At 34.6% G+C, this 71,793-nt stretch overlaps 5 protein-coding genes across 8 annotated transcripts; 3 read left to right on the top strand and 2 right to left on the bottom strand.

The window, feature by feature from the left end:
• Window positions 1-26,027: 26,027 nt before the first annotated feature.
• On the top strand, window positions 26,028-31,229 carry LOC112027484 (calmodulin calcium-dependent NAD kinase). The gene is made up of 9 exons (XM_024060145.2): window positions 26,028-26,309; window positions 26,389-26,601; window positions 26,752-26,975; window positions 27,175-27,245; window positions 28,517-28,744; window positions 29,631-29,763; window positions 29,896-30,233; window positions 30,367-30,511; window positions 30,757-31,229. The coding sequence occupies exons 1-9, from the start codon at window positions 26,300-26,302 to the stop codon at window positions 30,997-30,999; spliced, it is 1,605 nt and encodes a 534-aa protein (XP_023915913.1). The 5' UTR covers window positions 26,028-26,299; the 3' UTR covers window positions 31,000-31,229.
• Window positions 31,230-34,607: 3,378 nt separating this feature from the next.
• Window positions 34,608-38,339, top strand: LOC112027473 (small ribosomal subunit protein uS19x). The gene is made up of 4 exons (XM_024060137.2): window positions 34,608-34,737; window positions 34,813-34,961; window positions 35,071-35,128; window positions 37,885-38,339. Exons 1-4 carry the CDS (start codon window positions 34,735-34,737, stop codon window positions 38,131-38,133), a joined length of 459 nt encoding a protein of 152 aa, XP_023915905.1. The 5' UTR covers window positions 34,608-34,734; the 3' UTR covers window positions 38,134-38,339.
• A 2,124-nt stretch (window positions 38,340-40,463) lies between these two features.
• On the bottom strand, window positions 40,464-47,128 carry LOC112027485 (transcription factor bHLH92). Of its 3 annotated transcripts, XR_010630393.1 has the most exons (5): window positions 46,702-47,128; window positions 46,251-46,541; window positions 45,574-45,672; window positions 43,978-44,089; window positions 40,464-42,813 (listed from the first exon to the last, which is right to left on the bottom strand). XR_010630393.1 is itself a non-coding variant. In XM_024060147.2 (4 exons), the coding sequence occupies exons 1-3, from the start codon at window positions 47,050-47,052 to the stop codon at window positions 45,580-45,582; spliced, it is 735 nt and encodes a 244-aa protein (XP_023915915.1). In that variant the 5' UTR covers window positions 47,053-47,128; the 3' UTR covers window positions 43,359-44,089; window positions 45,574-45,579. The 3 variants fall into 3 exon arrangements, 2 of the variants coding, with proteins under 2 accessions (XP_023915915.1, XP_023915914.1); XM_024060147.2 differs by lacking the exon at window positions 40,464-42,813 and having other exon boundaries at window positions 43,359-44,089; XM_024060146.2 differs by lacking the exons at window positions 40,464-42,813; window positions 43,978-44,089 and having other exon boundaries at window positions 45,249-45,672.
• A 9,294-nt stretch (window positions 47,129-56,422) lies between these two features.
• Window positions 56,423-63,972, top strand: LOC112027486 (DNA-directed RNA polymerase V subunit 7). The gene is made up of 2 exons (XM_024060148.2): window positions 56,423-56,589; window positions 63,152-63,972. Exon 2 carries the CDS (start codon window positions 63,161-63,163, stop codon window positions 63,728-63,730), a length of 570 nt encoding a protein of 189 aa, XP_023915916.2. The 5' UTR covers window positions 56,423-56,589; window positions 63,152-63,160; the 3' UTR covers window positions 63,731-63,972.
• A 462-nt stretch (window positions 63,973-64,434) lies between these two features.
• On the bottom strand, window positions 64,435-68,119 carry LOC112027481 (protein SIEVE ELEMENT OCCLUSION B). 2 transcript variants are annotated; one of them, XM_065777302.1, is made up of 6 exons: window positions 67,726-68,119; window positions 67,494-67,585; window positions 66,084-66,379; window positions 65,710-65,804; window positions 65,441-65,571; window positions 64,435-65,046 (listed from the first exon to the last, which is right to left on the bottom strand). In XM_065777302.1, exons 3-6 carry the CDS (start codon window positions 66,347-66,349, stop codon window positions 64,591-64,593), a joined length of 948 nt encoding a protein of 315 aa, XP_065633374.1. In that variant the 5' UTR covers window positions 66,350-66,379; window positions 67,494-67,585; window positions 67,726-68,119; the 3' UTR covers window positions 64,435-64,590. The 2 variants fall into 2 exon arrangements, with proteins under 2 accessions (XP_065633374.1, XP_023915911.2); XM_024060143.2 differs by having other exon boundaries at window positions 66,084-66,529.
• Window positions 68,120-71,793: the final 3,674 nt, after the last annotated feature.

Here is a 71,793-nt window from a genome sequence, read left to right on the forward strand (position 1 = left end):
CATTAAGGATGTTAATAAGCTCCAGGCATTCAGCAGTATTGGCCTTGCAAAAGAGCAGACTATCGTCTGCAAAGAAAAGGTGAGTGATTGTGGGACAGCCCCGACATATAGAGAGGCCATTGAGAGATTGATTTTTGGCTGCTTGATGAATAAGAGCGGAAAGGCCCTCAGCACACAGGAGAAAAAGCCCTGGAGAGAGCGGGCCGGTCTCCCTGTCCAAGGCCCCTAGAAGGGGTGATGCTTCCAAAAACCTCACCATTGATGATCACTGAATACGAGACAGAGGAGATGCACTGCATAATAAGATTAACTCATTTTCTATCAAAGCCCAATTTCTCCATTACACTCTTAACAAACCCCCATTCCACCCTATCAAAAGCCTTACTCATGTCTAGCTTGATGGACATAAAGCTTTCCTTCCCCTCTGATTTGTGATTTAGATAGTACATGAGTTCAAACGCTACTAATACATTGTCCGTAATCAGCCTATCAGAGGTAAAAGCACTTTGGTTTTCCGTGATTACATAAGGAAGAATGACTTTAAGACGGTTGGCAAGAACCTTAGAGACAAGCTTGTATACTACATTACATAGGCTGATTGGCCTAAACTCTGTCATTTTGGTGGGGTTGTTGGTTTTTGGAACAAGGGAAATGTTGGTTTTGTTAATTTCTGCTAAGGGCATATTGAGGTTGAGCACATTCAGAACCATAGCAGTAATATCAGGGCCCACAATACTCCAATATTTATGAAAGAAAATGGCAGACATACCGTCAGGTCCAGGAGCTTTGGTGGGGTGGAGTTGCTGGAGAGCTCTAGTTACTTCTTCTTTGGTGAAGGTTCTGGTAAGCTTAGCATTCATCTCCTCAGTAACCCGAGTGGGGATGGCATTAGTGACCTCCAGGATGCCTTGAGGTGAGAAAGAAGTGTAAATTTTTTCAAAATAGGCTAGTGCAGTGGCTGAGATACTATCTTTATCCTCACATCAGCAACCTTCATCATTCCAAAGTCCCAATATAGTGTTCTTCTTCCTTCTATCTGAAGCTCTAGCATGAAAAAATTTAGTGTTTCTGTCACCCTCTCTATACCAGTGAATTTTACTATGCTGATGCCATAATGTTTCTTCACTATCCAGAAGCTCATTAATATCCTTTCTTAATTCATCAATTTCTGCTCCACGAGAGCCATCATGGTCTTGCGCAGTAAGGGTGTTAAGAGCCTTTCTTTTCTCCTGAATTTTCTTTGGGATGTTGCCAATCACATCCTTGTTCCAAGCCATTAAATTAGATGCACAAAGAGACAGGCTGGAAGCAATACCTTCCGGAGTAATCAAGGAATTTCCCTCTTGCCACACAGCTTCAATGATCTCCTTACAATCCTCCCTTTTAGCCCACATGGCTTCAAAGTGGAAACGATGCTTTTTAGTTGGAGGCAGAGAGCAAGAGTCAGAAAACCTTAAAAGGCCGTGGTCAGAGGTAGACTCGGCAAAGTGATGGACCCTGGTATTTTTGAAATGGCTTATCCATTCCAAGTTTGCAAAGGCTCTGTTCAATCTGAGATAGATTCTGTTGCTACCCCTTTGCATGTTACACCATGTAAATTTCGGACCTGAGAAACCGAGGTCTTGGAAACCACAAATATTCACAGCCTCACGGAAGCTCTCCATTTTCCTCCGTGGTCTCATAGCTCCACCTGATTTTTCAGTCAAAGATAAAATTTCGTTAAAGTCTCCACAACAAAACCAAGGTAAGGAGCATTGAGCATTAAGGTATTCGAGAAGGTTCCAGGACTCTTTCCTCATATGGGAATCTGGGTGGCCGTAAAAACTGGTGAATCTCCATTTAAAATTGCTCTGCTAATCAGTGATGATGGCATCGATGTGGTGTTTGGAAAAAGAGATAATTTCCAAGTTTGTTTCCTGAGACCAGAGAAGGGCCAGTCCACCACTACGGCCCTGGCTAGGGACAATTAGACCGTTTGAAAAACCTAACTTAAATTTAATATTCTCCATTCGTTTTGTTTTTATTTTATCTCCACCAAGAAGACTATATAGGGATTCCACCGTCGCACATAATCGCGCAACACAAACACTGTCCGGGGGTTCCTAATTCCCTGACAGTTCCAACATATGGAATTCATTGTGTCCGGCGATGCTACCTGGCAACTACCGCCGATATGAGAGGAGAGGTACTTGGGTTTGCTGAGGGGCTTACACAGAGTCTTTTTGGAGGGAGTTGTTCATCTAATTCAAAAGAGAAGTCCAATTTACCTGACCTTTTGTTACCTGATAAGGCCTTATTTGTGTTCGTGGGACTTCCATGGGCCTGTTTCCCTTTATCTCGGGCAATTCTTTTTAAGTTTACTTTTCCTTTGGGCTGTTTTGTTTGACTTGGGCCAGATGGAGCTTTGGAGCTAACCAGAGAAATTGTTTTTTCAAGCAAAGGCTTTAAGGGACTAGAGATCTCTTGGGCCTCATGAGGGGCTGAACTGGAGAGGCCCACTAATGAGAGCTCGTCACTGATATTTCCCTCCAAAGCGTTCACACGCTGCGTATCACGTGATGAGTTCTCTGATCTAGGAACTGTTGAGTTACATCCCTGATTTTCTATTGACTGTGAAGCTGTCCCTTCCAGCCGGTCAGCCACGTTGGGCATTACACCCTTATCGATTTGACTGTCATTTTGAATTTCTGCCCTAGATCGGAGCGATGAGCCTGGATTTGAGTAGGTTGCTGTGGCTGGAGCAGAGTGGCCACTTGATTTTCCTGATCGTTCTTCATCAAAGCCCCAATTATTTTGAGTTTTGGGTTTTTCAGAGTTACCCTTTTGGTTTCCATGTGCCCTCATCCATTCTCCATATTGTTTTGCCGAGTTAGAAGTCTGGGGTTGGCGTTGGCAGTGCTTCTCATTATGGCCAAGCCATCCATATTGAAAACAAAAGGTGGGAAGTCTTTCATACCTGAACGTTACCCATGTTTTTTCTCCCTCAAGAGTAACAATGTTGGCCCCTCTTCGCAGTGGTTTGTCAAGGGGTAAATCCACCCTGACTCTCATAAAACGAGCTTGTTCTGACAGCCATGCCCTTTTGTCAGTCTCTATGTAGCGACCTAAACTATTTCCCAGGTCTCTTCCCACCTCTTCAGAGTAATTTTCAAATGGTAGGCCCCAAATCTGGACCCAAAATGGTGAGTGAGTGAACTGAATATTTGAGATAGAGAGACCTTTTTTCCATCGGCACAAGAGTAGCAAATTATTATCAAAGTTCCATGGGCCATTTCTCTCTACCTATTCCATCTGATATTCTGAGGAGAACTTGAACTGAAAAATTTCCTTTCCAACATCTACGATTCGCAAATCAGAATCCATCTTCCAGGCGGCTCAGAGGGTGCTTTTTAGAGCTTGATGGTTCTGATGTTTGTCCAAGAGCAGTCTGCCAAAGAGGCTTAACGCGCACTCTTCTATCAAGTCCGATCTGTTCATTGTTGTGATGGGTATGTCTGCTTCTTCTTCCTTTATGAGGCTGAGGTGTTGAAGTCCTTCAATGACGTTTTGGTCCATTTTGGAGGAGATCGGTGGTGTGGGGTTGTGGGTTAGGGAGGTGAGTACCTGGTATGGCAGTGGGTGTTTAAGAAAAGGAAGGACCCTTAGAAGGGAGAGAGGGCTCGCAGAGAGGTCGAGAGGGAGAGTCTCCTACAGGGGAGAGGCCTCATATAAATATAATTGTGTTAATTCTTATGGAACCTATATATAGAAAAAGACAAAATAGTGTTATTTATTCTCTTAGTATGGAACTCAAAATGGCGAGTATTCCCCCACCCCCCCAAAAAAAAAAAAATAGATTTATCTAGTGCACTAAATAATTTAACTTTGAACAAGGGATTTCATTTCCAGTAGTTTATACTTTATATAGATATTATTATTATTTTTCTTTAAAATATTGACATGTGGGTTTATACTTTAAAATTAATAATGGAAAGAAAGTCAAGAAGACGTGACTAGTTTATTAGTTTATGGCGTGCCTACCAACTACCCCCATGTTCTTCTCAAAAAAAAAGAAAAAAAAGAAAAAAAAAAAAAGGCCCATATGAGATTGGGACTCTGATCTAAATCCCATACGTTGGATTATATATTCGTATCATCTGACTTTGTATCCTTCTTTATTAAAATCTTCACTGGTTTATCCCAACAAAAATAAAATCACCTACTTTGGACTTCGGTGCAGATTACGAAGTGTGCTTATTAACGAGATAATTGTGAAATTTGTCACTATATTATTAGATAATTAAATTTGGTTAATTATAGGTTTACATTGTACTAATAATGTAAATTAAGAATTTTTCATTAGATTTATTATATAAGCAATCACAACCATATTTGTATAATTTATTAATTTCAAGACCAAAAAAATAAAGATGATTTATTTTACTGCCAAAAAACTATGCTATTATATCTTACTGACGTTTTATAATGAAATGATGAGTCAGTAAAATTTTTTAATAATGTAGGAGAAATATACCTTATAATATATATATATATATATATATAAAATTGAAACCTCTGAAATTTTCACAATTTTTCATGTTAGCACAATATTTAAAAATTAAAAAAAAATTAAAAAAAAAAAAAAACAAGCTTAAGAGAGACTCATGTTTAGGACTCTTTTCCTATCTCAAACTCTAATGGTGTTTAGCCTAATTAGTTTAAAACCCTATGGATTCGACTACACTTTAAACTCGACTACCATTCAATAATTCTTCTAAATCATCTTCTCTATTTTATGTGACTAAATTGCTTAACCTTAGATGGCAAACCCTTCACCTCTATCTCCTTTATTCATTCCAGCCCCAATTTTCAACTATATAGGAATTTCTCTTTAAAACCCAAAGATCCAAAACGTGTAAACCCTACACAAAAGCCTTTGAAGTTTGAACATTACAAAGATTTAGACTTTAGACACAGCCTTTTCAACAACCAAGTCTTCTTAAGGAATTTTATCACAAAATGCTGACCTCTCTCCTCGATTGAGTTGCAAAGACCCAGCCTTTGACTAATTTGAAATCATCATGATCAGATTCTCACAAAAATATGCAAACTTCACTCTCTCAGATTCAACCCATCCTAACCCTAAGGGTCAAGAACTACTTTTATCTGTCAAACATGAACTTGCAGTATTCTACGGGTACTCCAAAAGACTTCTGGTTGCTATTCACTAGAAACCTCAATTATGACATCTACGGGTAATTTTGAATGTCAGGTGAAGTTTACTATTAATCTATAAACATGCATAAGGACTTTCTTCAAATTTCATTGACACAATATTGCTGGTGGTTTGACATTGAATTTATTGTCTTCATTGCATAGAAAACATAGTGGGGTTTTAAAGGTAAACATAGTGGTTTTTTTTTTTTTCTTCAGTTAGATTGGACTATTAATTTCTCTTTCGGAGTTTTTGTTTGCTTTTCATTTGCTTCTCTACCCAGAGACAACCAATTGAATGTAAGGAGAATTATGCACCTCCTCCAAATTGTTTTACTATTGTTTTTTAGAAGATAAAATGCCTCTTAGATTGGTATTTTTGAATGAATTATAAAGTAATTGTCATCAAATCCCTAAAGAAGGGGAAGCAATATTCATAAGGTGTAAATTAGAATTGGTGAGAACCACAAAGAAGCTCTACCTAGAGATGAATGCTTGGAAGCTCACTACATGTTTTGTAAGTAGTCAATTACTACAATTTACTTTTCAATTATTTATCTCGGAAACAAACTTGATTATAAGAGCTGAGTTGGAATTTTTTAATCTAAATGTGGAATTATACAAATCTCTGTCAAAACTATTGAAAAAAGATGAAAATTTTCAATCAAATATTGTTGGCTCTCTTTAAATATTGTTGCTCTTTATTAGTACTTTGATCCAAGTCTTTAGAAGCTTGATTTGATTCTCACTTTTTGTGTTGTTTTCTTGCATGATCCATTTGTTCATCTTTAGGTCCTTTTCTTGAGAATTTGTGATCAATGTCATTGTTGTCTTTCTTAACCATTGTTGTTCCTTTGTAAAGAACAAAGAAAAGATAAACAGTACATCAGAGAAAATAGAGAAATTAACAAGGTACACAGAATGCTTAACCAATCCCAAGGTACGTGAAATAAAAAGGTTTACTTTTTATATTAAAATACACAAAAACTAATATGATATTAACATTATATATGTCATTTCTCTTATTAGGTATAGAATTCAATTAAATGTTGAAAATAGCTCATAAATGACCATATTCATTTTAATTTAAACTTAAGTTTGATTTCTATTATTCATTCCATAATTTATTGTTTCATATCAAGGATAGGAAACTATGAGATTGGAATCCTAATGTATAATCAAAGAGGAAGAGAAAAAGAATAGTTTATATCTTTATACACAATAGCTTTCTCGTGCATCGCATAGGTTAATGACTAGTTATAATATTTAAAAAAGATTTATTTTATATATTCATTTGAAATGGAAATGATCATTTTAAAAGAGAATGAGGTAGTTGCTCTTACTCAATCCAATATTCTTGAGGAAAATTTAATTGGAAATTCCCTACTCATATATTCTTTTCTTGACCTGTTTAATCCACTAGACCCTATGATCATTCATTAAGATAGTCAAACGACCCTGAAAGCTATGAACTTGAATTAGCTCGAGAGTTAGAAGGAAGAGAAAAATAATAATAATAATAATAAAAGACTAGTAAATTCTAGGTTAAGTCTTCTTATACATACACTCAGCAGCACTAATGAATACTTACATTTACAATAGAATTTTCTGTCACTCTACACTGAACGCCAACTCACCAACTTGGAGTGATAAACCCCTTAGGTAAGTTAGGTTTGGTAGCTCGATTGATCTGATCACATAAAAGTTGGAGGGATGAACTCTCATCTAATCAATATACATGCATGGATCGGTTGGGTTGGGTTAGGTTGTGGGGTTGGGGTCATTTTGTCAGGTTTAATACAAAATTATATTTTTATTCAATTATTTAAGTTTCAAATTAATAAACTTAAATTAAATCAAAATCCAAAATAATTCAAACTAAATTTAAAATAAATAAAAATTTATAAGTATCAATAATATGGGTTAGGTTGTGTTGGTTTAGCAAAAATTTCAACCTAAAGTAACCCAAATCAACTCAAGATATATATATATATATATTGGAACCCAAAAATTTTGTGTAATTATTAATGATTTCTTAGTTAGTAGTTACGTGTAAGAGCATCCGCACTAGATGTGCTAAATGTGCCAAATGTCAAATATTTGGCACACCAAACGCCAAAAACCCCCTTTTATCAGATGTTTCAAATCTTATAAAATTTGCAACATGCTATAGTATCCTTGCAAATTTGCCATGGTACGGACATATGTGGCATGTGCTTTTATTATTATTTTTATTCCTCTCTCTCTCATCTCTCCGCCAATCTCACGCTCAAACCCCCAATCCTCTCCTCTCTCTCACCCCAATCCTCTCTTCTCAAACCTTCACTGCTCTTCCACGCCAACGCCGACACTGATGATCACTTCCACACGGTCTCTCTCTAGCAATGGTTTTTCTTTTTTCTTCTTTTTCTTCTTCTTCTTCTTCTTCTTTTTTTTTTTTTTGTTGGCTGTGGTTTGATGGGTGGTTTGGGCAATGAGTGGGTTTAGACAGTGATGTGTGGGTTCAAATTGTGTTGGCTGGGTTCGATTCCGACAGAGGTGGGTAAGTTTGGATTGGCTAGGCTATGGGTTCGGATGGATGGGTCAGCGGTGGGTGGGTATGGGTCTATTATGTTGGTCGTTGAAGCTTTTGTGGTTGGGAGTAATGTCGGTGTCGATGAAGGCAATGACGAGGTCGGAGTCTGGGTTGACTTGGATTATGAAGGTTTTGGGTTTGGAAGTGGTTGTGAGTGAGGGTGTGGAGGCGGTGGGTTTGTGGTTGAGGTGGTGGTGGGGCTTCCGATTTGGTGTTGGTGGGCTATGGGTTTGTTTTGAATTGTGTTTTGGGTTGTGGATGAAGATGGTGGTTGTGTGGTGGTGGCTGTTAGTTATTGGCAGCAGTGTGGTGGCTGTTGATTGTGTTTGATGAGTTGTAAATATTATTTTAATGTGTAGTAAATATTATTTTAATGTATAGAATTGAATGATAAAATATTTGATAAATGGGATGTTGTAAAATGACGTGGTAAAATAATAAAGTAGATCTTTAGTGTGGCAAAATAACATAAATTATGTCACAACTGTTGTAGATGTTCTAATATACGCATAGTAATATTTAACAGAACCTGATTGAAAGACCATAATTGAAAAAGTTTAAAATTTAGAGAACTAAAATGAATGAAAATAATATTAAAAAACTTAAATAAATTTTAATGAAACTTAAATAGCATATTTTGCATTTTAGCTAAAAACAGAACAAACAAACAACATCAAAAGAACTGGTGTGCCGTGCGGTACAACACATTGAAAGAACGGATGTGGTACAGGTGTACAACTTTTTCTGGGTAAGGATAATATCGTGGGTTTCAAACTTTAATTGCCTTTTGTCCATGAAAACATGTGTCGGCTATACGTTTCACCTTTGTAATTAGAACCTATTTCTGCTTTTGCCAAAGATGTCGCTATGTACTTTATTATTAATCCTTTTTCTTTGATATACTTTTTATCACAGTATTGAGGTAGTATAACATCAAGGACCACCTTCTCGAGTGACTTAATTCATATTCAAATAAAAAATCTTATGATCAAAACTTATTTCACACGCTTTGTTATAACTTTCTCATGTGATTGTGAATGATGAAAAAAAAAGTTGTGAATTTATGTAAAAGTGACAAATATATATATATATATATATATATATTTTTTTTTTAACAAAGAAATAACGTGTGGTTCTGAGGATTTGGCTTCTCAAGGCAAGGCATTGAATTCTATTTAGAATTCACGTGATAGTTAGGTGGGATGTTTGACTTGTTTGAATTTTTTTTTTTTTAATTTTTATATTTTAATATAATGATTATATAATTTAAATTTATTGGTAGTGGATTGGGCCATTGTAGAAGGACGAAGATAATGATAAATTGGGCCTAAATATAGTTAAAGACATATGATTTAAATTCAGCAAATATATATATATATATATATAGGATTTTATATGTATAACGGTAAACCCGAAACGGTATGCCGGTATTGATCGGTATCCGAAATATATCGTACCACTTGTCAAACCGGTACAACATCCGGTACGGTATTAACTTCCTTGTAAATTATGCCACAACTGCTGTAGATGCTCTAATATACGCATAGTAATATTTAACAGAACCTGATGGAGAGACCATAATTGAAAAAGTTTAAAATTTAGAGAACTAAAATGAATGAAAATAATATTAAAAAACTTAAATAAATTTTAATGAAACTTAAATAGCATATTTTGCATTTTAGCCAAAAACAGAACAAACAAACAACATCAAAAGAACTGGTGTGCCGTGCGGTACCACACATTGAAAGAACGGATGTGGTACAAGTGTACAACTTTTTCTGGGTAAGGATGATATCGTGGGTTTCAAACTTTAATTGCCTTTTGTCCATGAAAACATGTGTCGGCTATACGTTTCACCTTTGTAATTAGAACCTATTTCTGCTTTTGCCAAAGATGTCGCTATGTACTTTATTATTAATCCTTTTTCTTTGATATACTGTTTATTACAGTATTGAGGTAGTATAACATCAAGGACCACCTTCTCGAGTGACTTAATTCATATTCAAATAAAAAAAATCTTATGATGAAAACTTATTTCACACGCTTTGTTATAACTTTCTCATGTGATTGTGAATGAAGAAAAAAAAAAGTGGTGAATTTATGTAAAAGTGACAAATATATATATATATATATTTTTTAAACAAAGAATTCATTCATTCATTGATATGTAAATAATCCTGGTACAAAGCATCCGCAATAGGTAGTGATGAATCTTCTAACCAATACATTTTATCAATAATATTTCTAGCATATCAAACTAGAGTATGTGCTACCATATTCCCTCCTCCCCCACCCCCCGAGATAGCAGTGGACGTCCTCAAAGATGTGTCCCAGCAAGGAGTGATTAACTGATAAACAAGAGATTGCCATCATCACATTAACATTGTCTCCTTCTATGACTAACTCTGAGAAACCAGCTTCAATGGAAAACTCTAGCTTTTCTACAAGCTAAAACTTCTACTTCTTCATAGTTATTAACATAGGGCCCTTTGCTAGACATTATAGTTATCACCTCTTCTTTTGCATTGTATGAAAGTGACAAATAATTAATCATAATTTTTCGCATTGAATAATTATAGTAAAGTGTGTAAAATATGTTTGTGGTTTAAAATTATTGTCTATCTTAAGTTTTACCCAAACTTTTGGAGGCATTTCTCATCAAAGCACTTTGGACGCATCTCTCATCAAAGCACTGAACCAGAGACTTCAGTAGGTTCAACTTTTGCATTAATTAATGGTGGACCGGTTGTTACAAACCCATTAATTAATTCATCAGGAGGGTCCACAACTAATTTGATTTTCCCCAAGATTGGAGACCATCACTCTACAGACCCCAATGTATCCGTGTCCCTGCAGACAAGACCCAGAACTTTGTGAAAAGATATATAAGAAAGACGTGAACTTCTGTTGCAAAATGAAAAATGTGTTACATGGTATATTGTAAAAGAAGTTACAAAAAAAAAAACAGTCAAACACAAAAAATATATATATTTTTTTTTTAACAAAGAATTCATTCATTCATTGATACGTAAGTAATCTTGGTACAAAGCATCCGCAATAGGTAGTGGTGAATCTTCTAACCAATACATTTTATCAATAATATTTCTAGCAAGGAGTGGACGTCCTCAAAGATGTGTCCCAGCAAGGAGTGATTAATTGATAAACAAGAGATTGCCATCATCACATTAACGTTGTCTCCTTCTATGACTAACTCTGAGAAACCAGCCTCAATGGAAAACTCTAGCTTTTCTACAAGCTAAAACTTCTACTTCTTCATAGTTATTAACATAGGGTCCTTTGCTAGACATTATAGTCATCACCTCTTCTTTGGCATTGTGTGAAAGTGACAAATAATTAATCATAATCTTCCGCATTGAATAATTATAGCAAAGTGTGTAAAATATGTTTGTGGTTTAAAATTATTGTCTATCTTAAGTTTTACCCAAACTTTTGGAGGCATTTCTCATCAAAGCACTTTGGAGGCATCTCTCATCAAAGCACTGAACCAGAGACTTCAGTAGGTTCAACTTTTGCATTAATTAATGGTGGACCGGTTGTTACAAACCCATTAATTAATTCATCTGGAGGGTCCACAACTAATTTGATTTTCCCCAAGATTGGAGACCATCACTATACAGACCCCAATGTATCCCTGTCCCTGCAGACAAGACCCAGAACTTTGTGAAAAGATATATAAGAAAAACGTGAACTTCTGTTGCAAAATGAAAAATGTGTTACATGGTATATTGTAAAGGAAGTTACAAAAAACAAACAGTCAAACACAAAAAATAATTTTTTTAGTGGCTCAAATAGAGACTTTTTGCAAAACCGGATGGGAACACTCTCAAGTTCTGAGCTCATATCTACCAACTTGTGTTTAAGGAGATAATAATTAAAAAAATTAAATTTTTTTTTAACAAAATATAGTGTAAAAATAATAAAAAATAACACACATAATAACCACCATTCATTCTCTTTTGTATCAATGTAAATTTATATAGTTACTGTATCAACCGGGTATTCTTTTATAATTTTACACATGATGTCGGTGAATTTTAAATTTTTAGATAAATAGGTGAATTTTAGACTTAATTGACTAAAATATGATACTTTTTCTGTTACAGCAGAACTGATGCAAGTACTATTAAAGCATGCATATATATTTTTGTGTCTGTTTTCATAATAATACTTTAAAATTTTTCCTCAATAACCAAATGAAGAGCCCATACAATAGCAGTTGCTTCTGTTGTCAAAGGATCACACAACAGATGGGCTTTTGGTCCAAACTTTAAGAATATCACCATTTTCATTCTTTGCAGCCACAACTAAGGAGGTGAGCTCCTCTGTAACAGCTGCATCGACTATAAGTTTAATGGGACCTAGGGGAAGGCATAGCCACTGAACTTGAATGATGTGCTTCTCATCCTCTGCCAACTTTTTTAACACAACATTCTTCATGACTCTAAATTCTAGAGTGTTTATGATTTTTTCAATGTTCACTTCTTGAACTCTATCGTGGGCCAATTGATTTCTCAAATTCCATATGGTATCCAAGGTTAGTGCCATTTGCAAGGTCAACTATTGTCATGGAGTTGAGGTTAAAGACATCCCATAGAAGAACACACTAGTCTATCAACATCGAATACTTCACAGAAATTTTTGCATCCCCCCGTGTATTTTTATGTTGTAGTGGCCCAAATCGAGTGAATTAACAATATTATATGAAAAGGGATGGGAAAAAAATTGATGAAAAAATTGATACCCCTAACATATTTCTAAGTTTTAGGGTACTATGTAATTTTCGATAACTTATTTGTTTGGATTTTATAAAAATATATAGTTTTTTATCTTTTATGAAATGACAAAAAAATGAAAAACTAATTTATTTCAAAAAAGTTAAAAATTAAATTATTTGTAAAAAAATCCGAGACAAAAAACAAAAAAGCAAAAAATAAAAAATAAAAATAAAAATTGCTTTTACCCAAACATTCTTGAATAGAAGAATCAATCTTTATATAGGTTAATGTAAAAAAAGTTCATTTGAAAAAAATAATAAGAAGAAGAAGAACTGTTTGAGCATAAACCATTAATTTTAAGGTCATTGAAGGTGATTAAAGATCACTCGAGCATGATGATTTGACTTCGCTAAAGGAAGCTCCAATGAAGGGTTTTGGGTTGGGTGTATTGGCAGTGCAGTGGACTTCACCACCTCCTTTTAAATTTTTATTTTTATTTTATTTTTTATGAACAGAAAATTTTATTAAGAAAAAAAAAAATTTATACAGGGAAAGAAAGAGCCTCATCTCTAATTATAGAAACAAAACAAGGAGACCCTAACCCCACATCAGAAGAGCCAAAAGAGTTGTTCAACAAAGACCACTTGGTTAGGACATGGGTAGTAACATTTGCTTTTGTAGCCACTTAGAGAAAACAACAATTTGAGAAAATCTCCAATTGCATTTTAAGGCTAAAACATCATAGCAGGTGGTTCTAATTCTTCAAGGGACATCCAAGTTAGGAAATCTCAACGCATCAATATGGACTTTGAGTCACTGCCAATGACAATGGAATCAACATCCAAGTTTGATGCCAAGTTGAGGGCCCATTTTATAGATTCAGCCTCTGCTTGAAAAGGAAGCATGGTTTTCACTCTTTTAAAGCAAGAAAACACCACTTACCCTCTCCAATCTCTAGCTACAACTGTAATGGATGAACTTTCAAGGTTGCAAGCAGCATCTACATAGATCTTGACAGAGTCCCTATTCAGTTTTGACCAAGCTGACTAGACTCGATTGCTTGTTGGCCCCATCGAGAGATCTAGGACCTTTCTAAACTTTGCAACAGATTTGGATATCTTTAACATAATCCCATCCAACGTTGGAGATAATCCCTCAAATTGAACTTGGTTCCTTATTTTCCAAATCACATCACATATCACTGCACCGTATAGTAAAAATTCTGCCTTATTATTTGAATTCAACCTAAGTACATCCAAATAGGAGGTTAAGGTTTGAATGAATTGGGAGGAGGAAGAAGTGAGACCCAAACCATCAAACCTGAACCCCCAATGGAAGTTAAACCAAATAGCTTTTGTCAAAGAGCACAAAACAAATAGATAAAGTTCTAGTGCCGTAGTATCGAGTTGAGACTTTGAGATGGAAGTTTTATTTATTTATTTATTTTTAGGCCAAAATGCAAAACTAATCTTCTAAGTTTTACATTTTGTCATTTCAGTCCTCTAAGTTTCAATTTTGTCATTTCAGTTTTCTAAAAACAGAAATACTATTTTCGTCCTTACATTTTCACATTATTTCCACTTTGGTCTCCACTTTTTATTTTTACTACTTTTAGTCCTTATTTTGAAAAATGTGTTCCGTTTTGGTTCTTACCGTCATCTCAGTAACAAAAATATCTTACGTGGCAAACGGATTACTGTGTTGGCACACTAAATGATGACGTGGCTAATAAAATAATAATAATAATAATTTTAATTAACATTAAAAAAATCCATGTTAGCATTTAAAATGAATTTAAAATCAAAACCATTTTCTTTTTAAAATTTTCAATTTTAAAAATATGAACAAATTTTCTTGCAACTTTCTCTCTAATCACAAATTACCTCTAATCTCAAACTTCCTCCCTCTCACTCTCCAACATCTCTTCACCCTAGCTCGGTAGCTCCTATGGTCGCTCATCGCCACCATCAATACCACCGCTAGCGGTGTTTCTTGATCTCACTCTCAGTACCCCTTGGCCAAAGCTCCCACCGTTCCTCTCCTTCGTTCACTATTGCCACCACAACTTGGTAAGATCCTCCTAGTCAATGGGTTCCACAAGTTGGCCTTGCAGTTTCACTTCGTGAGGAGGAAGAATGTGTTACAGGTGGTGGGTTAGTTTTTTGGTCGGGTGTGGTGGGTCAGTTTTCCTCTCCTCCTCACTTTCTCATCTCACTCTCTCTATCTTGGGATTGAATTTGAAGAGGATTTGAAGCTGATCTTGGGTTTGTTCTATTTGTTTTGGATTTTTGAAAAATTTGAAAAACTCGTTTGTCGTATGTGTTGAGAGGGGATAATTTGGGTTTGTGAAAGGATTGTTTGTTGTGTGTGTTGGGAAGGGATATTCTAGGTTTGTGAAAGGGAGTTTTTTGGGTTTATGAATGAGAATTTGTTGGGTTTGTGAAAAAGGGATTTTTTGGATTACCAATTAGGAGAGAAAAATGTTCAGATCTTAAGATTGATGTTGCCAAGAAATGCTTAGTTAAATGTTATTTTATTTAAGTGTTATTGATCAGGGTTTTAATATGTTTGGCTTTAGAGAAAGTACAAGAAAGACAGAGAAATGAAAAGAAACTAAGAATTAATTCACTAAGAACATGAATATGAATAGTCAAGTGTTGGGAAGAACACAAAAAACATACACGAATATGTTATTTTGAAGAAAATAATGGAAGGAAAAGAAAATTTTATTTGATTTGAAAATCATTAGTTTAGAATTTTGTTTTAATTGTTTTCTGACGTGGTTTTTTTTTTAATATTTAAAATGCTGATGTGACATTATTTAAATGTTAATTAAAATATTTTATTAAAATTTTATTAATTACGTCATTATTTAATGTGCCAACACAGTAATTCGTTTGCCACGTAGAATATTTCATTTATTGAGATAACGGTATTCCCTCGTTAGGCTACTGTTAATTGCTGCCATCTACTATCCAAAACATTGCCGTTTTGGAATTTTTTTAAAAAAAAATTCTTAATTAAAAAAAAACTAAAAAGCGTTAATTACCAAAAAAAAAAAAAAAGAAAAAAAAAGAAAAAGAAAGTAAGGGAACGACGTTGTTCCCCTGCAACTAAAAAGAAAACAAAAAACCCACCCCCCCACCCACCGATCTCACAGTATTTCTCCCTCAACCCCTTTATTGAAATGTTTTACTGCAGTGAAAATCAAGGTTTATTAATGATTTTTCCTGGGCAAATTATGTTTCTCTCTCATCTTAGAATATTAAAATACAAATTATGAGCATCTGAACTACGTCATATATTTTAAGTTAGGTGAACCTTAAAAGATGTGAATGAAAGACTGATTTACTTTATGGATGGATGACTTGCTTTTGATACTTATGTCTGCCATTCTATGAGGAAGAGAGAGGGGAAAAGAGAAAGAGTGAGAGATCAATATAGGGAGAGGGAGAAGACCGTGAGAGATGGGTGGGGTGGAGGTGGGCTTTTTTGTTTTCTTTTTCAGTTGCAGGGGAACGACATCATTCCCTTACTTTCTTTTCTCTTTTCATTTTTTTTTTTAGTTTTTTAATTAGGGTTTTTTTTTTTTTTTTTTTTTTTTAAAGTTCAAAACGGCATCATTTTCATTAGTAGACGATAGCAGTTAACAAAAATCTAACATATGATTGAATTTGCAAAATTTAAAATTTAGAGGGTTGAAATGACAAAATTGAAATTTAGAAAATTAAAATGATAAAATGTGAAACTTAGAAGGCTAATTTTGCATTTTGACCTTTTTTTATTATTATTCATTTAATTTGACCAAAAAACTTGACAGTGTTAACATTAAAAAATTAACGTTGTTTATGCTTACTTGTATTAAGTGATCACATAGAATGATTTTTTTTTTTTTTTTGATAGACACATAGAATGATTTAATTGAAAAATATAAGGAGCAATATCTAAAAATTATATTCAAATTTTGCTCTAACACAATTCCCCAAATTAAGAAAAGAATATGAGAGAAAAGTGAGCACATATTTTGGACGCAAATGCCCTCTTCTATAGTGCTCTCATTCATGCGTTTTTCTTCATTCGCTTTTGTCTTTAGCTTTTATCTCTATCCAATCCGTGCAGTGACGTGTCGCCTTTTCTTTTCTTTTATTTATTTTTGCTAAATGGACGTGTAGCCGTGTATACCATACGGTATCAGTATGCCTTTTTTTTTTTTTTTTTGGGTTGTTTACCTTTAAAAAAAAATTATTTATTTCCTTTTTTTTACTGGGCATGATTGGTTTTTTTTTTTTTTTTGTTTGGATCTTCGCTTTTATTTATTTTTAATTGGGTGTGAATTTTGTTTTAATGAACTTAGTGTGGATATTTTTTTATTGATTTTTAATCAGACACAATTTTTTTTTTTAATAAAAGCTTATAAATCCATTTATACCAATTACATTTTCTATCTCTTCATTTTTATTCTCAACAAAACAAAAAAGTATTATCTTTCACACTTTTTAACTCTCCCAACCAAACAACATAAGAGAAAAATTAACATATCTTTTATTCCTTTACTTTTCTTTCATTTCAACCAAACAAAGCTTTAAGTAAAATGTTCAAGTTAATGACTAGAATGAGAATAAAAGCCCATATTATCAAGTTTAAATCATATTATGTATAAAACTACAAAAAATTGAGTCTATGGTGGCGTTTGACAAACGCCACTAGAAGTCCAAAAAACACCACTGCAGGTCCCTGCGGGAATGGCGTTTTCTATAGTAGTGTTTAAAAATCCTACTATAAGCGGTAACTATAGACCTATAGCGGCATTTTTTTGTTTTAAAAAAACGCCACTATAGGTCCATACCGCATTCATAAAATACTACTGTAGCCTATAGGTCAAATTTGAATTTTTTAAAAATATGCTATAGCAATGTTTTCAAATGCTACTATAGGTCCAAACCTTATAGTGGTATTTTTTAAACGCCGCTATAGACCCTTATATGTTTTTTATATATAAAAATTGACTATAGTAGCATTTCAAAATGCCACTATGGCAAACAAATAGTTTTTAAAAATAATTTATGAAAAATAAAAATAAATGCTTTCAAATGTTAAAAATTAAAATTACAATTTTAATTAAATTAATAAATACAAAAAAAAACAAAATTTAAACATAAATCTAGAAAATTCAAAATCAAACACAACATGCTCCAAAATATAAGAAGACAAACTCATAAAATGATTAAAATCTCATATCCTTCACCACCGGGCTTAGTTGCCTGAGTGGTACTCGGTACCCTATGTGGCCGCTCACTCGGGGGTTCAATCCCCCTTAATAACAAATTACCCAGCAAAAAAAAAAAAAAAAAAAAACTCATATCCTTCAACGAATCCAACGCAAATCCAACACCAAATACATTTAAGGAACACAAAAACACAAGCTCAGAAACACAAAAGCCCAAGCTCAAGAACACAAACCCAAATTTAAAAAATAAGCACAAGATCAGATACACAATAGTACAAATTCAAGAACACAAACCTAAATTTAAACATAAGTACAAGATAAGATATACAATAGCACAAATCCAAGAACACAAACCCATATTTCAATATAAGCACAAGATCAGAAACACGAACATAGACACAAACATTGCTAGAATATTTGCTTCATTCAAAATGCTCCTCCATTTTCTTGCTACCCAAACAGAAAAGAACAAAAAGAAGAAGTTAGATCTATTGTCAACAAAACACAAAAAACAAAGAGAGAGAGAGAGAGAGAGAGAGAGAGAGAGAGAGAGAGAGGGGGGGGGGGAAGGAAAAGGGTCTCATCAGGTCAGTGCCAGCGTGGGCAAGGAGGGCTGGGTTGGCAGTTGCGTGGGCAAGAAGGCGTGGGTCAGTGGTGTGGTGGGCTTCATGGCGGCAAAATCGGCATGGAGTCAGAGAGATGAGAATGCGAGAATTAGAGAGTGAGAGACTTAGAGACTTAGACATGAGAAAAGATAGAGATATTTTGAAACCCATGAATATTGAATAGCATAATTTTTTTTTTTTTTTTTTTTTTGTGCTAGAGCTATAGTGGTGTTTATAAATGCCACTATAGCTCCTCAATTTATTTATTTATTTTTTTTTAGAGTTTTTTTTTTTTTTTTGGTGCTAGAGCTATAGTGGTGTTTATAAATGCCACTATAGCTCCTTGCAAACGCTGTTATAGGTCTAGTGTTTTAAAATGACAATATAAATCTTTCAAAATGCAGCTATAAATAATCTATAGCAGCGTTTTTAAAAAAACGCCATTATAGAGTACTTCCAATGGCTTTCTTTTTATAAACGTCACTAAAAAATACCACTTTTGGCAGCGTTTTTCGTAGTGCTAAGCTAAGTTACAAAGCTTACTCGAAATGTAATGACGCATTTGGAAGCATAAAATTACAAGCCTACTGATCATTCTGACACAGAGAGTCATTGTTTTAAGGTTTTTTTTTTTTTTTTTTTTTGATGAAGGGCGACATCAAATAAAATTAAGCACCAATACAAGGTTCAGGACAAATCCTATTGAAATATATCCTATTGAGGTCTCTCTCAAAAACCTCTAAAATGTCCACAGGCAGACTATCATAAATAAGGAGATCATCATTCATCTTACAACTCATCCTAGCTAAGCCATCAGCACATTGATTAGCTTGCCGGAAGCAATGCTTAATACTATGAAGAATTACAGGAATCTCTAGGAAGAAACAGAAAATACTAGAGAGAGAATTCAAGTTGAAGAAAAAGATTGATTTCTCATTAATGAAATGATCTATACAAACTCTGTGACTAAATACTAAAACAGAGAGCTCCAGAAAGCAAAGAAAAATATCTCCTAAATACACGGAGGTAGTTATGGCACGTGAGATAGTTAGTTACTCCACATGTGAGCTTAATTGATCTAAAGACATGATAAACTACATGTAGCTTAACACACTAATTCTACAAATACATTTATACTGATGTCGTTTTGCTCATTTCTTCAGTTTAGGCTTCTTCAGTTTAATCTTCTTCTGTTGTATTCCTTTTCTTTCTTCCTAATGTGAGTTGCAATCTTGATACTCCCCCTCAAGATGAAAACCTGGATTGTGAATATTCACAATGTTCATCTTGGAAAGTAATACTCTCAACTGTTGACCACTAAGAGCCTTTATGAGTAGATCAGCCAGTTGAGAATGAGTGGGAGTGAAGAACAATCTGAGCACCTTATCTTGGACTTTAACTCGGACCAAATGACAGTCTATTTCAATATGTTTGGTTCTCTCATGAAACACAGGATTCTCACCAATGTATATGGCTGCCTGATTATCACAGAAAAGCATGGCAGGTCTGAGATGAAGAACTTCCAAATTCTTTAACAAAGCTAGAAGCCAAGTTATTTCGCATGAAGTCACTGCCATGACTTTATATTCTGCCTTAGCAGATGATCTAGAGACTATAGATTGCTTCTTGGTCTTCCATGAAATTAGAGAATTTCCCAGAAAAATGCAAAAACCAGTAGTAGACCTTCTGGTGTCAATACAAGATGCCCAATCTGCATCTGTATAAGCCTTTAATTACAGGTCTGATTTTGATGACAAAAGAATTCCCTGACCAGGACTCCCTTTAAGGTATTGCAACACTTTATAAGCTGCATCCAGATGAGGTTTTCGTGGCTTGGACATGAACTGGCTCAGTTTCTGAACTGAACAGGCAATATCTGGTCTGGTTATGGTAAGGTACAACAATCTTCCTACTAACCTCCTGTAAACACTAGGATTAGGTAGCAACTCTCCACAAAACTTGCTCAGTTTTAAATTCTGCTCCATGGGAACTCTGTTAGGTTTGCAACCTGTCATCCCAGCATCTTTAAGTATCTCCAAAGCATATTTCCTTTGACATAAGGAAATGCCTAACTTTGATCTGACCACTTCAAGACCAAGAAAAAATCTCAGGTTCCCAAGGTCTTTTAGCTTAAACTCTTGATTCAAAAACACTTTAAGTTCATCAACTGCATTAGCATCATTGCTGGCAATAAGTATGTCATCAACATACACCAATAGAGCTATAAAGGACTGATTACACTTCTTTGTAAAAAGAGAGTAATCTGACTTAGATTGTTTTAAACCACACTTCAAAATGGTAGATGAAAACTTGGAGTACCATTGTCTTGAAGCCTGCTTTAAACCATACAAAGACTTATTGAGCTTACATATCAATTGCTCCCCCTTGTTGTGAAAACTTTGAGGAAGATGCATGTAAACATCCTCATGGAGATCACCATGGAGGAAAGCATTGTTTACATCAAGTTGAACAAGGTGCCATCCTTTCACAACAGCAATAGCAAGCAAAGTCTTCATTAAAGTCATCTTTGCCACAGGAGAGAATGTATCTGTGAAATCCAAACCTTCCTGTTGAGTGAACCCCTTGGCCACAAGCCTTGCCTTGTACATCTCCACTACTCCATCAGCCTTATACTTGATCTTATAAACCCATTTGCACCCAATGGCCTTTTTATGAGGAGGTAGAGCAGTAAGAGTCCATGTTTGATTGGATTCCAAAGCTGCAATCTCAGCAGCCATGGCATCTTGCCACTTAGGATCTTTGACAGCCTCAGAATAAGATTTGGGCTCAGAGAGTGCAGTGATTAGGGAACAAAAATGGGAATAAGAAGTAGATAAGCCAGAAGAATTGAGGTAATCAGATAGGGGATATGGAGTACCTGATATGGAAGGGAGGCAGCCTGACTTGATGGATGGATTGGAGGTAGCAAGCTGATCATGAACAACATTACTGCACCTATAATCTTGCAAATAAGCAGGAGCTTTACTGAGTCTGGCAGATTTTCTTAAGGGAGGAATGGAGACAGGATTAGAAGGAGGAAGTGTATTGGAAACAGGAGCAGATAAAAATTCTGCAGAAGTAGCATTAGAAGGAATTATAGAATCAGGAATGGAATTGTGAATGAAGGCAGGTAAAGAAACTGCAGGAATATCAGAATTATGTATGGGGGAAGCAGGAATGGGAATAGAAGCATGTGAAGGAGGTGCAGGAATAGCATCAGTAGAAGGTGAGGAAGGGTGTGGAGAATCTGAATCAGCATGAGGGTCAACAACAGATGGTGAATCAAGAATTGGATTCTGGACAGGAGTAGGGTAAGAAGTAGTAGGTAAGAGGTCAGTATAAGGATCAAGGGAAGGGAAAATATGAGGTAGAGTGAGGGTAGAGTGAGGTGAAGCTGAATAGGTTGAGGAAATGAAAGGGAAGACAGTCTCATGGAAAAGGACATCCCTAGATATAGAGATTTTCTTAGTAGCTAAGTCCAACACTTTGTAACCTTTAACTCCATAAGGGTAACCCAGAAAAACACAAGGCAGGGATCTAGGAGCAAATTTAGACCTATTGTGTGACAAAGTAGAGGCAAAGCATAGGCATCCAAAAACCTTTAGATGATCATAGGAAGGGATTTTGTTGTAAAGTTTCTCAAAAGGGGATTTGTTGCCTAGAATGGAAGAGGGGATTTGTTGCCTAGAATGGAAGAGGGTAATCTATTAATGATATACATAACAGTTAAAACACAATCACCCCAAAAAGTAAGAGGCATATTTGACTGAAATTTTAAAGCTCTTGCAATGCCCAATATGTGTTGATGTTTCCTCTCCACAACTGAATTCTGTTATGGAGTGGCTACACATGAGTGTTGATGTAAAATTCCATGGGCTGCATAAAAATCTTTGAGGATAAACTCTTGAGCATTATCAGTCCTAATAGCCTTGATTTTAGTGTTAAACTGTGTGGATATCATATTGAAGAAAGAAATTAGCATTGGTCTGGTTTCATACTTATGTTTCATAAGATACAACCATGTGGACCTAGTGGCATCATCAACTATGGTAAGGAAATATCTAAAACCATCATGAGTGGACTTGGCAAAGGGACCCCATACATCACAATGAATAAGATCAAAGGCAGATTTAGTTATGTGATTGAAGAATGGAAAAGGCAAACGTTTGTGTTTTGCAATGGGACAAAGAGTACAAGTTTTATTGCTATGAACACTCTTTACATCAGGAATACAATCATGTAAAATCTGTAACTTTGCATCTGAAGCATGTCCTAGTCTAAGATGCCAAAGGAAAGGCTTGGTAATGACAGGAACTTCAGAAACATTATTGATAAAAGTACTAAAAACAGAATCCAGAATAGAAGAAGCTGCAGAATCAGATTTGCAATGTGTTGTAGATAGCAAGTAGAGGTTGTTATGAAGGTTACCCACTCCAATCGTTTTCCAATAAGAAAGGGCCTGTATAAAACATAAGTTGGACAAGAAAACAACACAACATGCCAGGCTTTTTGTCAATTGACTCACTGAGATCAAATTGAAAGTGAAAGTAGGAACACACAACACATTTTCAAGAACAAGACTAGGTGTGACTTGAATGGTGCCAATGTGTGTGACAACAACTCTTTCACCATTAGGTAATTGAACAAAAGAGGAAATAGAACTTGTGATTTTAGTGAAGAGTGTGACAGAATGGACAATGTGGTTTGTTGCCCCAGTGTCCAGGACCCAAGTTTCCTTACCAAAAATTGTTTTATTGGCTGGATTTGTGGCAAAAATGGAATGTTGCATATTCAAACACACAGAATCTTGTAAAGAGGCATAAAGATTACCTGAAATGGCAGAATTGGCTGTGGCTGCAGCATCACTTGAAGTACCAGAAGTGGAGGTATGAGTGCTCAGTAGGGAAAGTAACTGCTGATACTGCTCTGAGGTAAAAGGAAAAGAATTACTCTGATGCACGAATTTAGGTTGACCTTGATTATCATCAGTCATAACCTAATTAGCCTTGGAAATCCTTCCTTTTTGCTTGTATCCTGGAGGGAATCCAACAAGCTTATAACACTTGTCCATAATGTGACCAAGCTTCCCACAGTGGCTGCAAACAGGTCTCCCTTTACCAATATTCCCTTTGAAATTACCACCATTTCTGTTGTTTGGAGAACCTTGATTGAAAACTTGATTCTTAACAGCAAGTACAGCTGATTCAACAGAAGGAGCACCATTAAAAGATGAAAACCTTTGTCTTTCTTCTTGGATTACCAATGAGAAAACCTTATCTATTGATGGAACAAGCTCCATCATAAGGATTTGAGTCTTGACTTGTGAAAAACAATCATTCAATCCGTTCAGAAACTGCATGATTGAATCTTGATGATAAAGATGTGCAATCTTATCATTTACTCCACAAATGCAGTTACCACATGAACAACTTGGTAAAGGCCTGAGATTCAACAATTGATCCCAAGCAGCTTGAATGTTAATGAAAAAAGTTGTTACTGTGGAATCTCCCTGCATGATAGTGGAGATTTGCTTCTGGAGTTGAGAAATTCTAGGGCCATTGGCTTGCAAGAAACGAATCTTGAGTGCATTCCACACTGCAAAAGCTGTGTCTCTGTAAATTACACTAGCTTTGATGTGAGGTGATACAGAATTCAAGATCCAGGATGAGATCATCGAATTGCATTTTGACCATGCCTGTTTCTCGAGTGGTGTGACTACCATGGAAGCAATGATGGAGCCATCAACGAAGCCAAGTTTACTTTTGGCATCCAAAGCCATTATCATTGCTCTAGACCAAGTTGGATAGTTCTCCTCGGTCAAGTGTTGAGCAACGAGGATCGCACCAGGTGATTCTCCATGATGCATAAAGAAAGGACTGCGAGGATCCTCCATTGGAGAGAGCTCGCGATGTGAAGAATTTGTTGAGGCAGTTTCAGTGTTTGACGCCATTGATAAAGGCTCAAGCTCTGATACCATATGAAGAATTACAAGAATCTCTAGGAAGAAACAGAAAATACAAGAGAGAGAATTCAAGTTGAAGAAAAAGATTGATTTCTCATTAATGAAATGATCTATACAAACTCTGTGACTAAATACTAAAACAGAGAGCTCCAGAAAGCTAAGAAAAATATCTCCTAAATACACGGAGGTAGTTATGGCACGTGAGATAGTTAGTTACTCCACGTGTGAGCTTAATTGATCTAAAGACATGATAAACTACATGTAGCTTAACACACTAATTCTACAAATACATTTATACTGATGTCGTTTTGCTCACTTCTTCAGTTTAGGCTTCTTCAGTTTAATCTTCTTCTGTTGTATTCCTTTTCTTTCTTCCTGATGTGAGTTGCAATCTTGATAAATACGAACATGGTGGAACCATGTAATCAATTGCCTACATTCGTCTAAAATAGGGGATATAACATAGTTAACATAATCTGCATTTTGAAATACCTTAACAATGGACTTGGCATCCATTTCAATTTCAAGATAGCGAATATTTAAGTTGCAGCACAACTTGAGGCCCTCATTCAATCCCTACAGCTTAGTGGCAAAGCTACTAGTGATCCCAATACGCTTGCTAAACCCAGCTACCCACTACTCATCCTTATTCCTTACCACTCCCCCACAACCAGCCAGGCTGTGAAGCTCACTGCATGCCCCATCTGTGTTCAACTTCCTCCATCCTTGCTTAGGTCTCTCCCACCAAATGTGCCTTAAGACTCTTTGTGTTTACAATCTTGGTGCAGCCACACAATGAAGATACTCCTTAGCTTGATACACAATATCCATTGCCAATTTAGGACTCCAACCTTTCCTATTGAAAACGATATCATTTCTACTCTTCCAAATGTTCCAAAGAGCAAAGGGAAACACAATTTTCCATGGGATACCCGAACCATGCAGCTTATCATTCTTCCTTACATTTAGTGACAGCCAATCCAACAAATTAGCATGCCAAAACTCATGATTAGAGGCTGTGACCCCTAGCTAATTCCACACATGTTTGAAATGGGAGCAATCCCTCAAGGCATGCAAGATAGTCTCACCACTATTACAGCAAACAGGACACACTTCATCTTAAACCACTCCTCTTCTTCCTAGACAAACTTTAACACCGATACTATTGTAGGCACACAACTAGAGAAACAATCTAACTTTTGGCACCAAATTTGCCTTCCAAATCCAGCTAACCGCAAAAACAGTAGCATTTGAAGACTCCATAACAAACCCATATGTGCTTAAAATGATTTCATTCCTCGAAGTAACTGCCATAATTTAGTCTTCAATAGTATAATATCACTTGTTTCTCCAAAGGGTTTCACAAACTTGTTAACTAATTAGTGACATGGCAACAGACAGCTGTACAATTAAATTAAATACAATATAACTTAATACTCGTATTTTCGATATTGCCATGTGAGCCATAATTAAAATTGAATGAATTCGGTTTTACTTAAGCTGGTGTTATAATTTGTGGCATAATTTATGTCATAACTTGTTTATACGGTGAATTATAATAGGTGGAAAGTTGTTTCTAGATGGATTTACTATCAATTCTTTACCAACCACAGCTCAACGCATAATCAAATTGGGTACAAATTATGCGACAATGACACCTGCATTGGTCAATTTCGAATGCAGTTGATCTTATTTTTAGCTGAGCAATGCAGTTTGTCAGGTCAGGCATCCATCGAATTGATTTCTTCACATCATGATATCTTTACTTTCTGGTCCGAAAAGGCAATAATAATAATAATAAAAAGTAACAACTGGCGCGCAAAGTCACCAGCATATATTCTCCATAACCATTGATGGAACTCAACCAATTTTCTTTTAATAAAGTCCAATCTTGAGCCATAGATGAAGAAGCCGAGCAAAAGTTAAAACTTCAGCTGGTGCAATCCTCCTGTGTATTTCCTCTTTTTTTGGATGTGAAATCGTCCTTTGAGTTTCAACAACATGAAGCAAGGTAAGCCACATCTCTCTCTCTCTCTCTCTCTCTCTCTCTAAAATTGTTGTTACAAAGTCTCACTCAAAACTCTCTTCAGGTGATGCTCATGGTAAATTCATTATCACACAAATCCTTTTTGCCTCCTTCCTCGGATTTGTAGCAGCTGCAGCCACACTTTTTTACCAACAGAGGAAGTCTAAGGCTGTAACTGGGACTGTAACTGCAGTGAGAGACCAAACTAACATTCCACGGCTAGAGAGGACAAAATCCGGCCGTGTTGGAAAGCTTGAAAGATTCTCCCACTATGTTGGTAATTGTGCCTTCCAATTTTCTTTGTCAAAAACACCCATCTAAAAAAACCCAACATGTTAATGTCAACTTATACTTATGGTTTCGGAAGAAAAAATACTGTCGACTTTTAAGATCTGGAAAGCTAATTTTTTTTTTTTAAATGGTGCAGCTAGGCAAATGGGGTTTTCAGATGCAAGTGAATGTCCCCAACTTTGCAAGTTAGCTTACGATTATTTGAGGAAATCCGAAGGTTGTGAAAATTCCATCTATGATTATTTTTCTAATGAACCAGAAGCAAAATCTCTCTACAGGAAGTTGATTGGAGAGTTTGAAACATGTATCCTCAGTTATTTTGCTTTTCATTGGGGTCATGCTTCTCTAATGATTAGTCAGGTACCGGTTCCAATTAAACTAAAAGCTTAATGCTAAACCAAAAATTCAAAAAGAAAAAGAAAAAAAAGAATTGAGAAACAAAGATTGGGTCTTTTCTCTTTTCCATGTTTGAAGTTTTGTAGTTTACTAATGTCCTCCTTTTTTTTCATCTATATATTTTCTTAGTTTAACTTCTTCATATTTTTCCTTTGAATGGCAGGTTTTGAATGAGGAGTCTGCAGACTGTGAGCGAAAAGCAAATCTCAAGGATTTGGTGTTGGCAGCTACAAGGTGACGACTTTTTTGATTTTTTTTGAGAAACACAAGGTGACGACTTTAAGTTTAAGATAATGATCATTTTTTTCTTCCTGTAAGGACCACACTGCTGAATAAAATACTGTTATTTATGCGGGATGACGTTATTTATTGATTTTTTGTATTCTTTTACTGATTAAGAAGTTAATTTATATATTTACTTAAATAATATCGTTTCATGATTAGGAAAGACCTAATAATTTCTCCATGAGAGCTACTTGTCATTAAAAAACTGTAGATCATTTCTGTTTGGTTGTCCAAGGAAAAAGAAAATTTAATGAGGTGGAGTGATGCTTTTTTCATGGGCTCACAATTTTAGTATCAGCCCAATTTGGGCGGAAATGGCAAGAAAGGATAGAAATATTTTTTCTGGGGTCCACTACTTTATACTTTCAATGACCACTAAAAGCTTGGATTTTTCCTTTCGCTTCAAACCAAACAAATAAAAAGATAGAATTTTCACACTTTTTTCTGCCATTTCGTTTTTTATCCAATTCCAAACACATGAAAAGGAAATATTTTCTTGTCTCTTTCCCTTTCTCTTCCCTTTCCCTAGTTACAACCAATATATGCAGGAAGGTCTTCCAACCACATCTGGAAACCCATATTAGCTAAATAGTAAATATTAAAAAAAAAAAAAACCTATATTTATGTGCGAAAGGGAAAACAAAAATATTTTAATGATATATAACATAACATAATAACCTATACGTTATTCTATCAATCAAATATATATATACACACACATACATGTTATTCCAAAAAACAAAAAATTATAAACGTTGTACATGAAATAATTTACAGTCATATACCATCTAAACTTCAAACAGACCAAGCATGAAGCTAGGTATTTGGCCTTTAATTATCTGCATTCGGTAGGTGTTTTCAAATGCAAATATTAGCATGAGACGCAAAATTTTATTTAGCCTCTTTAAGTGTTAGAAATAATTGTATGTACAAAATTCAATATTGAATGGAATTACTTTAGATACTACTATAAATTATTGTTTCTGAAAGTTATATCTTGGGTATCTAGCATATGTATTATTTTACAACATATAGTATCAAACGATAACTTAATAATTGTAAAGATTGTACAATTGTATTTAAAATTTTTTAATTAAAAACATTGATGCCCACAACTCATGGGCCTAACATATACAACACAATTTCTTTTCCTAAGACATCTTCAACATTGCCTTTCTACTCATTATTAGTTTTATTTCGTCTTAATTGGTCTGATATAGGAAACAGAGATTTGAGAGGGTGACAAAGAATTTGAAGGTGGCAAGGGTGTTCACTACATTGGTGGAGGAGATGAAAGCAATAAACGGCAGTGCACCTAAGGGTGTTGACTCAGAAATTACCGAGGTTATGGCGCCGATGGCTCACAGTAAGAGGAGTCCGGTGCTACTTCTCATGGGTGGTGGCATGGGAGCTGGCAAGAGCACAGTCCTAAAAGAGATTCTTGAAGAGTAAAATCCTGCACTCTCTTATACCATTATCTTCACATACACTCATAATCATTATTGTTGGGAATACTATTGCTAGAAAGTTTTGCTAAAACCTCACTCAAATGCTACATTGTTATGTATATTGCACAAAATGTGATCCCACCCTTTCTAAACACAGACCGAAATAAAATATTTGCTAAATTATAAATTACTCTTTGACTTGGGAAAAATTATTAGATTCTCTTGTAATAATGACATATGTTTCTTTTTCTCACATAAATGATGAATCTCACTATGAATTATAAAAATGGGATCTACTATTATGTGAGAGAATGAGGTATCACGTTGTTATACTCCCTTGATACTAAATAATTACTTCCAACTTTGACACGTTTTCAATTTAATCATTGAAATTTCATTTTCTTCATTTCAGTACTTTAATTTTAATTTATTTTCAATTTGGTCTTTTTGTCTAGTTTTGTCTAAAATCTTGTTGTTAGTATTAGTATTTTTTTCCCTTTTCAAACCAATGCTGTTTTAATGGATTAATAGTTTTTTTTTTTTTTTGAATGGAAGTGGATGGAAGGACTACACTAAAAATGAATGGAAAATAAAGTATGTTATAATTTATAATTTAGCCTAAAAATATTTGTGTGACCTTTTTTGATGGGGAAACAAACATTAAATATCTTGGGAAACAAATCGTTTCAAAAAAAATCAGTAAGAACAAAGCAATGAAGTGGTGGATTAGCGGTAATTGATGCAAAGAGGACAAACGTAAGATCAATTGCTCTAATACCATAATAATTAAATTAGTATAGTTTGTCCCAAAGTTTAAGTTTAGAAATAATCAAATTTAATCTTTTAATCATAATAATTCTGACAAGGCTGCATATGCATTTGGCAGACCATTCTGGTCCGAAGCAAAAGCAAATGCCGTGTTAGTAGAGGCAGATGCTTTCAAAGAGTCTGACGTTATTTACAGAGCTCTAAGTCGTTCTACAGGTCATCACCAGGAAATGCTTCATACTGCTGAACTTGTACATCTCCCTGTCTCTTGGAACTCTATAAAAAGAGTATCTTTTGAATTGAACAATATTTAACCATTTTGGTTGTATTATGTGAATCAACTAACTATGTCAGCCAAAAAATTGAGCTTAAAATTGAATCAGGTGCACCAATCTTCCACTGATGCTGCATCATCGCTACTAGTAACTGCACTTAACGAAGGACGGGATGTGATCATGGATGGCACTCTATCATGGGAGCCCTTTGTTGAGCAAACAGTTGCTATGGCTCGTGCCATTCACAAATGTCGTTACCGAATGGGGGTAGGTTACAAGGTTGCAGAGGATGGCACCATTACTGAAAACTACTGGGAGATGGTAAAAGAAGGAGAAGAAGAAGAGCAACCAAAAGAAAATGGAGAAGCCCCCAAGAGAAAACCTTATAGAATAGAGTTGGTTGGGATGATTTGTGATCCTTATTTAGCTGTTGTTAGAGGCATCAGGTAAAATAAAAACTCTTGACATTGTTTTGTTATTATTGAAAACATTATTGTACTATGTTAATTCAAATACCATAGCTTCTTTTAGATCTCAAAGGAATTTTTTTTTCTTCTTCATTTTGGGAAACTTGTACAGGAGAGCTATACTAATGGGAAGGGCAGTGAGAGTTAATTCTCAGTTGAATTCCCACAAGAGATTTGCTAGTGCTTTTCTAAGATACTGCCAACTCGTTGATAATGCGAGGCTCTTTTGCACCAATTCTATGGGTGGTGCACCTAAGGTAAAATGATCATTCAACTTCATTTTAAAACAAAAGTTCTAATTTTCTACATCATGATTCAGTTTCAAATGATCATTCAAGTGTATGTAAACTCATTTACCAGTTACTACTACATGACTTGTTTAAAAGACTTTGAATGAACAACGTGATTAAAAATCCAAATAGATTTGTTGTATTGGTTACCATTGCATGAAAGCTTGAGTTCATACTTATTCATAGAGTCAATTAATTTGATAAATGTGCAGTTGATAGCACGGAAAGATGGGGACAACAAGCCGCTAATTGATCCCGAGAAAATTAACTGTTTGACAGCAGTAAGCAATTTGAATGCTGAAGCCCAATCCTTATACGAGCTTTACACAGACTCAAGCCGAATATCTGAGCCCGGATCAATTTGGAAAGACATCGTTTTGTCACCCTCAAGGGCAAGCCTTCAACAGGAGCTAAGGGCATGTATTCAAAGAATTGAAAATCTAGGACCCGTTTGATAAGAGATTTCTAGTAATATTATTTGTATTTATTAGAAATATGTGTGCATGAAAAAGTATGTAAAAATATTTATAATGTTGTTTAAAACTGAAAACAGCTATTTAAACAACGGTAAAAACGAGCCTCCATTGTAAAGAAAATCACCTTAATGAATGTGGAACTTTATTTGTAAATGCATCCAAGCTGGAATATTATATGTTAATCCAAGAGTGCCCATGCAATTTCGTTCTTTTTGTTTCGTGAAAAATGGAAATGGAATGGTGCAATTCAAATTTTCCTTTTTATTTTTTAATCGGAGCAGGGGGACCTCTCCATCTCTTACAGTTTCATCCATTGCCAATGAGTGACCATTGAAGAGATGTAATCGACCCCAGATTGACAAGTGGATGCCTATCTAGCAACAGTTTACTCTCTTTCTTTCTTTTTTTCCTTTTTTTTTTTTTTTTTTTTTGAGAAAGAGCAACAGTTTACTTAGCTTATTGTTGAGATATTCACGTGAGACTTACAAATAGTAGAAAGAACATAAAATGGTTTATAATTACGATCCAAACACACTTTAAATATCCTTTAGCAATAGTTGTTTGGTTCTCAACTCAATTCTCTTCTCAAAAAAAAAAAAAAAAAAAAAAAAAAAAAAAAAAAAACTCAATTCTAATGGTGAACCCGAAATCATGAGTTTGGGTCTACTTTTCTTATGTCCTAAAACAGAAAAGTCGAAGAAAATAGATTTGATGTATCATGGCCCAAAAACTGTGAAAGGCCCACTCACTCATGACCAGATGAAATGGGTTTTGCATAGGGTGTCCATGTATGTAAGTTGTGCGGGTTTTTGTTCCAACCTCACTTGATTTGCCACTTCTGAGTTGGAAAGCAATAAAGTTACCAAATCAAGTTTGAGCTCGAAATTGTTTTCATCATGTGGTTCAAGGCCGCATGAAAAATCCAAACAAAAATGAGAAAAAAAGTGTGGGAGTTGTGCTTGGAAGGCATAAAATGAAAAGGGGCCTTTCGTGCCCTTATTTTGGGCCCTATGATTGCAAAATGAGCTTATTGTTCTTGCAACCACATGAGAGCCTATGATGGGTGTACTATGCTGATTGCTGAGGATTTTTTTTTTTTTTTTTTTTTTGAGAAACAGGACCAAGCCCGAAAATATTATTAAGAAACTGAAGAATCCATAGAAACAAAAGCCTCTATATTTGAAGGAACAGATTCCATCCAAACTAATAAAGGAAAAGAAAGTTAAGAAAAGAAAGTTTTGCTTTTTAAGCTAAAGCATGTGCAACAGCATTGCCTTGTTTAACAATATAAGATAAAGAAAAACTTTGGAACGAGGTTACAAGAATTAAGTTATCCCTGACTAAATGGCCAAAGGATGAGGAAAACATATCACCGTTTGAAGAGCCTTGATACCAATTTCTGAATCACCTTCAAATTAGCGCTATTGTAGGCCAATTTTCGAAGAAAAAATCACCGCACGTCTGGTTCCTATCATCTCCAAGCTCTCCACATTATATAGTTTTCGAATTTTTTCAGCCATTGCTGCTGGAACCTAACCCGTAGAGTCCCTAACCACGATACCAATCCCGGCTTCATCACTCTCGTTGAACATCACTCTGTTGAAGTTTGCTTTTATAATCACCCGGTTTTGGTGGCAGCACTTGCATCGTTGAATCTGTCTTCCCCTGCTGTGTTCCTCTTGGCATGACCGAAATTGTTGTAGAAAATTTTTTGCAGCTTTTGCAATGCTTCCTAGAGGTAAAGTCTTTTCCATCAACTTGGTTTTGTTTTGGTGTGTCCAAATGAACCATGCCGTAGTTGCAAACAGCTCGGTAACTCTTGGTTTTGATATGAGCCGATCAACTAAATCTAGAAATGTGACATGAGTTGCTTCGAATTAATTTACCTAGCTGAAATCTTTACACCACACACTTTTCACCGCTTCACAATCCCACAAGGCATGTTTATTATCCTCAGGAATTCTGCTACAAAGATGACATAGAGGGTCTGCTAGAATTTTTCGTTTCATCAAGTTAACTTTGGTTGGTGAACTATTTGCGCATGCCTTCCACAAAAAATGTTTAATCTTACCAAGCACCTTGAGTTTCCAAATCCCATACCACAAGCCCGAAACTCCATTTCTGGTTGAACCCGAGGCTTCTTCACTTCTTGAATCTTCACATATAAGCTTATAACCTGATTTCACCGAGTAAACTCCATTTTTTCCTCATGACCAGCAGAGAAAATCAGGTTGAGCTGATGCACATAGAGGGATAGCTTTTATCTGCTGAGCTACAAGGAGTTGAATGAATACATAGAGGAACTTTTTGTGTGTTTGGATAAACATATGTTCTTAAATCTCAAATATGTACTTAACATATAATGTATATTGAATTACATTTAATAGTTGTTGTCATGGACTTCCAAATTCAACAACTCCAAAAACGATCATTCTCCTTATTGAAAATAAACCAGATCAATGAACATGCCTTGCCTAATGATTAAATCATACAAAAGATCATTATTTCAATTTTCAAGCAAGTTTTAGTCTTTATGTGAAAGGATTGTACGAAACCTTTATACAAAACCTTCATACTATTATAAAAAGTAGGAACTATAAAATGTCTTTTGTATTACCTTCTCTTCACCAAGTGTAAATTAATTTAAAAAAATCGACAGTTTCAATAGTTCCAAAATAGAGATGTCCACAATAACAATAACAAAATCACATTTTCCTCCTTCGCCTAACTCTTGCTTACTCTTGTTTATCACTCATTAATGCAAGAACATACGAATCAAAATTTGATGCATGGCAAAACATTAAAAAAAAAAAAAAAAAAAAACACATAGCCAAGATGAGTGCATCATTTTCAAAAAAAAAAAAAAAAAAAAAAAAAACACATAGCCAAGATGAGTGCATCATTTTCAAAAAATGCAAACTCATGCCCACATTTCTCTCCATTCAAAAATAGCTAGCTTTGCGACTTTAGCGCTCGCCGCTCACCCATATTGATTTTCTTATTGATTTTTAAATTTGTCCACCCATATATATGCGCGCGTGTGTGTGTTTTTTTTGAGAAGGTAATTCGTCCACCTATCTATACAATGTTACACCATCCATAAAATTTATATCATAAAGTATTTGGAAATCCCATCATTAGTCTACAATTTTTTGTCATTCTTAATATACACACTAAAATTTGTGATAAGATATTATTAATTATATGATTTATTAACTTATGTGTGTAAAATTTTAATATTAAAAAAAATTGGGATTTAAAATTTTAAACATTTTACCATATTTATTGATCTCTACTGATCTTAATAATTTGGAATTTGTTTTAACCCAAATTATTTCTAACCCAAACACCCGGTATGATTCATATCGGCAGAGTTAAACCCGAATCCATCTGACTCAGCCAGTTTGCGGCTAGCACAGGATAGCATAACTCTACAAACAAACATCACCACTAGGGTACTAGGGGAATGTCGCTGAAAAGTGCGTCCTATTCTATAATTTTGCAAAGTATCAGACTTTAAACAAACATAATAAAATATACAGGTCCTTATCTGCAAACATTACTCAAATCTAGGGCTAAACTCCCACACCACCCTATATATATATAATATATTTTTACCATTTGCAAAATCCTCCAATCCCTCGAAAAACCCTAGCGGCCAGAGATCCAAGCCAAAGAAGCATCACCTCCAACTAGGGTTTCTCTGATTCAACAATGGTGAGCTCGCCCCCAAAAATCTCTCTCTCTGTGTGACTCGCTTTCTTACTCTTTGTATGTGTGTGGGTGTTTCAGGCGGACGTTGAGACCGATGTGGCGGCGGCGGGAGTGCCGAAGAAGAGGACGTTCAAGAAGTTCAGCTTCAGAGGAGTCGATTTGGATGCTCTTCTCGACATGTCTACCGATGAGCTCGTCAAGCTCTTCCAAGCCCGTGCTCGTAGAAGGTACGGTTGGTTTGTACTTGTTGTTTGCATTTTTTAGGTTTTATATGAGAATGTTAAACAATCAAATGGGTCTGATTTTGTTTTTGTTGTGTGGTGTTGATAATGTCAGGTTTCAGAGGGGTTTGAAGCGTAAGCCTATGGCTCTCATCAAGAAGCTTCGCAAGGCGGTAATTGCGTCTTAACAATTTGAATGGTTTTTTATTTGATAATGAATGTGCTGTTTGTGATTGATTTTTTGTTCTTTGTTAAAATTTAGGAATTGGAAAATGGTCTTGTGGGTTTTTATTTATTTATTTATTATATGTTGTTAATTGATTGATTTGGCGTGGAATGGTGAGAGGGTTATCATACTCTCTCACTTTGGTAAGTGGAAATGACTACACTGTTTGTCTAGTTTTGTTTGTAACTTGAAGTGGTATTCGTCTTTTTATGTATTATAGTAGCAGGAGGGAGTTTTATCTGGGGATGGTAATAGTTGCAGTGACTTGTATTTGATGAATAGGGGTCACCTTGATATATTTATATAGATGTGGTTATGAGATTGTAGAGTTACACCATGGGATGAGTTGTTGGAGTTTGTTTTAATGTACTTGTATGGAGAGCAAGAAGGTCAATTGGACTTCCGAAATGGAAGTGTGGAGCAGGGAGAAACTTTGTTGTTGATCAGAGGATATTGGACCCTGTATGTTTTCTGGTTGCTCGTGATGATCTGTTAAGTTTTCTTGTACAGTATGTTGTCACTTTAAGGACTTGAAATTTAGTATGTTGGTCCATATGATTTGGTTATACCCACCTTTGTGGGTTGTGATTTAGTGTGCATTTGATTTTGCGAGTTCTCTTGGAAGGAAAAAATAGCTGTTTGAGGTTTGATAGAAGGAATTTCCATAATTGCAAGTGAATATTAGCCTATAGCAGTCTGTATAAAGTGCAAGGCATTGGGAATGATTGGCCTTTTCAACTTGGACAAAATTCAATTACAAGTTATTGAGTTTGTGAATGTAACACTGTTGAATTAGTGGCTGTAAATCTTAGTTCTCATTAACTCATTATCAGTGACTAGCAACCTGGTAGTTGAACGAAGATGAGTTTTTATTGTATTATTTATAAATTCCGACTTGGCTTTTTTCTCAAGAAAATTTAGTTGCTCTCTATTACAAATTTATATTCATATTATTTGTATATCTGACTTGGACTATTGCCTGTTCTCATTTTCTACATGTTTCTTACCATAAGAAATTGAATTTCAGTGCCCTTTTAAAGAATGCAAATCTTTTGTACTACTTTTTTGTGTTCCACGTCATGCTTCACTAATCATGGTATCCCATGTGGTTAATTAATTATTATTATTATTTTCATTTTAAACTTAGTTTATTTTATAAGGTAAGTAAAATGAAAACATGACAAGTTGTGATTGATAGAGTATGTAGTGGAACACAAAAAGTGGGTATTCCCTTTTGAAAAAGTTGATGGGGAGGACTGAATATGGTGTGGGCTTTCTATGTTTTACAATACAATATATGATTTCAAATGTTGCTCTCTATATCAGGAATGTTACATAGATTTAGTCTAAAAACATCCTAAAAAAGGGCACTAAACTCTATTCTTACTGCTGTATTTTATGTAATATATCTGTAATCTACCAGTCCATTTTAGTCAAAGCTGAGCTGGGCACTCACCTAGGTGCCACTGAGGTGCTTGCCTTATGGCTTGTTTGGAAGTTTAGAGAGGGAGGAGAGTAAAGGGGAATAGAGGGGAGGGGAGTAGTGGGGAGGAGAGTAGAGGAAAATGATTCCTCTCCATCTTGTTTGGATGTTTTTAAAATTAGTAAGGGAAAAGGGAGTAATTAGCTCTTTTCCTTGTGTAATTTTGTTAATATAATAAGGGTAAATTAGGTAATTTACTTGGTCAATAGTTTATGTACTCTACTCTCCCTCCAAATCTCTTCAATTTGGAGGAATTAAAAATGGGGGGCTAGAGGGAGTTGAAACCCCTCCAAACCCCTCCCCCTCCTTCCTTAAAAAACTTCCAAATAAGGTAATTAGATTACTTTCCCTCCCTCTACTCTACTCCCCCTCATTTTTTAAACATCCAAACAGGCCATTAGAGTCTAGGCTAGCAGGGGGACCACTTGAAGCCATGAAAAATGCGCTAAGCTGAGAGACTCTGGGTTTTTTTATTTATTTTATTTATTTTTATTTTATTTACTTATATTATATATTTATTTATTTTATTTTAAAATTTTAATTAAAGGTTTTTGTAAAAATCTATCATTAAATTATTAATCTAATAGGCATGTTTTAAAACGTATTGTTAGATAAATTAATTTACAAAAGATTGTTGTAAAAACTTACTGTTAGATTAATTAATTTATAGTAGAAGCTTGTTTAAAACCTATTGTTGGAATAATGAATAGAGCCTAAACCACGTTAATCCTATTTTGAATTCATTTGATAGACCTAATTTCTTTGCGCATGTCACTAGTTACATATGATTTAAGTTCTATATGTATAAAAAATATATATTTAGAATTTGGAGACTTGCTTTACGCGGACATGCCTTTTTTAAGCATATCTTTTATTGGTTGGTGCTTATCTGTTTCTCACAGTTGCTCTGATTTAATTTCAGACTTGGTTCAGTTAAGATTTAAATTGGCTACAGATTCAGCTATGCTTGTTATGCCTTTTGAAATGTGTTAGCATATCATCTTGCACTTGAATTTAACTAATTGGCTATATCATCTTCCTAACCTGCTTCTTTTTTTTATAAAATTTTCTTCCTAAAATATTCCTTGTACCACACTGTTGACTGGTTGGTGGAATTTATTTGGAGTGTGTTTCTGCTTTTTGTGAAATTTTAATGGTTTAGAGCCTTGGACAATTTCAATTCATATTAAAGTGATATATTTCACGGTGCTTTGGATCAGAAAAGGGAGGCTCCACCTGGTGAGAAGCCAGAACCAGTCCGCACCCACCTCCGAAATATGATCATTGTTCCTGAAATGATTGGAAGCATTATTGGGGTTTACAATGGTAAGACCTTCAATCAAGTTGAAATCAAGCCTGAAATGATTGGGCATTACCTTGCTGAGTTCTCAATCTCCTACAAGCCTGTCAAGCATGGTAGACCTGGTATTGGTGCCACCCATTCATCAAGGTTCATTCCTCTCAAGTGATTGTTATATGCCCTATATATTTAGTCTTTGTTATTTTCTAAGAATCCTATGTCGGTCAAATTTTTGTTTGCTACTCCAGCTACATTTTAATCTTTCTATGTTGTTGAACCCTTTAGATGGAACTTCAGCTTATAGTGTGAAAGTTGGTGCATTTGATGTTTGGGAATAGTTTTTATATTTGACTTAATCTTTTCGAGTGCTTTCAATGTTCCATCTCTAGTGTGTGCTTTAAATGATCCAGATTTTGCATGTTGCTGCTTTGAAATCTAGTTTCTTGTTTCCCTGCCACTTCTATAATTTCCCTACTTATTCATTCCTTTATTATACGCCCTAAGCATAAGTAGAACCCATAAGGGTAAGCATTGAATTCCGTATTGGCAGCCTTTGTATTGGTAGATGGATGATTCTATATGGACACAAATACGCAATTCTGCTGAACAATGACAAATACAAAATCAACCTTGAAGTGTGTTTGGAGTGGCGTGGGTTTTTTCTGAAAAGCAGATAACAAAATTTGATTGTAAATGGGTCATGAATCCGTAATTATAGAATACTCTCAAAGTTGTGGGTTTGGCTAATTAAATATATGGTGAGACTCACAGTTGTGACATTTCATGTAAGATGAGTATGTATTTATAGTACTGCGGGCATTTAACAATTTTTCATCATAAATTGTGGTGACAATGAATGTGATTAGTGTTACAACATACCAAATAAATGTTTACTTATGTTTAATGTGGTTGGTCATACAATAGTTTTTAAAGGTTTTTCTCTTTGTTCAATTTTAAGTGCCCAGGGTCTTATAGTTGAATTGATATAGTTTATGCACAAAGTACTTGGGGTCTGGGGGGAAAAGGATTTGAGCTACGGTTGGTTACATATTGTAGCTATTTCAAAAAAAAAAAAGTTTTTAAAGTTTATATAGTAAACAATGACATTACTAAAAAAAAAAAAAAAATTAGCATTAACATTACTAAAAAAAAATTTAGCTTTAGAATGCTCTTTATTAGCAAGTTCAAAGTATTCCTAACATTGATTCTCAAAAAAAGAAAAAAAAAAAAATTATTCCTAACATTACTGAAAAAGTACTTATTTTAGAATGCTCTTTATCAGCAAGTTGAAAATACGTTATTTGCTGAAAGTATGATATTTGGTCCACAGCATAAAAAATGGAAGTAAGAAAAAGTTGAGCATAAAAAATGGCATAAGAAAAACTTGAAATACTAGTGAGTACGAGTATCTTATGAATTTGAATGAAAAAAAAAATTGGGATTAAAAAGAATGATTGTGTTAAAACATTCCTTTTTTATAATCTTTAAATTTTGTAGTGTCATTATGTTATTTTCTTATTATAATTTTATGAGATAAATTTAATACACTTAGAGATAAACTTCTTTTGAAAATTAAATCTCTTTTCAAATATCAAAGTTCTCTCAATTGGTGGGTTTTAGTTAGTTCAACTAATAAAGTTTCCGATGATTGTATAAGAGATTTAGAATTTAATATTTGTTTGTAAAAATAAAAATTTCAATTTTGTTTTTCAATGCTAAAACAATCATTTGATTTATGAATTAATCTTACTCCAATATAATTTTAGATCTAGAAATTTAATCCAATGACAATACATGACATGAATTTTGGAAAAACTTGCCATGATCAATTTTGATTTTGATGCAACATTAATGTGTGTATGCAATTGGTCACTACTAGTCTAAAAGATTGGTTTTTATTGGGTGAAATGGGTGTCTAACTTTTTTGCACCTTGTAACTTAATCTTTGAATCTAGATCTAGGGTTTTAGATTAGTGCTTTATTCAATATAATTCTTACTTTGATAGAATTTGACTAGGACTTAAGTCTTATATTTCGATTAAAATGTAACTAGAACCCAAAGCTTTATCATTTTTATAGCATGTAATTTTACCTTCAATTATTAATTCTTCAATTCAATTTTTGTATTTTGTATTTTTTTTATTTGTAAATAAAATAAGTGACGACTTCATTATACAACTCTAGCTGTAGGGGGAAAGACATTACAAGTGGGCTTCTCACTATTAAAGAGGCGTTTTCACGATTTCTCACAATTAGACATGAATATTACATTCAATTTATATAAAACAGAAGGCTGACAGTTTGCTTGATAGTATCCAATATCAAAACCAATGGAATACATAAAATAACCAAGTAAGAGACAAACCACTATAATCCGATATAAAATTCAACTCTCACGTGAAATCGATTTTGGTCTTGATTGCCCCAAACAACATAGCCTTAAATCTCAATTATACCACCCTATAAAATTGTATGATTCAAAATCCCTAAACAATAATATTGTTAAATAACTCAAACAAAACAGTTAGCGTGAAAGACATTTGATATAGCAAGTCTTGTTACAGCAGGTTTGATATGCCTCCAATTAAATATGGAGATAATTACACTTTACTCACATGTGGTTTGCCTCCAATTTGACTTGCTTACCTATAGTTTCAATTTTGACACTTTACTCACTTGTGATTCCCCCCGTTACTAATTTGTAACTCACCTTTCTTTCAGCCGTTACTCTAACACATAATATATCAAAAACAAAAGCCCAATCAGATCAAAACACTTCTCACTCCCATCCAACTTGCTCACCAAACTAAGATCCTAGATGCTACAATGCAATGCAATAAAATTACATTAAAAAAAAAAAAAAAAAAAAACTATCCAATTAGAGAGAGAACAATGGCCTTCAAAGTTCAAAACCTCGGCTATCTAAACTCTTCAACCCCATAAACCCTTTTGTTTTTGGCAGAACAAAACCCGCGCTTTTTGTTTTTCTCTCAATTGAAGGCAGCCATGGCTGTGGACAGAGACAAGCTTGAAGATGAATCACCAATGCTCCGTTTCTACAGAATTGTTTTGGGTTGGGACTATTTCCACGTCCTAAAGGAATCCTGCAAGAACAAAGACAAGGAAAAGGTAGCGGATGGAGCTATTGGGCTCAAGGAAGTTAAGGACACTTACAAGGATATGGACAATTATATCTCTACTTTTGAGCCACTTATTTTCAAGGAAATCAAAGCTCAGATTACTCAGAGGACAAATGAAGATGAGGGTATTTTTCTATCTTCTTATTTCCTTTGAATTTATCAATCAAATGGGTATCTGTCACATTTTCTCTCTCTTTTTTTTTTGGTTGGGTTGGTTTTGAATATGACCCAGAAAGCTCTTAACTTTTCCCTCAGTTTTCTTCACAGAATGGTCAATAAATTTGTTGCTTTTGCCTTTGTTTGATATAATATAATTATTGCATAATGATCTCACCCAAGCAACAGATGAACCCAAAATCAGAACTTCTTCTTCCTCGGGTTACTTGCACGATCAAAGCCCAGATGGTTCTCGGTCTAGAGTCTCAAGCGCATTGCATTGTAGCATCTAGGACTATTCCTCTTAATGTAATTTCTCTTACTATAGCAATTGCATCAGTCCAGCCAAATTTTTCCATTTATTTTATACTAAGAACCTACTTTTATCATTTTCCACTGCCACTTTTCCAAAGCAATCACATCAGTTCATCTATTTTACAATTCTCTCTATTTAAATAATAATATTTTTTTAAAAATTTTTTTATTATTATTTTTTATTTTTATTTTGTCCCTATCTTTTTATCTTTTCTTTTGTACTTATCTTTTTTTTCTTTGTCCTTATCTCATCTTTCAGACCAATCTTTTGTCCATCTTTTACTTCTTTTTCTTCCTTTCACAGTAACTTCTCCTTCTTCCTTTCAAGATCACGGTCAGATCACCTCCCTCCTCAAGCATCTTCTTCTTTTTCCTCTCATGGTCAAATCACTTATCCACCGCAAACTATTCCTCTTAATGTAATTCCTCTTACTATAGCAATTGCATCAGTCCAACCAAATTTTTCCATCTATTTTACACTAAGAACCTACCTTTATCATTTTATACTGCCACTTTTTCAAAGCAACCACATCAGTTCATCTATTTTACAATCCTTTCTATTTAAATAATATATATATATATATTTATTTATTTATTTAAATTTTTTATTATTATTTTTTATTTTTATTTTCTCCCTATCTTTTTATCTTTTCTTTTGTACTTATCTTTTTTTCTTTTTCCTTATCTCATCTTTCAGATCGATCTTTTGTCCCTCTTCTACTTCTTTTTCTTCCTTTCACAATAACTTCTCCTTCTTCCTTTCAAGGTCACGGTCAGATCACCTCCCTCCACAAGCATCTTCTTCTTTTTCCTCTCATGGTTAAATCACTTATCCACCACAAGCACCAATCTCCACCACAAGAACCACAAGAATCAAAACCCATAGCAATGACGGCAGATCTAAATGATTTTCATTAGGTTTCTCATGTGGGATTTTTGTTGGATTTTTCATATGGGTTTTCCGTTGGGTTGGATTCAATTTTTATTGATTTTGGTTTCAGTTTGGGATGAGTTTTTCTCTAGGTTTGGGTTGATTATGAGTTGGGTTTTCCGGTGGGTTTAGCTTAATTTTTGTTTGGCTTGGTTTGCATTGAAATGGGTTGTGGTGGTGATGGTTGGGTGGTGCTATGTTGGTGGTTGGATATTTGTCATCTTCTTCTTCTTTGTTGGGTTGCTGTGGCCATTGGGAAAGAGAGGGTTGTTGGGTTGTTGTAGCCGTTGGGAAAGAGAGGGAGAACCTGAAAGGTGATAGAGAAAAAAAGAATAAATTATTGATATACACAGCTATATATGCACAATTTTGCAAGCACTGATGTGAGTATTTTTTTAGTTAAAATGTATAAAATTAACAACTTTTTGTATTTTGCAACCTCTAATGTGGTTGCTTATGGCTGCATAACTTTTCATTTCTATGTTTGCATTAAGTTTAAACTCATATAAACTAAGGAAAAGTTAAACAAATCCTTAAGGATATTAATTTAAGAGCCATTTTAATATTTTCGGAAAAGATAAAAGTAATTTATTTTTAATAGTTTTATATTTCCCATAAAACCGATATTAAAACATTTTTAAAAATGGTCTATTAACAAATATCCTAAAAGCACCTGCTAATCAGATCCTAAAAACTAATAATCTAACGTTCTTGAATTAAGGTATCGTTTGACCCCAAAAGCAGCCCCCCACCCCCCAAAAAAAAAAGAAGAAGAAAAGAATTCCTACAATTTAAAGATTTTAAATAAGGACACATTTGATGAGTTGAATACTTTAAAAAAAAAAAAAAAATTTTTAACATCCTTGCTTGCATTAAGGAATCATTTGACCCCAATATCGAACAAAAATAAAGAAAATTATTCCTACAATTTAAAGATTTTAAATAAGGACACATTTGATTAGTTACATACTAAAAAAAGAAAAAAAATTGGATTGGTAGGTTAAAGTTAAACTTGCACAACATCAATGGGTGTAAAAATGTGTATATATACACTTGCCACATCAATAATTTATTCTTTTTTTTTTCTCTCACCTTTCAAGTTCTCCCTCTCTTTCCCAACAACCACAGCAACGCAAGAACCCTCTCTTTCCCAACAGCCATAGAAATCGAGCAAAGAAGAAGAAGATGACAAACATCCAACCACCAACTCAACACCACCCAACCATCACCACTGCAACCCATTTCGAACCAAGCCAAACAAAAATCAAGCTAAACCCACTGGAAAACCCAACTCATAATCAACCCAAACCTGAAGAAAAACTCATCCCAACCACAAACCATTAGAAAACCTAACTCAAATCAAGCTAAACCCACTGGAAAACCCAACTTATAATCAACCCAAACCAAAATCAATAAAAAAATGAATCCAACACAACGGAAAACCCATATGAAAAATCCAACAAAATCTCACATGAAAAACCCAACAAAAATTAGTTGGGCCTGTCGCTGTCGTTGCCACCAGAGCTACTACCACTTTGTCTTGCTATTGTCGTCGGATTTGCCTTGCCTTGTTGCCAGATTTTCTGCATGTATAAATTCTGGGTTTGAGATATGAGTGAGGAAGAGAGTTTAGCGAGAAATAGAGGTAGAGAAGAATTGATAGAGAGATGGTTGGGATGGGAAATAAATATATATTAATGAAAGAGATAGATATAAATAAAATAATAATAAATATTATTTAAATAAATTAGAGTGTATAATAGATATTTTGATATGAGTGTTTTGTAAAAGTGGTCTTATGAAATAGAAAAAGTAGGTTGTTGGTGTAAAATAGACGGAAAAATTTGTCCGGACTGATGCAATTGCTCACTCTTTATATTGCACTTTTCCATCCTCTTACCAAACATGCATAAAAGAAAATATAAATATATATTTTTTATCTTCTCACTTTTTCATCCTCCCAAATTCTAACCAAACAAAAAAGGTCATATAACAAAAAGTAGGAAAAGTTTGGCTCCAAACATGTTTGTAGCCAAACTTTTTCTCTAAAAGTATACATAAATTGTTTTTTTCAATAGTGGGTAGAAAGAATTTTATCCCAAATCAATTTGGAGGTAAATATTTTTCTTTGTGAAATATGTTTTCTCTAGTCAAGCAATAAGGGGGCTTTTGGAATATCAGATTTCTTTTTTCCCAAGATGGAAGCATTTTACACAAGATTCGGTTTGGTTTTGTTTTTTTTTTGTTTGTTCATATTCGTTTTAGAAACATTTAGTTGTTACTTCAAAATTTTAGCAAGTTGCAAAATGCCAAAATATAAGGGGATATTTGGTACATGCACTTAAAATATATGTGTTTTGTAGTTTGAAAACATGTGTGGAAATTGAGTGAAAAAGTTTGTGAAAATGCGTGTAATATTGTTTAAAAACTGAAAACATATGTTTGAGTTGCCATACCAAACGGGCCTAAATGGTTATTTGTTGGTTTTTTGGGGCAGTATTTCCTTAAGACTGTAACATCAAAAGCCCATGTTAGTTTTGAATGATGGTGCTGGGCTTACAGGTCAAATTGACCAATTCCTAATTAGGGAACTGTGTTCAAATTCTTTTACAATTTTGTTGTCCATGTCACATGGCTCAGCTTATAATAATCCACATTAATTAGTACGCAAGTGTAATCTTTACTCTAATTTCCTCGTGCTCGTTTAACAACCTAAAAAAAAAAAGAAAAAAAGAAAAGAAAAGAAGGAGAAGTTTCCACCTGCTCAAATAGATAGACTAGTGGGTAAACTTTAAGGGTTAAAAGAGTCGTCTAAACTGCTAGTCAATTGAAATTCATAAAATCAACAAAGAAGTTAAAATTTTCAAACCAATAAGAAACCTATTGACCGTCAATCTGTCACGTTGCTAATAGATGATTATAACCAAAAAAAAAAAAAGCATATAATTATATATACAACATAGATTTAATAGTTAAAGTGTTCCTATTATTGATTCAGCGAAAAAAGTGTTCCTATGATTGAGGGCAAAACTTTTGCCGCAAAAGAAAAGTGCTTGGGCGCCCCCACCTTTCTTTAGATTCCACCTTCGTCGAACTTGCGAAGAAGTTTCCTCTCAACTTCATATAGTGCTCTTTGTATGGCTTTTTCCACTTTGGCAGCTTCGATCTTTCAAAATAATAGAAAGAGACAATTATTAGTATTTAATAAACTCTGGTTAGATAAATCTCACGTGTGTTTATTTCTTATTTATTTATTTATTTATTTATTTTTTAACTTTTGTGTCAGGACAAAGGCAGAATGAGACAATTTTTCTTACTAGCCCAGAAACTTTTCAACGTCGGCATAACTGTAGCACTAGCTTTCGTTAAAACATAGGAATCAATTGGCCTCCAAAAGTGAAAAAAAGAAGAAACAAAGACATAGCTATTATCTAAAGGTTGAGATAAGAGAACATTCGAAGAGAGTTTTTAGGTTGATCTAGGAAGCCTTAAAAGTTTAGTCACTTGCTTCCATATTAATGAATAAGATTAGAGACAGTATTTTTCATAATTGTTGACAATTCATGTTGAAATTAAAATAACATCACTTTTAGTTAAGTTTTATAATGATTTTATCTCAATAATAGTGAAATATTTTAAAATTGGTTTGAAAAGCAACAAATTTTGGTCACTTGATCCTCTATGTCGTTTTGGCCCTTAAAAAACAAAAGCATGAGAGAGAGAGAGAGAGAGAGAGAGAGCTACCTCTGATTCAATCTCCAATTCAGCTGAGAACTCCTGAGCAGTGAAATTTGATCGGATGGTTCTGGTCTTCAGTCCCAAGTGTTTCAAGCATTTAAGAACTTCCACCATGGAATCAACCCCAGATGTTGGATTAGCCACCTTTAGTTTAATCTTAGCTCCTCCTACTGTTTCCCCTTCCACCGCAGCCAAATTTTTCTCAGCCTCCAAGTTTCGTCTTTGCAACTCTTCTCTACACTTCTGCAGTACTTGAATTTTTGTCGCTGCCGTTTGAACAATGGAATTCTTATCACTCTGCATACAAAAATCCCATAACAAGTGTCATAATTAAACAACATGACCATATTTTGATTTCAGAGTAGATCCCGATCCTGAAAAAATGAATTCCTAACTATGACAAAATGAATTCTCTTTATTTCACTGGAAATGAAGAAAGAGAAATCCAAAAACACACCTTGGTTCCAAAGGGCAACATGGAATGCAGGGTCATGTAATTTTGCTTCTGCCTCTCTCTCCTCATCCGCTCGTTCATCATGTGCCGAAAACCCCTCTCTTTCTCGTATTCTTGGATTTCATTTTCATTCCTCGGATGCCAACTCCTCCTCAAGAATTCCACCATTCTCTTCTTCATATTTACACAATTTTTCATATTACCTGAAGTCTCTGCCCCAAATTCATTTCTGGGCGTGTCTCTGTAAGGCACAAAAGCGCTTTGATTCACCTGGGGCTGGACAGCCTCAAAAGCCTCATACCAGATGATGTCATTGTCACACTGCAATTCCTGTGGGAAAAACAAATCCATCATTCTTCTTCTTCTTTTTTCTCTGGGTTTTTGTTTTCCCGGGTAGTTCAAATTTCAGTTCTGGCAGTTGTAGGTTGCAACGGTCTTGTTTAATTGGGATTTGTATTTATAGAGACCGCGTTTATGCACAATTAACACGTGGTCAATTACGTTGTTTTGGACTTCAGTTCTGGTCCAGGCGAATTTAGACACGGTCAAAAAATAGAGGTGGGTGTTTTAGTTTATTGGTCTTTTTCTCCGCGCTTGACAATCCAAAAATACTAAGAATAGTCTATCGAATTGGAACCACATTTGCACATTAGCAAGCAAATATTGTCCACATGATTTCAAACCGACGCTTCTATTGTAAGGCCTCATCATTTGGATCCTCAAATTGGCGGACCCTATTCCCATTAAATTTCTGTTTTTTCCTTGGAAATAAAATAATCAATACTAGTGACTTAGACAAGTGGGTGACCCTCTTTGATACTCATATTACATAAGCTTCTTATTAGTTCTTACACAGATGAGTGGCAGGTGTGTTGACACCTCATGTTACGGGTAATATTCATCAAGCTTATGGTCAATTTAATATTTGTTGAATTCAAAACTAGCCATGTTTTGTATCATTACTATGTTAATTACTATTATATGAAAAATTGGAAATAGTACACAAAAGAAAAATGTTTGAAATAACAGCATTCCAAGAAATGCTAAATAAATGTTAAAATTGATTTTTTTTTTTAATCCCCTGTACAGTCGTACTATTGTAATTCTGGAATAAGGCCTTTTGATGGCTACTTTTCTAATGTTTAAAAAATATTTTCATTAGAGTAATGTTACAAGTATAAATTATTTTATAACATTTTTATAGACAATTGTTGTGGCTAACATTTTGACAAGTGGCATACTCCATGATAACATTCAAAAGGGCTGGACTTCACTTGCTTTGCTTCTAATTTCTGCTAGTAGCGAGATCTGGCTATTATTTCTCCACAAAACAGCAGCTGAAGGTGAATTGATTCCTTCAATTTAGCTTCGACTTGGACAGAAAGGGTGGTATCAACCTTAGAAAAGTAGCCGAACACCAATTACCCTTTCCAATCTTTTGCAAACACTACAGTGACTGAGTAATTTGTCCCAATTTTCCCCTCACAATTGATCTTAACTCTCATACTTTTCAGGCTCTTCCATTCCAATGGAAAGAATAATAATAGTTCGAATTCGAATGTGCCATTCAATATTGACGCAATTCAACCATATATTCCTTACCTGGCGACGACTTGACAAGGCACAAGGCACAAGGCACTTGATGTTTGAACTTTGCACTAGAGCAGACCCACACCCTCAATGCGCTTGATGTTTGGACTTTGCACTAGAGCAGGCCCTCACCCCTGTTTTTTTTTTTTTTGAAGGATAAAACAGGGTTAAAGATTGACCCCAAATTACCTAAATTACGTGCAAAACCAATAAAAGCACAATCAAACCACCAAACTAAATAAAGTGAATTGAAAAATAGGTTTGGCATAGAGATTTGATAACAAGAGAAAAACTTTTAGGCAAAACTTCACCGAGTGAGTTTTAGATCATCATTCTTAAAGAACTCACTTAACAATAATAGATGTTATAAGTATAAGAAATCTTATCCTATCTTGAAGTACCTACCTATGGTAGAATTTGTTGATCTATAAAGAAGCTCCCCAATTGGACTACTTATTGCATAAGACTTTTTTTTTTTGGTGCATGAATCTCTTAATTGTAACTGTGGGTTCCTGTTTTGGACAGTGCCCAAGCCCAAAGGTAATGAAGGATCTTGGGCCTCCCAAAAGATGGTGGTTGATAGTTGGGTGGACTGGGCTTGACCCACTGCAGTCTTGTTGGGCCGTTTACGAGTCAATCTGTGCACAAGACATGAACTCCACAACACAAACACACACACACACACACATATATAGTTTGGTTGGATGAATAGCTAAGGAAAAGCAAATAAAGTAAAAGAAGTGCAAGTAAAATGTTAGAGATCCTGGAATATAATGGGATTATGCTTTATTATATTGAGTACTTGAGTACATTGAGTCCTGCTTTGTTGGGATATATCACAAGGCTCAAATATATTCAAAAATCACATACTTAGATGGCTCTCCTTGGACTTTCAAGACTTGTGAAGTTTGAATCCCTTTAAGTCCAAGTGTATCATGCAGTATTCGTTTCAGGATCCCTTGGAATACCTCCCTTTTCACTCTTTCTTAAGTAAGAATTTTATATTCTCTTTCTAGTGATTCCTTTGTATCTTGAATGTCTATTGCTGAATGCCCCCTTGGTTGGGGCTTTACCCCCTTTTATAGTGCCCCTTTTTGGGTTTTTCCATGTTAATGACCCATTTCCTTATGCTCTGGGTACCAAAACCAATGTTGGGTCTGAGATATTGGTAGCTGGTCATTTCCTTTTTTTGCTCTTAGTTCACTTTCCTAGAGATTGGTAGCCAAAAGCCCATTTGCTAACTTTCCTTTTACATGAGATCCTTTTTGCGTAAGTCCAAATTCTTCTCCAAGGTCAAGGCTTCTTATTCTTTCCCTAAGACCTTAAAAAGGAAACCTTAAAGTTCTGAGGTTTTGATGTTGACTTCTTATTACTTGTCTCTTTCCCATAAATGGACAGCTTTCTTCTTGCTAATGGTATAGTCGGAAAGGCTCTTGGCCACCTTCCTCTTGGTCCATCTTTTATGCTCTGTCCGAGGTCCTTGGTTCCCTCATCAGATGTTGGTTCCAAAACCACCAACTGTCCCCATCACTCTCTTCTTGGTCTAGGTATCTAATTTCGATATGACCTCCTTCATCCTTCGTGCCCACCTTTTAACATGAGCATGCTATCCTGAGTTATCCATGTCTTGGTAGTCCTTTGTTAGCCATTTTCTCGAGGATTTGCTCCTGGCAGATCCTACTTCCCTCTTTTTGACTTTCTTATGTGTTGTGGTTTCTTTTCACCCTTGGGCCAAGCCTTTCTCATTCCTCATTCTTTAGGGCCCAAGGGTTATTTTCTTCTTCTTGCAGGCCCAACCTTCCTTTTGCATTTTAAGATCCAATCCTTCTTCCTTATTCTCACTCTCGTGGGCTGGGTTCTTGCTTTTATGGGCTTGGCTCCTTAATATATTTTGAACCTCAATAGTAACTAACACCACATCAACCACTTGAGTATAGTAACTTTTGCAATGTTCTTGAAATCATGCTTTGATGAACTTTTAGCAGCTTGGTAAAAAACATAGGGGCACAAAGCATCATAGCAGCTCCAAGTATGCATGAGTCTCTCTGGGGGCATGATGACGGCCATAGAATATCCATTTTATATGTTATGGAACCCTAGTGCACGAATTCAAAGTTGGACAACTCATCATAGGTTGAAATAGAAAATATTGTTCAATTTTACTGTTGCTTGATAGATCGAGGGGTGTAAAGCCAGGTATTAAGATTCATTTAATCTCAATAGATCGATAAGTTTCAAGAGATATAAAAGTCCAGTGTAACAACTTTTCTTGAGTAGTTTCTTAAGCAGTCTCATGTCTTCAAATCATACCACTTGAACATATCTTTGAACACACTTTAAACTAAGACTCAATTACATAGAAAGTGTATTTTGTCTTGGAAATGCTATATATAAAAATAAGACCCTAGCATTTTTGCTACATATTCCAGCTCTTGGATTGGTTGAGTCATAGCAACAATCTCTAAGAAAATGGAAAATAATAAGACGGTTGAAAGATTAGGAGTATCCATGCGTTTGATTAATTCAAAAGTCAAGCAAACACTTGACATCCATTCAAAAATTGATGAAACAAGAAATAACCCATTTCAGTTTTATTGTTGCTTGATAGATCGAGGGGTGTAAAGCTAGGTATTAAGATTCATTTAATCTCAATAGATCGATAGGTTTCGAGAGATATAGAAGTCCAGTGTAACAACTTTTCTTGAGCAGTCTCATGTCTTCAAATCATACCACTTGAACGTATCTTTGAACACACTTTAAACTAAGACTCAATTACATAGAGAGTGCATTTTGTCTTGGAAATGCTATATATAAAAATAAGACTCTAGCATTTTTGCTACCTATTCTAGCTCTTGGATTGGTTTAGTCATAGCAACAATCTCTAAGAAAATGGGAAATAATAAGAGGGTTGAAAGATTAGGAGTATCCATGCGTTTGATTAATTCAAAAGTCAAGCAAACACTTGACACCCATTCAAAAATCGATGAAACAAGAAATAACCCATTTCTTTTTTTAAAATGATAAAAATGTTTGACTCATCTCCATCACATTAGTAAAGAGGTAGAGTGCAATGAACAATTTTTGTAATTAAACACAATATCCACTTTTGGCCTTTAGAAATACACAAGGGTCTCGACGAGAAGGGAAAACTTAAAAAAATATTACGGAATCAAAAAGCAGCGAGATTTGTAATAATATTGGACTGTCGTTAGTAAACAACATTCTTCAAGCAAAATGCTAATACACAAATGTAGGTGCATTTAGAAATGTCAAATATAAAATTTTACATTTTCAAATTAACATTGATTGGTGGGATAATGTCATCTAATATAGTTTAAACAAGGGCTAGAAGTTGTTGATTTTATTTTTTCCCCAACTTTCTTTTGGCTAAAATGGTATAAGAATAAATAAAGGCACGTTCAACTTTACTTAATTAATTAAAACATAAGAAATATATAGCCATTCCATATCAATTTTCACATCATAGGGCTTTTTCACTTTAAGTTGTTTATAAGTCATGCGATTTTCTCTTCATATTGGTTAACTTACAAAATCTTTATCCCAAAACCATGGGGCTTGGGATAAAGATTTTAAAGTCTATTTGACCTCATGTTCTGTGAACTTGTCATCTTGTTACCCTTTGTTTTGTGCATTTTGCTTTCTTAGAAGTTGTCATGTATGTCCTTGCCTTTAGTGTCTTCATGTTTGTTTGCAATCCTTGCCGTTGGTCTTTGATCTTTATTGTTTGTTTTTATATCATGTGTGTTTATTTGCTTGTTTGTGTCCTTATTCCATCTTGGGCCTTAGGCCCATCTCATACTCCGTTTGGGCCTTAGGCTTCTCCTTGCTTTGTGTCAGGCCTTAGGCTCATCCTTGCTTTGGCATCTTGTGTGTTTGCATGTTTTGTTATGTTTGTGTGCCTCCTAGCCTTAGGCCCATCCTTGCTTTAGCATCTTGTGTGTTTGCATGCTTTGTTATGTTTGTGTGCCTCCTACGTTGTTGCGTTCATCCTTTTTGTGATCAATGTTTGTTTGGTGTTTTATGTGAGTCTTGTGTGTTTGTTTGTTCTTTTTCTTATGTAAGTCATGTGTGGTTATGTTTTGTATTCTTGCATGTTTCGCATGAATCTTATGTGGTTGTGTAAGTCATGTATGACTATTTATGTCTTTGGCGTAAATGCTTATTTTTGAGTGGCCTGTTTGTGTTTGGACATAAATTGCTCAGTTGAGTGGTCCCCTTGGTGTAAATTTCTCATTCTTGAGTGGTCTATTTGTGTTTAGATGTAAACTTCTTGGTCGAGTGGTCCCTTTTGGCGTAAATTTCTCATTCTTGAGTGGCATGTATATATTTGGACATAAATTGCTTGGTCGAGTGGTCCCCTAACTTTAGGTAGAGTCCTAAAAACTCAAAAACATTCAAAATTTTCTTTCATGTCTCTTATGATGCATTTCTTGTTTGCATGTACATGTGTCATGAAGGTAGAGTCCTTAAAACTCGAAGGTAGAGTCTTTAAAACCCGAAAACATCTTAGTTATTTATTTATTTATTTATTTTATATGGTTTTTCACACTTCTTGTTGGAAGTGCACCAATCGCCTTTTTTGAGCACACCCCTATGTTTGCTTGCATGTTGGTGTATTTGTGTGTGGTGTGTGTGTGTGGGGACTCAAAGTTTATTAATTTTCAAAATGTTGTCTCTTTAGGCTTTTAACCATACTTACAGTGCAAGCAAAGTTAAAAAAAAAGGGCATTTATAGACACTTCATTTTGTACTCGTTAATAAATTTTGGTCCCCGGCCCCAGTGATGAGCTTGACATATGTCAATCAAGGGTAATTAAAGAGTTTACAATAGTTTGGAAGTAATCACAACTTAAAAATACTCAAATCGCTTTGAAATTGATATTGAAAAATGACTTTTGCTTACTGTTTTGACCATAACTTTTGATCTACAAAGACGTTTTGAGTGAGATTTATTTCATTGGAAAGTAAATATCCTGGGCTTCAATTTGAACATAAATTTTGCCTAATTTGGACTTATATTGAGTAAGTGATGACCATTTGAAGTTGGGCCAACTAGGTAGTCCCATTTTCTAGGTTTTAAAACTTAATTTTAAGGGCTCAAAACATCATGCTTTGATGTGGGCCAGCCCATAGACCCTTGAGAAAATCCAAGGATCATTAAAAAGCCTCACAAACCCTAATTTTAACTTATAAATACTCATATTCTTTCTTCAATAAAAAGGCTAGCTAGAGAGAGTAATTTTTTGGCCTCTATTTTCTCTAAAACCATCTTTTTCTTTCTCTTTTCAAAACCCAAGGACAGCCCCTTAGCATATTTTTTACAAATTAAAAACCTCTCTTTAGTTAATTCTAAAGTAGAAACTATTTTCCAAAATTGATTTCTCAAAACCTTTTTCAATTTTTTTTTGTTCTTGAGTTGTGATTACTAACAATTATGGTGTTCTTTGATTATCTTTGTCTTCTCTATCTAATCTTTGTGTTGTAGGCACTGAAGGGTCGGTTAAACAACTTCAAATATGTGATTCTAAAGCAAGGTGAGCCTTTTTTCACTGGTTTCCCACTTTGCTTAATATGATTCACATTGTTTTCTTGATATAGTTTTTCTATTTGTTATATTAGATTTGTTTGATGTTCTTAATTATGTTTGATATGTTTTAATATGATTTTAGGTTATTTATAATCTGTTTAAGGTTGTTCTTGTTTCATTATTTTGGTTTCATGTAAAGTATAACATGTATGTTTATTTTATGTTAGTTTAGTACAATTGTTTGATTTTGTTTCTTGATTAGTTGTTTATGTTGATGTTTGTTTTATTTGGTTAATGTTAGTTTAGTGTTTAGGGTTCTAACACGCTTGTTTGATCTCACATGTTTATATCTTTGAATAATTAAATCTGTAAAAATGTAATTTTTCAAATTTGTGCTAAATGATGTGCATCTTTGAGTATGCATGCGTATGGTTCAACCATGCGTATGCATAGTTGAGTATGCGTATGCACCCCGAACTTAGATTAGGGCAAAATCTTGTTTTTATTTGTTTTAATCATTTTTCACATGTAATTTGATTCTGTTTTAGGTTAATTATTTTCCATATTTATTCGAATCTTTTTACCATATTTAGTTTATTTAATATCTTTTTTTTATGTGTTTATATTTAATTTTCAACTTGCTATGTTTAATTTATTTATTTTTATTATGTTTTGTTTGTTTCCTTTTATATTATGATGTGATATTTAATATGTTGCGTGCGTTATTTCTTTAAGTGCATGATGTACGTTTAAGTTAAGGATTAGGGCTCTCTTAATAAACTCTTTAATTAAATATGGCATAACAACATATAATGCAGGCTGACCCACAAGCTAGATGGTCTTAGGTGTTTAACACCTTTCCAAGTCATACCCAAACTTTAGACCCATAATCTGGTATGTGGACCCATGTATGTAAGTAATTGGCTCGAAAAGCCCAATATAGTTCCTAGACCTAATCTAGGTGGCGACTCCACTTTTCTCTACCATAGTCCACTCGGTCGGGGCGTACCTACCTTTGTACCCACACTAGTACAAAACCAATGGTTGGGGGTGACTCCTAAAATAAAAATAAGAAAAAGGGACTCACATTCACACACACCTCACTGTAGAAATACATGCACAAGAAGAGTCACATTGCTAAGGACTCAATGTGCAACCCTACCTTAAAAAAAAAAACCCGATTTTTGGGGGCATCCACAAATACCAAAATGTTCTGTTCTAATAGTCAAACCAAAACAAGATCCATATTCATAACGTTGGTCTTAAAAATTAGATAAAATTATTTGATAGACCTTTTTCTTCTCCTTTTGGATAAGGAACTTTATTAATAAACAAAAAAAAATCAACTCCTAACATTGATGACACCACCCAAAAACTAATAAGTGTCTTAGTCTAATGTGGTAGATTGTTATTAGTAGGTAAAAAAGTTATTTTAGTGTTGGGCCTAACTAATATGTTTGGTAGACTGTAATATGTACTGTAATATAATAGTTATTCATATGGTTTAGCTATTCTATAGTTTAGTTATGTTTTTATTACATGGAATAGTCATCCTTATGAATAACTATTCTTTTAAATGAGAAATAACTATTCATCTCTAAAGGGGTTGTAATAACTATTCCATAGTATGTGTATTAATTTTGTAAAATTAATATATTTTCAAATAAACAAACTTTCCATATGCATATAATAATTATGAAAATAAAAAATCATAAAAAATAACTAACTTCTCTTTCAAATTTAAATAATATTAATTTTTAGGAAATATAATTATATAAGTACGCTATTTCCTAAAATGTATTTTAAGTTTGATTTAAAATGCTTTCATTCCATTGTTTTTAGAGTTCTATTATTGAGGGTTTTCAATACTTTTTTAACTAGAATATCATTTTATTTTAATAAGAAACTACCATATCACTCACTAATTAAATAAAAGGTGGAGATTAAAACTCACTACCACTTGCTATTATGTATTTAAAACAAAAGGAGACTTCCAGTTAAAAAGTACTAGAGGTAAGCTAAACTTCTATTATTGTGTTGTCACCGAACAAATTAATAGTAATAATTATTACATTACAACATCTTGTTTTCCTTGTAATACTTATTCCTATTCTTATGTAGTTACTATTACAATCTACAAAACGTGCCCTAAATCTATACAAGCTTTGCCAATTGTTGTGAAAAATATTGTGAAATTTTTTAGTAATACTACATTCACAACATTTACATAACAATTTCATAATAAATCTTATGCGACAAATATATATATATATATTTATTTATTTTAAATTCTATTTGGCAAGTAGTTACTAGTTTTAATGGTTTACAACTGAAATTGCTTCTTTTGCTTATTAATAATAGCTCGCAATAACAACTGACCATCTAAATTTTATTGTGAAATTACAGTGAAAATATGACAAAGGATATCATTTCTTGAAAATATTTTGTATGCAATTATGCAATGCTAATCCTAAAAGCCTTCAAAACACCCCCCCCCCCCCCACCCCCAACCCACAAAAAAAAAAAAAAAAAAAAATCCTAAAAGCCACCAAACGAGTGCCAAATAGACACTCGGATGGGTGCGCATTGTATCACACCACAGCCGAAATAATCTAGGATGCGCCGGTTCCGTGTTGCTTTTGTCTCGCAACAAGTTGCAGACACAGCAGCTCTCATTCCTTAAACTTAGAAAAGGAGTTCGCAGTCTGCGCCCATCAATATATCGATCAGCCTCTCTCCAAAATCCCAACCAGGTTCTTTTTCTTAAACCCCCTTCTCTCTCTCTCTCTCTCTCTCTCTCTCTCTCTCTTGTATATATATATATATATATATATATATTTTTTTTTTTTTTTCACTTCCTACTATAATTTGCTCAACTGGGTTGACATTTTTACTATGGTCTTTATATGTAATTGGACTGTCTTGTTGGTTTCTGGGTTCATATGTTGTTTTCTGTTTTCCACATAGTTTAAAGTAACCAAACACATGAGTGATTGCAAGTTAAGAAGTGAAACTAAAACTAGCTGTGTGGGTTATAATTATATATTTATATTCCGCTTATTGTTTAGCTTCCCATACCCAGGGAAAGTTTTGAATTCCCTTGTTCTGAAATCTTAGATGCATTGTTGTTGGAAACTTGGAAATGTGTATTTAATCCCATCGTGGGTCTGAATTTATCAATCCTCATATGCGCGTGACCATCAATTTAAAAATCAACATTTGATGCAGCACAAGGCAGTTTTGAGGACTTGTGTGGAGAGTTATTAAATTATGAACCAAAAAAATATTTTAAAAAATCCTTAGGAGTTAACACCTAGCATTGCTCAGAGTCGACACCGATGTTGGGAGGAAGATAAAATTCTAGAGTTAGCCCCAAGAGTCAGCACCAAACCATTAGAAGAAATTTTTTCAACAATAATTGTATTACTCAATCAAAACATACCAATACTAAATTCTGTGGTCTTTAAATAGGGTTCCCGAGTTAGATCAGGTGAGCAAAGGAAAACCACCCATAACCAAATCCAGGAATAAAATCAAATAACATTCAGTCATAAAAGTCATGCATCAATAAACATTAATTGGGTCCAATGGGTAGGAGGCCTCCGTTGTTCAGCCATGTGATTGGGGATCTGTATCTGTTGTCTCCACCAGCATTCGATTTTCTTGTAACTTCATGATGTAGAATATTCAATAAATTCAGCACGATATTATGTTTCTTGACGAGTTCTTAAAGGTTTGTTGTGGGGGGTTTGATGTTAACAACTTAGAGATGGTTTTTGATGTTTAAGGATTGATGGTTAGATTATAAAAAAGATTGAATCGCGGAGGATTCTCCTTTGGTTTGGTAAATAAAATAGTGAATAGATGGAGGAAAAAGAAAGATAAATCCTAAGCAATTTAACCTCGGGTTCCTAAGTAATGACATCTAGAAAGGAGAAGACAATCACATGCTCAAATCTTAACAAAACGCTGTTATTTTGTTGAACTCAGCCTCTCTTTGAATCTTGATAGAATATATAGAAGCCTTCATATACACCTAAGAAGTACAGATATGACATGACATGAGATATGGTATACAAAAATTCTTGAAAAACTAGGAAATGAAACGATAGGCACGAAGATTAAATGTATGTATATTTTTAGCTTATTTAAATTTAATAGGCCTTTTAGGTTTAGATATAAGTAACAACCATAAACAATAATCAAGCCTTAGTCCGAAATTTTTGGGGCCGGCTATGGATTTTGAACATATTAGTCAAGATTGGCTACATGTAAACAAAGAAGGAAACTACTAGAACAAAATAGATTGAAGGCCCAAAATATAAGAGAATACTCATAAGTATCTGGTATTGCCATTTCTTTGAATCTGTAAATAATCAAATTACCCCTACCCTTTTAAAACTTAATCAAAACTTAACTAGCAGCAACCTAACCTAGATAAACAACAAAATAAGACTTAATATAATGTAGACTAGCTGAGAGAGGTCCCAAAATAACTCTCCATCATCCTAAACATCCCAAATTAGTTCTTGACCATTGGAATATAATTTTCCTCAACTTTATTAAGTCTGCAAAGGGGGTTGCCAGTGGCATTCCCATCACTTCATGTCTCTGTCAAGGAGACTTATGGTAAAATTTATTAAGAACTTGTCTTGCTTTGGTGAACAAAGTCTCAAAATTGTGCATGGAAAACAGTAAAAAGTATGTCCAATGCCAAGCAAGTGAAGGTAGGCTTTACTACCTAGAATTATATCTGTTTTTTGATAGAATGGGTATCTTTGCCCAAAGGCCTTTTTTTGAAATATGAGTTTGAAACTTTTAGATCCTTGTTTAATCTAAACAGAGCATTTCATATCTCTGTTAAAGTTTTATCTTTCATGGCTGATAATTTGATTCCTTGATGAAGCATGCATTCCTCTTTATTCTTTTCCTTTTCTTTATCCTTTCTCCAACTGTAACTAGTTGTTTCTGTCATTCAACAGGTTTGGTTGATAGTTGACTTTCTAATAGAATAAACTGGCTTCCTTTTTTGGGAAGCCTGCATCAAACTAAACTCTTTTCCTTCTTGTTTGGATATGCAAACTAACTTCTTTAGTCTTCTTCTGGTTCACACCATCTACTTATACCTTTATGCGTTATAAAATTGTTTTATATATGGGTCATGCTGATTTTAGAGAACTAGAAGTGAACTTACTTGTAAACAAATTACATTGCAGATGAAATGATGAAATAATGAAATTTTCACTTTATATTAATGTAAAGTTTGAAATGACAGGTTTATTAATGAAACAGTAAAAATGTAGTGAACTAGTAATTTCCTAAAATGTTATTTACTTTATTTTTATTTTTTGATAGGTACCCTTTGATAAGAAACTGTTTGTTTGTTTTTGTTTATTTATTTATTTTTGGAAAATGTTGGAATATTATAGGAAATTAAACTTCCACCTTTTGAAAGTTTCACATATTTTGGACAACCTAATTATTTTTTGTGAAAAAATGTGGGATGGAGGGGTAGTGATTATTTGTTGAATGTTTGTAAATTTGAGAGGGTAAAAGAAATCATGCATTGAATAAATACCTTAGAAGAATGAACTTGATTGCGACTTCTACATGTATAACACTTGCTTTGACAACATATGTAGTCATATACAGATATACTAAACATACGGTATTAGATATATCATCTTGGCTGTAGAGTGTGTGTGCGTGTATTTATAATCAAGGGTAAATTGTAAATTACACCCCTAAAGTTTGAGAATGTTTGGATTTTACATCCTGAAGTTTCAGAATTTGGATTTTACCTCTTGAAGTTTGAAAATGTTTGGATTTTACACCTTGACGTTTCAGAATTTGGACCCCTATAAATATTAGGAGTGTTTGGATTTTACTTCCTAAAGTTTGGGGTTTTTGGATTTTACACCTTGAAGTTTCGGAATTTGGGAGTGTAAAATCCAAACAGCCCCCAAACATTGGGGGGTAAAATCCAAATTCTAAAACATTAGGGTGTAAAATCCACACATCCCTAAACTTCAGGGGATAAAATCCAAATTTTGAAACTTAAAGGTATAAAATCTAAACACCTCCAAACTTTAGGGGTGTAATTTGCAATTTACCTTATAATTAATATGTTACCTCAACTAGGGGAGAGGAATTCGAACCTTGGCTCTCCTCATAAAAGAGAACAAGCAATGCCACTAAGTTACAAGGCTCGTAGCAGCTGTGGTATTTGTTTTGTTTATGTTATCACTGGTTTCCCTCTAGATTAAGGGTGTTCAATTTGTCATTTTAGCCGGCCGTGAGCAGGATTTTCCCACCTAACCAACCTCATTGGTTTTCCAAAATTACCAATCTAAACCAGACCATCTGAATCATTTTAACTGAGCTTCACCGAGCTGAAACTCATTCTATTGTTAGCCTCAAAGCAAAGAGAAATAGGAAGGCAGGGACAGGTGGAGATTTACAGAGGATGGCAACTATTTTTACCAGAAAATGAAGATAGTTGGAGATATAAAACGGAAAGACAGAGATTAGCAACATTGGTGATGATCTACAGGGGAATGGTGGAGATTGACAAGATCCATGGAGATTTCACATTGGAGGACGTAGACTGACGGCTATTATGAAGGTTAGGAGGGTTTAAGGGTTAAAGGAGTGAAGGACGGATGGGACTAAGAGGCATGAAAGGCAGGTTAGGGATTTCAATTTCAAAATTTGGGAAATTTTGGAGATTGGGTATTCGCTAATTGGAGGCATGGTTTTGTATGGGCATGTGCCTTGTTTTTTTCTTCTATCCAGCAACTAATTGTTACCACATGCACTATTTAAACATAATATAATTAACTGTAAATAATAATAAATAAATAAATAATCGGTGGTCTGGTTAAACTGAGAAGTGGATGGTGTAGGAGTTGCTAAAACAGAAACCGTACTTCACTATGATATTGCTAGAAGTTGACTGAGACCAATTGGCACAATATGGGGTGGTCGGTTTTGTCAGGCTCATGGACACCCTTTGGATTAAGAGTATGAATATGGTTGAAAAGATTATGAAAATATGCTAGGTGCAACTGGAGGGAAGGCACTTCCTGTTGTGACACCAGTTTGGTGATTGATGTCCTAGTCCTAAATTTAAAAATTTTCATTCTGTCTTTACAATGATGTCAATGATCTAGCAAGCTAGATCCAAGGATCCAATTAAGTAGGTGAGCCAATATCAATGTAGGATGAAGGAAATAAAGATTGTTTCTCCGTTTCTTGACCCAGAATTTAATTGTAAAACAGAAACAAACCAACCTCTCAGAGTAAGGTTTCTGGCTAGTCCTCGAACGCAGCTTTAATATTCTTATGATTAACTGGAATATTTGTGAGTTTTTTCTACCCATTACTACCAAAATATAAATATATGTGCAAGTATAGTCTTTACAATTTTGCTTAGTATGCTTGGCCAAAGTTCTAGGGGAAAGGAAGGTCATGGGTTCAAGATCCATTGGTTGTGTGTGTAACTTAGCAGCAAAAAAAAAAAAAGAAAAAGGCCAAGGGCAGGAACTCTACCAACAGGACCAACAGGAACCCTATCATCAACCTATAGGCCCGGAGCAAGGATTCCAGAAACTGAAGAATGGAAAAGACTCTTCAAGTGTCTCAGATCCTAGAAGAATAAATGGATTCGGGATTTGATCTGTTCAATGACATAAGAACATAATAATCAGAAAGAATATAGAATTCATTTTAAATTCTTTTAGCACTTAACCTTTTACAATTCATTTTTTCTATCTTATTGGTGCCCTTATATCATTTCTTAGTTAATATTTCAGCCTATAGATTTATGCCTAGCCTATTTTCTTTTATAATTCAGTATGCTAAAGATCTCCTATGTTATGCTATTTAATTCTCGATATTGTTATTCATAATATTGATCTAATTTGATATCATTGAGATCCTCTGATAAGGAAGGAAACAAAAGAATCTCAATTTTATGACAAATTCAGTCCGATGGCTGTTCTCCATGGCACTGTCAGATCACTAAGGCCAGCTTTCATCCCCGCTCGACGGGTGGGTCTTGCAGTCAAGCTCCCTTCTGCCTCTGGCTTTTCTACTCGTCTGGCATTCTGTTCTCCTTTGTCTCATTAAATCTTTCTTTGTTCTTATTACTTGAGTTGACTTAGAGTGTTGAAAATCTACTTTGTTATTAGCTTAGGTTGGGTTGAATTTCATCATGAATGCAAATAAGAAACTTCTAAGCACTTGGGCGCCTAGTAAATTCTACGTTCTCTGAACTCTACCATCTTTCTAACCATGGACAATTTATGGCTTCTGTTAACCGCTTCACTTGAATGCTTTGTCCATTTTTATCTTCCATTCTTATTGCACAAGTGAAAAATTAGTATGAAGTTGATCTACATAAAAAATTAAAAATTAAAAAATATGCATAATGATTGAAATGCTCCACTCTCTAGTATAGTCGGGATTTTTTAGCTTTCACAGTTCTTTGTTACAGTTGCATAAAAGAGATTGCATTTAAACTTTTGAGACCAACATGGTGGGTACAGATGGAAATTCTGATTATATTTCACGCATTATGCTTGTGTTTTATATGACAGGAGAGAGAGGGGTTGGAGGAAGGGGGGGTGGGGGGGTTCATTATTGCTAAGAGTTGGACATCATCTTGGCTAACTTACTTAAATTTTAGTTAAAAATATCAGGTTATGTTGTCTCAGGTTTATCATCATTACCAGTCATTAGAGGGGGGAAAAAAAAAAAACCCAACGACCAACAAAAACCACCATCTTGAGACGAAGCAAAATCAGTAGACCAAACACCATAATTCCCCTTATCAATTGGGACAGAGTTGTTTGGGTTTTCAGTCCCTTTACGTCTTTCCATCAATTGACAATGAGATAGATGGACATTTCTGTGTGGGTTTGTTGCTATTCCCGTACCCCCAATGATATTCCTCTATATGTTTATGGAGGCCAATGAGCTCTAGCTCAGATTGCACTTCCTCCCCTTGTAAGTGTAAGCTGGAGGGTAAAACTGTTTGCGTGCATGTGTAATGTACCGATAAAAAAAATGTTTATGGAGCTTCTCCAGTGTATTATATAAAGAAAATAATTCATTTTAATGACATGGATTATCCAAAAATATTTTGTTTTAATGGTTGGTTTGTTGATTTTCTGGTTTGCTGACTGGAAACCATTCTATATGCTGCATTATCTAAAAGAAGCTGGATCATTAGTTCTGCAAAAATATATTTTGGATTATTAATTCTGAAAAACAATCTTAATAATCATGTTTCTTTTGGTCGTTTTGAATTAGATCGTGGATATGTTCTGTGAAGTAGAACTGTTAAGAGATGTGGCAGTCATTGCTGAAAACTTGAACAGAAATGGACTTGTTTCCCAGCGGTCCATCATAACGCGCCTGTTGGAGGACATGTTGAATGAAAAGGCCAGCAAGGATCATGGTTACTTTCTTGCAGTAACCAGCTTAAAGAACATAGGAAAAGGGGAGGTTGTGGATGAGTCCGGGGACGTTTTCTTCCCTGTAGTCTTTAATTGTCGCACCTTCTTACCTTACACAGGAGAGATTTTGCAGGGAGTTGTTAGCCACATATTTAGGCATGGGGTCTTCCTGAGATGTGGACCTATTAAATATGCTTTTCTCTCAGCTCGAAAAATGCCAAATTACCGCTTTGTTGCTGGGGAAAATCCGATCTTCTTGAGCGATGAGCTTGCAAAGATAGAGATTGACATTGTGGTCCGTTTTGTGGTGCTTGGAGTAAGATGGATAGAGAAAAGGGGACGCATCAAAAAAGAATTTGTGATGCTTGCCAGTTTAGTTGGTGATTCCCTTGGACCTATTTCATTGTCTGGATCTGATGAATTGGATTTGTAAATAAATAAGAAAACTACACAAGCATGTTTCTTTGAAAATGATTTTCATTTTAAATTCGTTTTATTTTGGGCGGGTGACACTGCAAATAGGAAGCTGATGTTTGTGTGATGTATATATTTACCGAATACCCATGTCAATTATAGCTTGCAGCTAAGTTTGCTGCAAGTTTGGAAGGATTTGAGACATTTAAGAATTAGGATATTGTAATTACAGTGAGCGATGATGATACGCAGTTTTGTTCACTTTTTCCATTCTCTAGTACGTAGGTATCCTGATGTATTGTCTGCTATTATACTTCGAATGAGCATGTTCTCATTGATATCAAAAAACAGCTGCCACTTCATTCAATATAAATAAATATATATATATATATATTTGATAAAAGAGAAAAAGATTGTCGTTTGAGCCGTAAGAAGTCGATGCAATATCATACTTACAAACTTTGTTTAGTGGAAGGAATGGGTGCTACTCTAAAGTTGATTGGCACAGGCTTGATTTGCATGAAATAACACCATATTTAACTCGGTTAAATATGTATGATAAAGAACTTCTCTACTTCTCAGTTTCTAATATTCTACTAATATAATTACCTTACACACACTAAAATGAAGCTGACAACGTTTATCACTTTTCTGCAATCAAGGTCATCTTATTTGTGTGAGTAAAGGAAAGATATTTTTATACAATCATTAGTGTACACATAATATCCATAATTTTATATACTTTAATCATATTTTTAAGTATGTATACATTTAACACATGAGACGGTTGATATGTAACGCTGGGCATAAATGTAAAGCGCAATCCTTCCCAATCCTCCTGCAGTACCGTAGTGTTTGCGCTAGTAGCTTTGGCAACAATTATTTTTTTGGTATGTGCACACAAAGATAACACTGACACACACAACTACAAAGCTCACAAACAAGCAAATCAATCCTTCTCTTCCTAAAGCAAGAGAAGGAGTTGATTCCTCTAATCTTCTCTAGCAAAATATTGTGTTCTACCCTTACTTTTGGGTTTATCACCACAACAATTGGCTTATTTGTGAAGTGCCACTCCTCCCTGATGAACTTGATGCCTGGTATAGGTAAAAATTGTTGCACTATGTACAATGGCACCTCGGTGCCTAGGCTTCTAAACTTTCTTTCGATGTTAATGGTTGTTTTGCTCTGAACCACAATTGGAACCCACACGACCTTACCCCGATTGCCAAGCTCTTTACGAAGCAGCTTGAGAGTCGAAACATCATTATCAGAGATGTCTGGGCCCGAAATGAACAATAACACGTATCTGTGCTTCAATACGTCAAAGTAAACCTGTTTGTGGAATTTAATCATTAATCAAGGGAAATGTGTTAGCAAGAAATTCAAATTCTAACTACAACAATATGTCATCAAATCTCAATTGGTCAGTTTGTTTTTTTAGCCAAGCTACCCAACAGAGTAATGTGCCTAGTTTTGAAGGTACCCAAATTCTATGACTATATGCTACAATTAGATAGTTTTCTGAAAACTAAAAAGACATTTACACATGCACAGCCACATCAAATATATATTGAGGATCAAACCAAAACTAGCCCTAAAAGTTGAGGATCAAAAGAATACTTAAGCCAAAAAGGCTTATGAAAAAAGAAAATAAGAAAGTAGTGAATAAGTAATAACACTGTACTAATAGGAATAATAATAGAGGTGATGGGTAGCCATAGCAAACCTCATTTGAACCATCGATGAGTTGCTGCACATTACTCTTGCCATAACACAGCGCCTTAAAAACTTCCATGATTTTGGGACGGATTTGGAAGAGATTCATGAGTATCTGATAAGCCTCTGTCTCAGTTTCCTCTACATTTAAACGAAATCTTTCATTAGCATCTAGTCCTTTCTCATGCATTGCATTTTGGATTCAACACAGGCAAGGAAGCATTGCCTTTTATGATATGAACACAGGCAATTATGCTTCCTTAACAATAAGTAGCTAACCTATTTGTTGTTTGCAAACATTCAGTTGAATCTTAAGATTGTTGAGGATGTGGTAAAGATTGTAAGTCAAGCTGGACAGATCCACCTCTTGGTCCCTGAAATTGGAGCAATCATAGTCATTTAATAATGCTAAGGTAAACTCGTCTCTGGTTATATTGGAACATAAAATCCCTTCTAAGAGATCTGATAAAATTGGAGTTATACAATGAAGATTAGGATTAGCATGACCCCTTCGCTAAGATGACAAGACTATGTACAAATTCAGAAAAGGGTCCAACGTTCTATTCATCTAAATATTAGTCTCATACAAAAAGAATTTCTAGTTAAGATTTTTGAGCATGGAATATTGGAATGGACAAGCTAGGATAGCTTACTCATCACTAGTGATGCCAGTCATCTGAGCTGAACAACCAATAACAGTTCTAATGAGCCAATAGGTGTCCAAACGGATATGGTTCAAGGCCTTTAACAATGCTGGCACATTCTCTCTACCATAGTTAGGTAGCTTCTCTAACTCAAAAATGCACTTAATTACTTCCAATGTGACTTTGATCAGATTGTTAAGTTCAGCAAGTGCTTGCTGGCGTTTTTGCAACCCTGAGTTCCCTGCCAGGACTGGTAGTCCCTTCAGGATTGACATTGATTTGGCGAGTTGATCAGACGCGCCAATCTGCATAAGAAGCCAGAATTCTCCATAGTCCAAAGCAAAAGCCGCAAGGGTCATCACGGCCCTTGCATCCCATGAATAGCTTGATAGCATGCCAAGTATTGCCAGTGTTGTTTCATGTGCATTTACCACACCCGGACCCTTGCATGCCATCTAGAGTTACATATTTATTAGCATTGTGCCCATGCCATTCATGGGAATATGATATTTCAATAATGAATAATAGAAGTCTTTTGATTAATAAGACATCTAAGTAAATTTATTATTTAGAAAAAAAAAATTAATTTAAGAAAATTTAGCAATCTTATTTAATGTGAACGGTTATGGAATTGATAAATATACAAAATGTCAAATGCACAGTCCATCGAGTAATTACTAGATGCTTTCAGAGTACTTCATGTGGTACTATGTCAATAAAAAGAAACAACCTAATAAATTATATGATATAAGCCAAAAATATTTAGGTGAAAGAGTAAAAATTTTGTATTATGATCTGGTAGGAGTTACACGACCATCGCCCCTTCCAAATAAAGATCTTGACAGAGTTCAGTCCCTCCTCAAATCTATGCTTCCATTTCATTTATATACAACAAAGAATAGATGAGGAAGTGAGTAAATACTAGGTTCCACTCATTTTTTAAATAATTATTTGTGAAAAAGAGAAAGTGCATGTTGGCCCCCTTAAATTTATAGAATAAATAAAACAATTGATTAACTAAAATAATTTTTAAAAATCTGAGAAAAAAGATAATTCAAAAGTCAAGAAAAATATGATGTCAAGTTAAAGTTACAAAAGGTGAATAAAGGATCCAAATGTTGTTTTTAAAGTAACATATTTATGATTACAGATCCTTTTCATCATAGTTATATATATATATATATATATATATATAAGAGATCCTTTTCATCAGTTCACTAATACTGTGAACATTTTGGATTTGGGCCCATTATCTAATCATTTACCATATTAATCAACATGATATCATGGCAATCACATTATCCTTACACCAAAAAATTGAGAAAAGAAAAAAAAAAAAAAAAACAGAGTAATATGAAGTATATATCTAAAGGGTTTCATATATAAATGACAATTACTATGATATATACATATGCTAACCTTGCAGGAAATCTGCTTAAGTGTAAAAACGGTGAATTAAAACAGGCACTGGGAGCCATGTCCTCCGTGTTAAACAAAAGTGCTTGGGCACCCTGCAGTAAGGCATACTTAATTACCAAAAGATTAAAAAAAAAAAAAAAACCTTAAATTGACAAGTACTAAAAGACATAAAAAAAATGGCTGAGAGAGTGAGAATTGGCAAGGTTGTAGATCCGGAGGGTGTATATTGTACCGGCACAAAACTACCAACAATGGGTGCGGCATGCTTAACAATGTTTTCGACTAAAATGAAAAGAGACTCAGCATCAAACTCTTCACCAGCAGTAACATGGATTTCATCAATTTGCTTCAAGATCTCCTCCTCGTTATATCCATTTGGCACACCCATGATCTCAAACTCAACAGCTTGCTGCTTGGATCCTAGTGCTTCCATGCTGGTCATATTGTGCAATACAAAGCAAGAAAAGGCCAAAAAAACTTCTGGGTTTTACGCAAAATGTGATGTTCTTCCAGATCAAACTCTGGGATAGGTGGAGGACTGGGAAATTAAGATGGCTCGTGTTCTTTGTTTCAGCTTTTACGTGGCCGAGTTATAACCATTGGAACTGGGATGATAAGGACCCAAGCTAACATCGTTAATTATTTTTTTGTCTATATTCTCCCAGCTTGAAAAAGTTAACTTCAAGTGGGTCTATATCATCATGGAATTACAAACAATAATACAGTTTATCAAGAAAAAAAAAAAAAACATTAATACAGTAATTAACGATGCAACAAATTCCACATATCTACCAACATAAAATGGTGCTTTGACAGCATTCTCAAATTCTTCATTTTATCCACTTCTAGAGCTTTTGGATTTAGTTCAAAATTTATTAAACAAGCTTATCCAGCACGGGGAGTAAAGAAACCGCAAAATATTTCATTTGGAGAGGTCTGAGACAAGGGAATCCCATGTCCGTTTATAATCGGAAGTGAAGTGCTGGCTAGATTAATTGATAGAGAGTCAAATAGGACTGCAATAAGAGCGGTGAAAATGGCTAGTGGGACTCTTAGCTATAACTAAATTGTTTTATGCCGATGATGTAATGCTCTTTGGCAATGCAAAAGTGTCATAAATGGAGCCTTGGTTAACTTGTTAATGCTTAAGTATGTTTGGTACACTGAATAGAGATTACGACAGGAATTGTAATATTTATTATTAAGAATAAAATGTGTTGTACTGTAATAATTATATTTATTCATTAGTTTGGTTGTGAGTTATAACATTAGAATAATACTTAACATTTATTTTAGGAAATTTCTTACCCATACAATTATATTTCCTTAAAAATTGTTATTTTTAAATTTAAGAGAGATATGTGTTATTTTTTAATAATTTTTTATTTTTATAATTGTTAGATATATATGGAAAGTTTGTTTACTTGAAAATATATTAAAATTTGAAATTATTGCACTTACTAAGGAATAGCTAGTACAACTTTTTAAAGAGGAATAATTATTCCTTATTTTGAAAAATAGCTATTCATAAGGAATGATTATTCCTTGTAATAAAAACACAACCAAACTAAAGAATAACTAAACCATATGAATAACTATTACTTTATAATGCCTATTGCAGTCTACCAAACATACCCTTATAGTGTTTGGTCAAGACTGAGTAGGGCTGTAATCGGTTCGGTTTAGTGAGTTTTTTTTTTTTTTTTTTTTTAATATTTGGCCAACCGAAACCAAAATTTTCGGTTTGCAAAGTTCATAACTAAAACCGATTGAAACAGTTGGAACTTAATCGGTTTCGGTTTGTTTCGGTTTCAGTTGGTTTTTTGGTCAGTGTTCAGTTTTTGCGCCTTAAGTTTGGGCCAGTTGGGCCTATGGTTTTTTTTTTTTTTTTTTCCAAAATTTTCTGTTTGGGCTTTTTTTATATAAAAAAAATGCAGTATTCAGTATGTTGTTACTACAAATAGAGATTCAGTATTTTTAAAACACTAACTTTATTGATATTCAGTATTAAACAAAACCCAAAATACAAAAAGAGAGAGGGTTATCGAGATTTTCAAAGAGCATATGAGACAAAGGCAATTAGCTAACTTTAATAAAGAAACCAACTAGCACAAGTAGCCAAGCAACATGGGTTATCGATTTTTTCAAAACCCAAAACACAAACAGAGAGAGGGTATCGAGATTTCAAAAGAGACTCACCGTGAGATGAGAAGCCGATGATTAAGCAGATTTGGAGCTCCTCTATGGCTTTGTGAAAAGGTCCTCGGCTTCCCAGAGGCAGCGCTTGGTGTGACTTGTCTTGGAGTGGCGGCGAGGTGGAGACCTGTTGCTGATGCCATTTTTGTTGCACAGTCACAGTGAGAAGAAAGGGTGGTGTGGGGAGGGTGACATGTGGAGGCAGCGACAGAGGCAAATTTGGCGTGAGAGGGAGTGTGGAGTATGAAGTGTGGAGTGGAGGTTGTCTGAATGTAAGAGTGGAAAGTGTGAGAGTGAAAAGTGTGGGCTATGTAGGGTAGGGTTTCTAACTTTTGTTTTTATAGTCTAATTAGTTTTAGTTTAATTAGATATTTACTTAGTTTAATTATAGTCAATTAATCTAATGGGTTTTAAAATGCTATGTTTAAAAAGATAAAATGAAAAGGCAGAAAGACCATTAAGCTAGGGTTGGATTAATTTGATGACTGATCTATTTGATCATATAAACAAAAAAAGGCCCAGTTGTTTTAAAATAAGATGGAGGCCTAAAGTATATATAAACTGAGGAAGGCCCAACGCAGAGCATATATAATAACAGAGGTCAGAGGCCCAAAGCTCAAATATTTACAAACTTTATATTATATATTTAATATAATAATATATTTCGGTTAAGTTTGGTCGGTTCAGTGCATACAAATTTGCCACCGAGAACCAAACTGAAATTTTCGATTTTTTATATAATAAAACCTAAACCTAACTGAACCGATATTTTTGCAATGGTTTGGTCGGTTTGAAGATGTTTTTTCGGTTCCTTGGTTTTTTGCACAGCCCTAGGACTAAGTATTAGTTTTGAGAAGTTAGGAGTCTTTTGCTCAAAGGGTATGCACCCTCAATTTCCGAAGCAAATAAAAAATCCATGAGGAAATAAGAAGATCCAATCTAATGATTGTAGCATAAATTCATATTGCATGATTGTAGCATGATTAAATCCAAAAACCAATATTTCTTGATTTTAGTCTTAGGGTCTGTTTAGGATCTGCTTATTTTGCTGAAACTGAATTTTTTTTTATTAAAAGTACTATAGATAAAGGTAAAAATTAGCTGAAATAGTGCAGTGTGACCCATGAATAGTACCAAAAAGTATAGTGGGGCTCATAAATAATAGAAAAAATAAGCTGAATAGTAAAATAAGCTAGCTTTTTAAGTTAGAGCCAAATGCACACTTAATCAAGGATTTCTTGTCTCTCTGTGTCAAATTTTTAGACCTATATATTCAGGCCAACTCATGTGTATTTGATTGTAGGCAAACATTCAAATTCAATCCTATGGTTGCTCAACAATGTCTTACTTTGCCCCAAAACTCTACTGGTATCACCTCTCATTCTTCTTTATGTTAATGACATTATTATTAATGTTGATGATATCGCAAGAATTCATGCCTTTCAACATTTTCTTAGACTGAATTTTGAGATGAAAGATTTGGGTCCCCTAAGATATATACTTCCGTAGCCTTGAGGTTATATCCTCCAAAATATGCATTTTTCCTCCTCTCCAAAGTTGACCTAACTTACTGTAAGATCATTTCTAGTCCATTATAGATCAATGTGAAGCTCAATATATTGATGGAGAGCCTCTTCCTAATGCCATACTCTCTACTGTTAGTCGGTTGATAGTCTAATCTATCTCACTGTCACTAGTCCAAACATTACCTATGTTGTTAGTACTTGACCAATCAGTTCATGGAAGCTCCTAGATCCACTCGCTATATTGTTGTCCTTCATATTCTCCAACACATCACTTGCACTCTCTTCCATGATCCCCACTTTTCCTCTAATCAATCTACCCTTAGGTTGTCAACAACTTTGATCTTGGTTTGGTTGGGGGATCATAGTAAATATTTCTCCACCGTTTATTTCTTTTTGGGCACTTCCCTTATATCTTAGCCTACAAGAAATAATTTGCTCTTGTGGTCCTGTGGATGCCATATCCAAGCTACTTTGGCTTCTTTAGCTCTTAACTGACTTTAGTGGTCCTCAAACCAGAACTTCCTCTTATTGTAAGAGCATCTACAACAAACCTTGTATAATAGAAAAAGAGATGAATT

Source organism: Quercus suber, unplaced genomic scaffold (genome assembly GCF_002906115.3).
Source record: "Quercus suber isolate HL8 unplaced genomic scaffold, Cork oak 2.0 scaffold_152, whole genome shotgun sequence".
Taxonomy (NCBI): domain Eukaryota; kingdom Viridiplantae; phylum Streptophyta; class Magnoliopsida; order Fagales; family Fagaceae; genus Quercus; species Quercus suber.

Bases quoted from the DNA above. Each gene is read 5' to 3' on its own strand.
- LOC112027473 (XM_024060137.2), top strand. The intron at 34,962-35,070 runs GTACGGTTGGTT...TGATAATGTCAG, and splicing joins CAAGCCCGTGCTCGTAGAAG to GTTTCAGAGGGGTTTGAAGC. The intron at 35,129-37,884 runs GTAATTGCGTCT...GCTTTGGATCAG, and splicing joins TCAAGAAGCTTCGCAAGGCG to AAAAGGGAGGCTCCACCTGG.
- LOC112027485 (XM_024060147.2), bottom strand. From the start codon at position 47,052: ATGATGGATTTGTTTTTCCCACAGGAATTGCAGTGTGACAATGACATC. The intron at 46,542-46,701 runs GTGTGTTTTTGG...TTTTGTATGCAG, and splicing joins TGTTGCCCTTTGGAACCAAG to AGTGATAAGAATTCCATTGT. The intron at 45,673-46,250 runs GTAGCTCTCTCT...TTATTTTGAAAG, and splicing joins AATTGGAGATTGAATCAGAG to ATCGAAGCTGCCAAAGTGGA.
- LOC112027481 (XM_024060143.2), bottom strand. From the start codon at position 66,529: ATGGCATGCAAGGGTCCGGGTGTGGTAAATGCACATGAAACAACACTG. The intron at 65,805-66,083 runs GTAAGCTATCCT...CTCCAATTTCAG, and splicing joins ACTGGCATCACTAGTGATGA to GGACCAAGAGGTGGATCTGT. The intron at 65,047-65,440 runs GTTTGCTATGGC...TTCCACAAACAG, and splicing joins TCATCGATGGTTCAAATGAG to GTTTACTTTGACGTATTGAA.
- LOC112027486 (XM_024060148.2), top strand. From the start codon at position 63,161: ATGTTCTGTGAAGTAGAACTGTTAAGAGATGTGGCAGTCATTGCTGAA.
- LOC112027484 (XM_024060145.2), top strand. The intron at 26,602-26,751 runs GTAATTGTGCCT...TAAATGGTGCAG, and splicing joins AAGATTCTCCCACTATGTTG to CTAGGCAAATGGGGTTTTCA. The intron at 30,234-30,366 runs GTAAAATAAAAA...AAACTTGTACAG, and splicing joins GCTGTTGTTAGAGGCATCAG to GAGAGCTATACTAATGGGAA.